The following is a 72089-nucleotide window of genomic DNA, read 5'->3' on the forward strand; positions in this document are numbered from 1 at the left end:
ATTAGTTCGTCAATGTGAGGCAACGACGGATGCAGTACAGAAGGAATAGAGCATCGGAAAGGAGTTACTCGTAACCCAAAAGAAAATCCTTTCGTTTCCATAGAAACGTTACTCGATTAAGAAGGGGAAGTCATAGAACCCATAGTATCTCATAGCGACGCTACAAGTGTGTTAATTCGTCAATGTGAGGGAGCGAGGGTTGCAGTAAAGAAGGAATAGTGCATCTGAATGAAGATACTCGTAATTTAAAAGAAAATCATGTCGTTTCCATTGAAACGTTACTCAGTTTAGAAGTGGAAGCCATAGAACACATAGTATTTCATAGCGACGCAATTTCTGTGTTAATTCGTCAATGTGAGGGAGCGAGTGATGCAGTAAAGAAGGAATAGTGCATCGGAAAGGAGATACTCGTATCCCAAAATGAAAATCAGTCGTTTTAATAGAAACGTTACTCGATTTAGAAGGATATGTCATAGAACCAATTGTATTTCATAGCGACGCAATTGCAGTGTTAATTCGTCAATGTGAGGGAGCGAGGGATGCAGTAAAGAAGGAATAGTGCACCGGAAAGGAAATACTCGTAATTTAAAAGAAAATCCTAACGTTTCCATTGAAACGTTACTCGGCTTAGAAGTAGAAGCCATAGAACCCATAGTATTTCATAGCGACGAAATTTCTGTGTTAATTCGTCGATGTGAGGGAGCGAGGGATGCAGTAAATAAGGAATACAGTAGCGGAAAGGAGATACACGTATCCCAAAAGAAAATTCTGTCATTTCCATAGAAACGTTACTCGATTTAGAAGGAGATGTCATAGAACCCATAGTATTTCATAGCGACGCAAATTCTTCGTTAATTCGTCAATGTGAGTGTGCGAGGGATGCTGTAAAGAAGGAATAGTGCATCGGAAAGGAGATAATCTTATCCCAAAAGAAAATCCTGTGGCTTCAATAGAAACGTTGCTCGATTTAGAAGGATATGTCATAGAACCCATAGTATTACATTACTTTAATTCGTCAATATGAGGGAGCGAGGGATGCAGTAAAGAAGGAATAGTGCACCGGAAAGGAGATACTCTAATCCCAAAAGAAAATTCTGTCGTTTCCATGGAATCGTTACTCGATTTAGAAGAGACGTCATAGAGCCCATAGTATATCATAGCGTGGAAATGTCTGTGTTAATTTGTCAATGTGAGGGAGCGAAGGATGCAGTAAAGAAGGAATAGTGCTTTGGAAAGGAGATACTCGTAATTTAAAAGAAAATCCTGTCGTTTCCATTGAAACGTTACTCGGTTTAGAATTAGAAGCCATAGAATCCATAGTATTCCATAGCGACGAAATTTCTGTGTTAATTCGTCGATGTGAGGGAGCTTGGGATGCAGTAAATAAGGAGTAGTGCAGCGGAAAGGAGATACTCGTATACCAAAAGAAAATCCAGTCATTTTCATAGAAACGTTACTCGATTTAGAAGGAGATTTCATAGAACCCATAGAATTTCATAGCGACGCTATTTTGTGATAATTCGTCAATGCGAGGGAGCGAGAGATGCAGTAAAGAAGGAATAGAGCATCGGAAAGGAGATACTCGTATCCCAAACGAAAATCCTGTCGTTCCCATAGAAATGTTACTCGATTTAGAAGGAGATGCCATAGAGCCCATAGTATTATATAGCGCCGCAATTTCTGTGTTAATTCGTCATATTGAGGAAGCGAGTGATGCAGAAAAGAAGGAATAGTGCATCGGAAAGGAGATAGCCGTATCCCAAAAAAAAATCCTGTCGTTTCCATAGAAACGTTACTCGATTTAGAAGGAGATATCATAGAACCCATAGTATTTCATAGTGACGCAATTTCTGTATTATTTCGTCAATGTGAGGCAACGAGGGTTGCAGTACAGAAGGAATAGAGCATCGGAAAGGAGTTACTCGTAACCCAAAAGAAAATCCTTTCGATTCCATAGAAACGTTACTCGATTAAGAAGGGGAAGTCATAGAACCCATAGTATCTCATAGCGACGCAACTACTGTGTTAATTCGTCAATGTGAGGGAGCGAGGGATGCAGTAAAGAAGGAATAGTGCATCGGAAAGAAGATGCTCGCAATTTAAAAGAAAATCCTGTCGATTCCATTGAAACGTTACTCAATTTAGAAGTAGAAGCCATAGAACACATAGTATTTCATAGCGATGCAATTTCTGTGTTAATTCGTCAATGTGAGGGAGCGAGGTATGCAGTAAAGAAGGAATGGTGCGTCGGAATGGAGATACTCGTATCCCAAAAGAAAATCCTGTCGTTTCCATAGAAACTTTACTCGATTCGAAGGAGATGTCATAGAACCCATAGTATATCATAGCGACGCAATTTCTGTGTTAATTCGTAATTGTGAGGGAGCGAGGGATGCTGTAAAGAAGGAATAGTGCATCGGAAAGGAGATATTCGTAATATAAAAGAAAATCCTTTCGTTTCCATTGAAACGTTACTCGATTTAGAACTAGAAGCCATAGAACACATTGTATTTCATAGCGACGCAATTTCTGTGTTAATTCTTCAATATGAGGGAGCGAGGGATGCAGTAAAGCAGGAATAGTGCATCGGAAAAGAGACACTCGTATCCCAAAAGAAAATCCGGTCCTTTCCATAGAAACGTTACTATTCTTAGAAGGAAAAGTCATATAACCCATAGTATATCATAGCAACGCAATTTCTGTGTTAATTCGTCAATGTGAGGGAGCGAGGGTTGCAGTAAATAAGGAATAGTGCATCTGAATGAAGATACTCGTAATTTAAAAGAAAATCCTGTCATTTCCATTGAAACGTTACTCAGTTTAGAAGTAGAAGCCATAGAACACATAGTATTTCATAGCGACGCAATTTCTGTGTTAATTCGTCAATGTGAGGGAGCGAGGGATGCAGTAAAGAAGGAATGGTGCGTCGGAAAGGAGATACTCGTATCCCTAAAAAAAATCCTGTCGTTTCCATAGAAACTTTACTCGATTAGAAGGAGATGTCATAGAACCCATAGTATATCATAGCGATGCAAATTCTGTGTTAATTCGTCAATGTAAGGAACGAGTGATGCAGTAAAGAAGGAGTAGTGCATCGGAAAGGAGATACTCGTATTCGAAATGAAAATCCTGTCGTTCCTATAGAAATGTTACTCGATTTTGAAGGAGATGTCATAGAACACATACTATTATATAGCGACGCAATTTCTGTGTTGGTGCGTCAGTGTGAAGGAGCGAGTGATGCAAAAAAGAAGGAATAGTGCATCGGAAAGGAGATACCCGTATCCCAAAATAAAATCCTGTCGTTTCCATAGAAACGTTACTCGATTTAGAAAGAGATGTCATAGAACCCATAGTATTTCATAGCGACGCAATTTCTGTATTATTTCGTCAATGTGAGGGAGCGAGGGATGCAGTACAGAAGGAATAGTGCATCGGAAAGGAGTTACTCGTAACCCAAAAGAAAATCCTTTCGTTTCCATAGAAACGTTACTCGATTAAGACGGGGAAGTCATAGAACCCATAGTATCTCATAGCGACGCAACAAGTGTGTTAATTCGTCAATTTGAGGGAGCGAGGGTTGCAGTAAAGAAGGAATAGTGCATCTGAATGAAGATACTCGTAATTTAAAAGAAAATCCTGTCGTTTCCATTGAAACGTTACTCAGTTTAGAAGTAGAAGCCATAGAACACATAGTATTTCATAGCGACGCAATTTCTGTGTTAATTCGTCAATGTGAGGGAGCGAGGGATGAAGTAAAGAAGGAATGGTGCGTCGGAAAGGAGATATTCGTATCCCTAAAAAAAATCCTGTCGTTTCCATAGAAACTTTACTCGATTAGAAGGAGATGTCATAGAACCCATAGTATATCATAGCGATGCAAATTCTGTGTTAATTCGTCAATGTAAGGAACGAGTGATGCAGTAAAGAAGGAATAGTGCATCGGAAAGGAGATACTCGTATTCGAAATGAAAATCCAGTCGTTTCCACAGAAACGTTACTCGATTTAGAAGGAGATGACATAACCCCATGGTATTACATAGCGACGCAATATCTGTGTTAATTCGTCAATATGAGGGAGCGAGGGATGCAGTAAAGAAGGGATAGTGCACCGGAAAGGAAATACTCGTAATTTAAAAGAAAATCCTAACGTTTCCATTGAAACGTTACACGGCTTAGAAGTAGAAGCCATAGAACCCATAGTATTTCATAGCGACGAAATTTCTTTGTTAATTCGTCGATGTGAGGGAGCGAGGGATGCAGTAAATAAGGAATACAGCAGCGGAAAGGAGATACTCGTATCCCAAACGAAAATTCTGTCATTTCCATAGAAACGTTACTCGATTTAGAAGGAGATGTCATAGAACCCATAGTATTTCATAGCGACGCAAATTCTGTGTTAATTCGTCAATGTGAGTGTGCGAGGGATGCTGTAAAGAAGGAATAGTGCATCGGAAAGGAGATAATCTTATCCCAAAAGAAAATCCTGTCGTTTCAATAGCAATGTTGCTCGATTTAGAAGGATATGTCATAGAACCCAAGGTATTTCATAGCGACGCAATGTCAGTGTTAATTCGTCAATATGAGGGAGCGAGGGACGCAGTAAAGAAGGAATAGTGCACCGGAAAGGAGATACTCTAATCCCAAAGAAAATTCTGTCGTTTCCATGGAAACGTTACTCGATTTAAAAGAGAAGTCATAGAGCCCATAGTATATCTAAGCGTGGCAATTTCTGTGTTAATTCGTCAATGTGAGGGAGCGAAGGATGCAGTGAAGAAGGAATTGTGCATCAGAAAGGAGATACTCGTATCCCAAAAGAAAATACTGTCGTTTCAATAGAAACGTTACTCGATTTAGAAGGATATGTCATAGAACCCACAGTATCTCATAGCGACGCAATTTCTATGTTAATTCGTCAATGTGGGGGAGCGAGGGATGCAGTAAAAAAGGAATAGTGCATCGGAAAGGAAATACTCGTAATTTAAAAGAAAATCCTGTCGTTACCATTGAAACGTTACTCGGTTTAGAAGTAGAAGCCATAGATCCCATAGTATTTCATAGCGACGCTATTTCTGTGTTAATTCGTCGATGTGAGGGAGCGAGGGATGCAGTAAATAAGGAATAGAGCAGCGAAAAGGAGATACTCGTATCCCAAAAGAAAATTCTGTCATTTCCAAAGAAACGTTACTCGATTTAGAAGGAGATGTCATAGAGCCCATAGTATTTAATAGCGACGCATATTCTGTGTTAATTCGTTAATATGAGAAAGCGAGGTATGCAGTAAAGAAGGAATAGTGCATTGGTAAGGAGATACTCGTATCCCAAAGGAAAATCCTGACGTTTTCAGAGACACGTTACACGATTTAGAAGGAGATGTCATAGAACCCATAGTATTTCATGGCGACGCAATTACTGTGTTAATTCGTCAATATGAGGAAGCGAGTGATGCAGTAAAGAAGGAATAGTGCATCGGAAAAGAGATAGTCGTATCCCAAAAGAAAATCCTGTCATTCCCTTCGAAATGTTACTCGATTTAGAAGGAGAAGTCATAGATCCCATAGTATTTCATAGCGACGCAATTTGTGTGTTAATTCGTCAATGTGATGGAGTGAGTGTTGCAGTAAAGAATGAGTAGTGCATAGGAAGGAGATACTCGTATCCCAAAATAAAATCCTGTCGTTTCCATAGAAACGTTACTCGATTTAGAAGGAGAAATCATAGAACCCATAGTGTTTCATAGCGAAGCAATTTCTGTATTATTAGGTCAATGTGAGGGAGCGACGGAAGCAGTACAGAAACAAAAGTGCATCGGAAAGGAGTTACTCGTAACCCAAAGGAAAATGCTTTCGTTTCCATAGAAACGTAACTCGATTTAGAAAGGGAAGTCGTAGAACCCATAGTATCTCATAGCGACGAAATTTCTGTGTTAATTCGTCGATGTGAGGGAGCGAGGGATGCAGTACATAAGGAATAGTGGAGCGGAAAGGAGATACTCGTATCCCAAAAGAAAATCCAGTAATTTTCACAGAAACGTTACTCGATTTAGAAGGAGATTTTATAGAACCCATAGTATTTCATAGCGACGCTATTTCTGTGATAATTCGTCAATTCGACGGTGCGAGAGATGCAGTAAAGGAGGAATAGTGCACCGGAAAGGATATACTCGTATCCCAAAAGAAAATCCTGTCGTTCCTATAGAAATGTTACTCGATTTAGAAGGAGATGTCATAGAACACATACTATTATATAGCGACGCAATTTTTGTGTTAGTGCGTCAGTGTGAGGGAGCGAGTGATGCAAAAAAGAAGGAATACTGCATCGGAAAGGAGATACCCGTATCCCAAAATAAAATCCTGTCGTTTCCATAGAAACGTTACTCGATTTAGAAAGAGATGTCATAGAACCCATAGTATTTCATAGCGAACCAATTTCTGTATTATTTCGTCAATGTGAGGGAGCGAGGGATGCAGTACAGAAGGAATAGTGCATCGGTAAGGAGTTACTCGTAACCCAAAAGAAAATCCTTTCGTTTCTATAGAAACGTTACTCGATTAAGAAGGGGAAGTCATAGAACCCATAGTATTTCATAGCGAAGCAATTTCTGTATTATTAGGTCAATGTGAGGGAGCGACGGATGCAGTACAGAAACAATAGTGCATCGGAAAGGAGTTACTCGTAACCCAAAGGAAAATGTTTTCGTTTCCATAGAAACGTTACTCGATTTAGAAAGGGAAGTCGTAGAACCCATAGTATCTCATAGCGACGCAATTTCTGTGTTAATTCGTCAATACGAGGGAGCGAGTGATGCAGTAAAGAAGGAATACTGCATCGGAAAGAAGATACTCGTATCCCAAAAGAAAATCCTGTCGTTTCCATAGAAAAGTTACTGTTTTAAGAAGGGGAAGTCATAGACCCCATACTATTTCATCGCGACGCAATTTCTGTGTTAATTCGTCAATGTGAGGGAGCGAGGGATGCAGTAAAGAAGGAATAGTGCAACGGAAAGGAGACACTCGTATCCGAAAAGAAAATCCTGTCGTTTCCATAGAAACGTCACTATTTTTAGAAGGAGAAGTCATATAACCCATAGTATTTCATAGCGACGCAATATCTGTGTTGATTCGTCAATGCGAGGGAGCGAAGGATGCAGTAAAGAAGGACTAGTGTATCGGAAAGGAGATACTCGTAACCCAAAAGAAAATCTTTTCGTTTCCATAGAATCGTTACTCGATTTAGAAGGAGAAGTCATAGAACCCATAGTATCTCATAATGATGCAATTTCTGTGTTAATTCGTCAATGTGAGGGAGCGAGGGATGCAGTAAAGAAGGAGTAGTACATCGGAAAGGAGTTAGTCGTATCCAAAAACCAAATCCCATTCGTTTCCATAGAAACGTTACTCGATTCACAAGGTAATGTCATATAACCCATAATATTTCAATGCGACGCAATTTCTGTGTTAATTCGTCAATGTGGGGGAGCGAGGGATGCAGTAAATAAGGAATAGTGCATCGGAAGGAGATACTCGTATCCCAAAAGAAAATCCTGCCGTTTCCATAGATACGTTACACGATTTAGAAGGAGATGTTATAGAACACATAGTATTTCATAGCGACGCAATTTCTGTGTTAATTCGTCAATGTATGGAACGAGTGATGCAGTAAAGAAGGAATAGTGCATCGGAAGGAGATACTCGTATCCCAAGAAAAAATCCTGTCGTTCCCACAGAAATGTTACTCGATTTAGAATGAGAAGTCATAGAACCCATAGTATTTCATAGCGACGTAATTTGTGTGTTAATTCGTAAATGTGAGGGAGCGAGTGATGTAGTAAAGAAGGAATAGTGCATCGGAAAGGAGATACTCGTATCCCAAAATGAAAACCAGTATTTTCAATAGAAATGTTACTCAATTTAGAAGGATGTGTCAAGGAACCCATTGTATTTCATAGGGACGCAATTGCAGTGTTAATTCGTCACTATGAGAGAGCGAGGGATGCAGTAAAGAAGGAATAGTGCATCGGAAAGGAGATACTCGTATCCAAAAAGGAAATCCTGTCGTTTCCATAGAAAAGTTACTGTTTTAAGAAGGATAAATCATAGAACCCATACTATTTCATAGCTACGCAATTTCTGTGTTAATTCGTCAATGTGAGGGAGCGAGGGATGTGGTAAAGCAGGAATAGTGCATCGGAAAGGAGATACTCGTATCCCAAAAGAAAATTCTGTTGTCTCCATTGATATGTTACTATTTTTAAAAGGAGAAGTCATAGAACCCATAGTATTTCATAGCGAAGCAAATTCTGTGTTCATTCGTCAATGCGAGGAAGCGAGGGATGCAGTAAAGAAGGAATAGTGCATCGGAAAGGAGATACTCGTAACCCAAAAGAAAATCCATTCGTTTCCATAGAGACATTACTCGAATTAGAAGGAGAAGTCATAAAACCCGTAGTATCTCATAGCGACGCAATTTCTGTGTTAATTCGTCAATGTGAGGGAGCGAGGGATGCAGTATAGAAGGAATAGTGCTTCGGAAAGGAAATACTCGTAATTTAAAAGAAAATCATTACGTTTCCATTGAAACGTTACTCGATTTAGAAGTAGAAGCCATAGAACACATAGTATTTCATAGCGACGAAATTCCTGTGTTAATTCGTCAATGTGAGGGAGCGAGGGATGCAGTAAAGAAGGAATAGTGCATCGTAAAGTAGATACTCGTATCCCAAACGAAAATCCTGTCGTTTCCATAGAAACGTTACTCGATTTGAAAGGAGATGTCATAGAACACATAGAATGTCATAGCAGCGCAATTTCTGTGTTAATTCGTCAATGTGAGGGAGCGAGGGATGTATTAAAGAAGGAATAGTGCATCGGAAAGGATACACTCGTATCCCAAAAGAGAATCCTGTCGCTTCTATAGAAACGTTACTATTTTTAGAAGGAGAAGTCATATAACCTACAGTATTTCATAGCGACGCAATTTCTGTGTTGATTCGTCAATGCGAGGGAGCGAAGGATGCAGTAAAGAAGGAATAGTGCATCGGAAAGGAGATACTCGTAACCCAAAAGAAAATCCTTTCGTTTCCATAGAAACGTTACTCGATTAAGAAGGAGAAGTCATAGAACCCATATTATCTCATAGCGACGCAATTTCTGTGTTAATTCGTCAATGTGAGGGAGCGAGGGATGCAGTAAAGAAGGAATAGTGCATCGGAATGAAGATAGTCGTATCCCAAAAGAAAATCCTGTCTTTCCATGGAAACGTTACTCGATTTGAAAGGAGATGTCATAGAACACATAGTATATCATAGCGACGCAATTTCTGTGTTAATTCGTCAATGTATGGAACGAGTGATGCAGTAAAGAAGGATTAGTGCATCGGAAGGAGATACTCGTATCCCAAGAGAAAATCCTGTCGTTCCCACAGAAATGTTACTCGATTTAGAATGAGAAGTCATAGAACATATAGTATTTCATAGCGACGTAATTTGTGTGTTAATTCGTAAATGTGAGGGAGCGAGTGATGCAGTAAAGAAGGAATAGTGCATCGGAAAGGAGATACTCGTATCCCAAAATGAAAACCAGTATTTTCAATAGAAACGTTACTCAATTTAGAAGGATGTGTCAAGGAACCCATTGTATTTCATAGCGACGCAATTGCAGTGTTAATTCGTCAATGTGAGAGAGCGAGGGATGAAGTAAAGAAGGAATAGTGCATCGGAAAGGAGATACTCGCATCCAAAAAGAAAATCCTGTCGTTTCCATAGAAAAGTTACTGTTTTAAAAAGGATAAATCATAGAACCCATACTGTTTCATAGCGACGCAATTTCTGTGTTAATTCGTCAATGTGAGGGAGCGAGGGATGTGGTAAAGCAGGAATAGTGCATCGGAAAGGAGATACTCGTATCCCAAAAGAAAATTCTGTCGTCTCCATTGATATGTTACTATTTTTAAAAGGAGAAGTCATAGAACCCATAGTATTTCATAGCGAAGCAATTTCTGTGTTGATTCGTCAATGCGAGGAAGCGAGGGATGCAGTAAAGAAGGAATAGTGCATCGTAAAGGAGATACTCGTAACCCAAAAGAAAATCCATTCGTTTCCATAGAGACGTTACTCGAATTAGAAGGAGAAGTCATAGAACCCATAGTATCTCATAGCGACGCAATTTCTGTGTTAATTCGTCAATGTGATGGAGCGAGGGATGCAGTAAAGAAGGAATGGTGCATCGTAAAGTAGATACTCGTATCCCAAAAGAAAATCCTGTCGTTCCCACAGAAATGTCACTCGATTTAGAATGACAAGTCATAGAACACATAGTATTTCACAGCGACGCAATATCTGTGATCAATCGTCAATGTGAGGGAGCGAGAGATGCAGTAAAGAAGAAATAGTGCGTCGGAAAGGAGACACTCGTATCCCAAAAGAAAATCCTCTCGTTTCCATAGAAACGTTACTATTTTTAGATGGAGAAGTCATATAACCCATAGTATTTCATAGCGACGCAATTTCTGTGTTAATTCGTCAATGTGAGGGAGCGAGGGATGCAGAAAAGAAGGAATAGTGCAACGGAAAGAAGATAGTCGTATCCCAAACGAAAATCCTGTCGTTTCCTTAGAAACATTACTCGATTTGAAAGGAGATGTCATAGAACACATAGAATGTCATAGCAGCGCAATTTCTGTGTTAATTCGTCAATGTGAGGGAGCGAGGGATGTATTAAAGAAGGAATAGTGCATCGCAAAGGAGATACTCGTATCCCAAAAGAAAATCTGTCATTTCCAAAGAAACGTTAGTCGATTTAGAAGGAGATGTCATAGAACCCATAGTATTTCATAGCGACGCAAAATCTGTGTTAATTCGTGAATGTCAGGGAGCGAGGTATGCAGTAAAGAAGGAATGGTGCAATGTAAAGGAGATACTCGTATCCCAAAAGAAAATCCTGACGTTTCCATAGATACGTTACACGATTTAGAAGGAGATGTCATAGAACCCATAGTATTATATAGCGACGCAATTTCTGTGTTAATTCGTCAATGTGAGGGATCGAGTGATGCAGGAAAGAGGGAATAGTGCATCGTAAAGGAGATACTCGTAACCCAAAAGAAAATCCATTCGTTTCCATAGAGACGTTACTCGAATTAGAAGGAGAAGTCATAGAACCCATAGTATCTCTTAGCGACGCAACTACTGTGTTAATTCGTCAATGTGAGGGAGCGAGGGATGCAGTAAAGAAGGAGGTGCATCGGAAAGGAGATACTCGTAATTTAAAAGAAAATCCTGTCGTTTCCATTGAAACGTTACTCAATTTAGAAGTAGAAGCCATAGAACACATAGTATTTCATAGCGACGTTATTTCTGTGAAAATTCGTCAATGTGAGGGAGTGGGGGATGCAGTAAAGAAGATTTGGTGCATCGGAAAGGAGATACTCGTATCCCAAAAGAAAATCCTGTCGTTTCCATAGAAACTTTACTCGATTAGAAGGAGATGTCATAGAACCCATATTATATCAAAGCGACGCAATTTCTGTGTTAAATCCTCAATGTAAGGAACGCGTGATGCAGTAAGGAAGGAATAGTGCATCGGAAAGGAGATACTCGTATCCCAAGAGATAATCCTGTCGTTCCCACAGAAGTGTTGCTCGATTTAGAATGAGAAGTCATAGAACCCATAGTATGTCATAGCGACGGAATTTCTGTGTTAATTCGTCAATGTGAGGGAGCGAGGGATGTATTAAAGAAGGAATAGTGCATCGGAAATGAGATACTCGTATCCCAAAAGGAAATTCTGTCGTTTCAATAGAGACGTTATTCGATTTAGAAGGAAGTGTCATGGAACCCATAGTATTTCATAACGACGCCATTTCTGTATTATTTCGTCAATGTGAGGGAGCGAGGGATGCAGTAGAGAAGGAATAGTGCATCGGAAAGCAGACACTCGTAACCCAAAAGAAAATCCTTTCGTTTCCATAGAAACTTTACTCGATACAGAAGGTATTGTCATAGAACCCATAATATTTCAATGCGACGCAATTTCTGTGTTAATTCGTCAATGTGGGGGAGCGAGGGATGCAGTAAAGGAGGAATAGTGCATCTGAAAGGAGATACTCGTAATTTAAATGAAAATCCTGTCGTTTCCATTGAAACGTTACTCGGCTTAGAAGTAGTAGCCATAGAACCCATAGTATTCCATAGCGACGAAGTTTCTGTGATAATTCGTCGATGTGAGGTAGCGAGGGATGCAGTAAGTAAGGAATAGTGCAGCGGAAAGGAGATACTCGTAACCCAAAAGAAAATCCTGTCATTTTCATAGAAACGTTACTCGATTTAGAAGGAGAAGTCATTGAACACATAGTATTTCATAGCGACGCAATTTCTGTGTTAATTCGTCAATGTGAGGGAGCGAGGGATGCAGTAAAGAAGGAATGGTGCATTTGAAAGGAGATACTCGTATCCCAAGAGAAAATCATGTCGTTCCCACAGAAATGTTACTCGATTTAGAATGAGAAGTCATAGAACCCATAGTATTTCATTGCGACGTAATTTGTCTGTCAATTCGTAAATGTGAGGGAGCTAGTGATGCAGTAAAGAAGGAATAATGCATCGGAAAGGAGATACTCGTATCCCAAAATGAAAACCAGTATTTTCAATAGAAACGTTACTCAATTTAGAAGGATATGTCAGGGAACCCATTGTATTTCATAGCGACGCAATTGCAGTGTTAATTCGTCAATGTGAGAGAGCGAGGGATGCAGTAAAGAAGGAATAGTGCATCAGAAAGAGGATACTCGTATCCAAAAGGAAAATCCTGTCGTTTCCATAGAAAAGTTACTGTTTTAAGTAGGAGAAGTCATAGAACCCACACTATTTCATAGCGACGCAATTTCTGTGTTAATTCGTCAATGTGAGGGAGCGAGTGATGCAGTAAAGAAGAAATGGTGCATCGGAAAGGAGACACTCGTATCCCAAAAGAAAATCCTGTCGTTTCTATAGAAACGTTACTATTTTTAGAAGGAGAAGTCATATAACCTACAGTATTTCATAGCGACGCAATTTCTGTGTTGATTCGTCAATGCGAGGGAGCGAAGGATGCAGTAAAGAAGGAATAGTGCATCGGAAAGGAGATACTCGTAACCCAAAAGAAAATCCATTCGTTTCCATAGAGACATTACTCGAATTAGAAGGAGAAGTCATAAAACCCGTAGTATCTCATAGCGACGCAATTTCTGTGTTAATTCGTCAATGTGAGGGAGCGAGGGATGCAGTATAGAAGGAATAGTGCTTCGGAAAGGAAATACTCGTAATTTAAAAGAAAATCATTACGTTTCCATTGAAACGTTACTCGATTTAGAAGTAGAAGCCATAGAACACATAGTATTTCATAGCGACGAAATTCCTGTGTTAATTCGTCAATGTGAGGGAGCGAGGGATGCAGTAAAGAAGGAATAGTGCATCGTAAAGTAGATACTCGTATCCCAAACGAAAATCCTGTCGTTTCCATAGAAACGTTACTCGATTTGAAAGGAGATGTCATAGAACACATAGAATGTCATAGCAGCGCAATTTCTGTGTTAATTCGTCAATGTGAGGGAGCGAGGGATGTATTAAAGAAGGAATAGTGCATCGGAAAGGATACACTCGTATCCCAAAAGAGAATCCTGTCGCTTCTATAGAAACGTTACTATTTTTAGAAGGAGAAGTCATATAACCTACAGTATTTCATAGCGACGCAATTTCTGTGTTGATTCGTCAATGCGAGGGAGCGAAGGATGCAGTAAAGAAGGAATAGTGCATCGGAAAGGAGATACTCGTAACCCAAAAGAAAATCCTTTCGTTTCCATAGAAACGTTACTCGATTAAGAAGGAGAAGTCATAGAACCCATATTATCTCATAGCGACGCAATTTCTGTGTTAATTCGTCAATGTGAGGGAGCGAGGGATGCAGTAAAGAAGGAATAGTGCATCGGAATGAAGATAGTCGTATCCCAAAAGAAAATCCTGTCTTTCCATGGAAACGTTACTCGATTTGAAAGGAGATGTCATAGAACACATAGTATATCATAGCGACGCAATTTCTGTGTTAATTCGTCAATGTATGGAACGAGTGATGCAGTAAAGAAGGATTAGTGCATCGGAAGGAGATACTCGTATCCCAAGAGAAAATCCTGTCGTTCCCACAGAAATGTTACTCGATTTAGAATGAGAAGTCATAGAACATATAGTATTTCATAGCGACGTAATTTGTGTGTTAATTCGTAAATGTGAGGGAGCGAGTGATGCAGTAAAGAAGGAATAGTGCATCGGAAAGGAGATACTCGTATCCCAAAATGAAAACCAGTATTTTCAATAGAAACGTTACTCAATTTAGAAGGATGTGTCAAGGAACCCATTGTATTTCATAGCGACGCAATTGCAGTGTTAATTCGTCAATGTGAGAGAGCGAGGGATGAAGTAAAGAAGGAATAGTGCATCGGAAAGGAGATACTCGCATCCAAAAAGAAAATCCTGTCGTTTCCATAGAAAAGTTACTGTTTTAAAAAGGATAAATCATAGAACCCATACTGTTTCATAGCGACGCAATTTCTGTGTTAATTCGTCAATGTGAGGGAGCGAGGGATGTGGTAAAGCAGGAATAGTGCATCGGAAAGGAGATACTCGTATCCCAAAAGAAAATTCTGTCGTCTCCATTGATATGTTACTATTTTTAAAAGGAGAAGTCATAGAACCCATAGTATTTCATAGCGAAGCAATTTCTGTGTTGATTCGTCAATGCGAGGAAGCGAGGGATGCAGTAAAGAAGGAATAGTGCATCGTAAAGGAGATACTCGTAACCCAAAAGAAAATCCATTCGTTTCCATAGAGACGTTACTCGAATTAGAAGGAGAAGTCATAGAACCCATAGTATCTCATAGCGACGCAATTTCTGTGTTAATTCGTCAATGTGATGGAGCGAGGGATGCAGTAAAGAAGGAATGGTGCATCGTAAAGTAGATACTCGTATCCCAAAAGAAAATCCTGTCGTTCCCACAGAAATGTCACTCGATTTAGAATGACAAGTCATAGAACACATAGTATTTCACAGCGACGCAATATCTGTGATCAATCGTCAATGTGAGGGAGCGAGAGATGCAGTAAAGAAGAAATAGTGCGTCGGAAAGGAGACACTCGTATCCCAAAAGAAAATCCTCTCGTTTCCATAGAAACGTTACTATTTTTAGATGGAGAAGTCATATAACCCATAGTATTTCATAGCGACGCAATTTCTGTGTTAATTCGTCAATGTGAGGGAGCGAGGGATGCAGAAAAGAAGGAATAGTGCAACGGAAAGAAGATAGTCGTATCCCAAACGAAAATCCTGTCGTTTCCTTAGAAACATTACTCGATTTGAAAGGAGATGTCATAGAACACATAGAATGTCATAGCAGCGCAATTTCTGTGTTAATTCGTCAATGTGAGGGAGCGAGGGATGTATTAAAGAAGGAATAGTGCATCGCAAAGGAGATACTCGTATCCCAAAAGAAAATCTGTCATTTCCAAAGAAACGTTAGTCGATTTAGAAGGAGATGTCATAGAACCCATAGTATTTCATAGCGACGCAAAATCTGTGTTAATTCGTGAATGTCAGGGAGCGAGGTATGCAGTAAAGAAGGAATGGTGCAATGTAAAGGAGATACTCGTATCCCAAAAGAAAATCCTGACGTTTCCATAGATACGTTACACGATTTAGAAGGAGATGTCATAGAACCCATAGTATTATATAGCGACGCAATTTCTGTGTTAATTCGTCAATGTGAGGGATCGAGTGATGCAGGAAAGAGGGAATAGTGCATCGTAAAGGAGATACTCGTAACCCAAAAGAAAATCCATTCGTTTCCATAGAGACGTTACTCGAATTAGAAGGAGAAGTCATAGAACCCATAGTATCTCTTAGCGACGCAACTACTGTGTTAATTCGTCAATGTGAGGGAGCGAGGGATGCAGTAAAGAAGGAGGTGCATCGGAAAGGAGATACTCGTAATTTAAAAGAAAATCCTGTCGTTTCCATTGAAACGTTACTCAATTTAGAAGTAGAAGCCATAGAACACATAGTATTTCATAGCGACGTTATTTCTGTGAAAATTCGTCAATGTGAGGGAGTGGGGGATGCAGTAAAGAAGATTTGGTGCATCGGAAAGGAGATACTCGTATCCCAAAAGAAAATCCTGTCGTTTCCATAGAAACTTTACTCGATTAGAAGGAGATGTCATAGAACCCATATTATATCAAAGCGACGCAATTTCTGTGTTAAATCCTCAATGTAAGGAACGCGTGATGCAGTAAGGAAGGAATAGTGCATCGGAAAGGAGATACTCGTATCCCAAGAGATAATCCTGTCGTTCCCACAGAAGTGTTGCTCGATTTAGAATGAGAAGTCATAGAACCCATAGTATGTCATAGCGACGGAATTTCTGTGTTAATTCGTCAATGTGAGGGAGCGAGGGATGTATTAAAGAAGGAATAGTGCATCGGAAATGAGATACTCGTATCCCAAAAGGAAATTCTGTCGTTTCAATAGAGACATTATTCGATTTAGAAGGAAGTGTCATAGAACCCATAGTATTTCATAACGACGCCATTTCTGTATTATTTCGTCAATGTGAGGGAGCGAGGGATGCAGTAGAGAAGGAATAGTGCATCGGAAAGCAGACACTCGTAACCCAAAAGAAAATCCTTTCGTTTCCATAGAAACTTTACTCGATACAGAAGGTATTGTCATAGAACCCATAATATTTCAATGCGACGCAATTTCTGTGTTAATTCGTCAATGTGGGGGAGCGAGGGATGCAGTAAAGGAGGAATAGTGCATCTGAAAGGAGATACTCGTAATTTAAATGAAAATCCTGTCGTTTCCATTGAAACGTTACTCGGCTTAGAAGTAGTAGCCATAGAACCCATAGTATTCCATAGCGACGAAGTTTCTGTGATAATTCGTCGATGTGAGGTAGCGAGGGATGCAGTAAGTAAGGAATAGTGCAGCGGAAAGGAGATACTCGTAACCCAAAAGAAAATCCTGTCATTTTCATAGAAACGTTACTCGATTTAGAAGGAGAAGTCATTGAACACATAGTATTTCATAGCGACGCAATTTCTGTGTTAATTCGTCAATGTGAGGGAGCGAGGGATGCAGTAAAGAAGGAATGGTGCATTTGAAAGGAGATACTCGTATCCCAAGAGAAAATCATGTCGTTCCCACAGAAATGTTACTCGATTTAGAATGAGAAGTCATAGAACCCATAGTATTTCATTGCGACGTAATTTGTCTGTCAATTCGTAAATGTGAGGGAGCTAGTGATGCAGTAAAGAAGGAATAATGCATCGGAAAGGAGATACTCGTATCCCAAAATGAAAACCAGTATTTTCAATAGAAACGTTACTCAATTTAGAAGGATATGTCAGGGAACCCATTGTATTTCATAGCGACGCAATTGCAGTGTTAATTCGTCAATGTGAGAGAGCGAGGGATGCAGTAAAGAAGGAATAGTGCATCAGAAAGAGGATACTCGTATCCAAAAGGAAAATCCTGTCGTTTCCATAGAAAAGTTACTGTTTTAAGTAGGAGAAGTCATAGAACCCACACTATTTCATAGCGACGCAATTTCTGTGTTAATTCGTCAATGTGAGGGAGCGAGTGATGCAGTAAAGAAGAAATGGTGCATCGGAAAGGAGACACTCGTATCCCAAAAGAAAATCCTGTCGTTTCTATAGAAACGTTACTATTTTTAGAAGGAGAAGTCATATAACCTACAGTATTTCATAGCGACGCAATTTCTGTGTTGATTCGTCAATGCGAGGGAGCGAAGGATGCAGTAAAGAAGGAATAGTGCATCGGAAAGGAGATACTCGTAACCCAAAAGAAAATCCTTTCGTTTCCATAGAAACGTTACTCGATTTAGAAGGAGAAGTCATAGAACTGATATTATCTCATAGCGACGCAATTTCTGTGTTAATTCGTCAATGTGAGGGAGCGAGGGATACAGTAAAGAAGGAGTAGTGCATCGGAAAGGAGTTAATCGTATCCCAAAACAAAATCCCATCGTTTCCATAGAAACGTTACTCGATTCAGAAGGTAATGTCATAGAATCCATAATATTTCAATGCGACGCAATTTCTGTGTTAATTCGTCAATGTGGGGGAGCGAGGGATGCAGTAAAGGAGGAACAGTGCATCTGAAAGGAGATACTCGTAATTTAAATGAAAATCCTGTCGTTTCCATTGAAACGTTACTCGGTTTAGAAGTAATAGCCATAGAACCCATAGTATTCTATAGCGACGAAATTTCTGTGATAATTCGTCGATGTGAGGTAGCGAGGGATGCAGTAAGTAAGCAATAGTGCAGCGGAAAGGAGATACTCGTATCCCAAGAGAAAATCCTGTCGTTCCCACAGAAATGTTACTCGATTTAGAATGAGAAGTCATAGAACCCATAGTATTTCATAGCGACGTAATTTGTGTGTTAATTCGTAAATGTGAGGGAGCGAGTGATGCAGTAAAGAAGGAATAGTGCATCGGAAAGGAGATACTCGTATCCCAAAATGAAAACCAGTATTTTCAATAGAAACGTTACTCAATTTAGAAGGATGTGTCAAGGAACCCATTGTATTTCATAGCGACGCAATTGCAGTGTTAATTCGTCAATGTGAGGGAGCGAGGGATGTGGTAAAGCAGGAATAGTGCATCGGAAAGGAGATACTCGTATCCCAAAAGGAAATTCTGTCATTTCCATAGAAATGTTACTCGATTTAGAAGGAGAAGTCATAGAACACATAGTATTTCATAGCGACGCAATTTCTGTGTTAATTCGTCAATGTGAGGGAGCAAGGGATGCAGTAAAGAAGGAATAGTGCATCGGAATGAAGATAGTCGTATCCCAAAAGAAAATCCTGTCTTTCCATGGAAACGTTACTCGATTTGAAAGGAGATGTCATAGAACACATAGTATGTCATAGCGACGGAATTTCTGTGTTAATTCGTCAATGTGAGGGAGCGAGGGATGTATTAAAGAAGGAATAGTGCATCGGAAATGAGATACTCGTATCCCAAAAGGAAATTCTGTCATTTCCATAGAAACGTTACTCGATTTAGAAGGAGATGTCATAGAACCCATAGTATTTCATAGCTACGCAATTTGTGTGTTAATTCGTTAATGTGAGGGAGGGAGTGAAGCAGTAAAGAAGGAATAGTGCATCGGAAAGGAGATAGTCGTATCACAAAAGAAAATCCTTTCGTTTTCATAGAAACATTACTCGATTAAGATAGACATTTCATAGAACCCATAGTATTTCATAGCGACGCTATTTCTGTGTTAATTCGTCAATATGAGGGAGCGAGAGATGCAGTAAAGAAGGAATAGTGCACAAGAAAGGAGATACTCGTATCCCAAAAGAAAATCCTGTCGTTCCCATAGAAATGTTACTCGATTTAGAAGGAGATGTCATCGTACCCATAGTATTTCATAGCGACGCAATTTCTGTATTATTTCGTCAATGTGAGGTAGCGAGGGATGCAGTACAGAAGGAATAGTGCATTGGAAAGGAGTTACTCGTAACCCAAAAGAAAATCCTTTCGTTTCCATAGAAACGTTACTCGATTAAGAAGGGGAAGTCATAGAACCCATAGTATCTAATAACGACGCAACTACTGTGTTAATTCGTCAATGTGAGGGAGCGAGGGATGCAGTAAAGAAGGAGGTGCATCGGAAAGGAGATACTCGTAATTTATAAGAAAATCCTGTCGTTTCCATCGAAACGTTACTCAATTAGAAGTTGAAGCCATTGAACACATAGTACTTCATAGCGACGCAATTTCTGTGTTAATTCGTCAATGTGAGGGAGCGAGGGATGCAGTGAAGAAGGAATGGTGCATCGGAATGGAGATACTCGTATCCCAAAAGAAAATCCTGTCGTTTCCATAGGAACTTTACTCGATTAGAAGGAGGAGTCATAGAACCCATAGTATATCATAGCGACGCAATTTCTGTGTTAATTCGTCAATGTATGGAACGAGTGATGCAGTAAAGAAGGAATAGTGCATCGGAAGGAGATACTCGTATCCCAAGAGAAAATCCTGTCGTTCCCACAGAAATGTTACTCGATTTAGAATGAGAAGTCATAGAACCCATAGTATTTCATAGCGACGTAATTTGTGTGTTAATTCGTAAATGTGAGGGAGCGAGTGATGCAGTAAAGAAGGAATAGTGCATCGGAAAGGAGATACTCGTATCCCAAAATGAAAACCAGTATTTTCAATAGAAACGTTACTCAATTTAGAAGGATGTGTCAAGGAACCCATTGTATTTTATAGCGACGCAATTGCAGTGTTAATTCGTCAATGTGAGGGAGTGAGGGATGTGGTAAAGCAGGAATAGTGCATCGGAAAGGAGATACTCGTATCCCAAAAGAAAATTCTGTCGTCTCCATTGATATGTTACTATTTTTAAAAGGAGAAGTCATAGAACCCATAGTATTTCATAGCGAAGCAATTTCTGTGTTGATTCGTCAATGCGAGGAAGCGAGGGATGCAGTAAAGAAGGAATAGTGCATCGTAAAGGAGATACTCGTAACCCAAAAGAAAATCCATTCGTTTCCATAGAGACGTAACTCGAATTAGAAGGAGAAGTCATAGAACCCATAGTATCTCATAGCGACGCAATTTCTGTGTTAATTCGTCAATGTGAGGGAGCGAGGGATGCAGTATGGAAGAAATAGTGCATCGGAAAGGAAATACTCGTAATTTAAAAGAAAATCATTTCGTTTCCATAGAAACGTTACTATTTTTAGATGGAGAAGTCATATAACCCATAGTATTTCATAGCGACGCAATTTCTGTGTTAATTCGTCAATGTGAGGGAGCGAGGGATGCAGAAAAGAAGGAATAGTGCAACGGAAAGAGGATAGTCGTATCCCAAACGAAAATCCTGTCGTTTCCATAGAAACGTTACTCGATTTGAAAGGAGATGTCATAGAACACATAGAATGTCATAGCCGCGCAATTTCTGTGTTAATTCGTCAATGTGAGGGAGCGAGGGATGTATTAAAGAAGGAATAGTGCATCGGAAAGGAGATACTCGTATCCCAAAAGAAAATCTGTCATTTCCATAGAAACGTTACTCGATTTAGAAGGCGATATCATAGAACCCATAGTATTTCATAGCGACGCAATTTCTGTATTATTTCGTCAATGTGAGGGAGCGAGGGATGCAGTACAGAAGGAATAGTGCATCGGAAAGGAGATACCCGTATCCCAAAATAAAATCCTGTCGTTTCCATAGAAACCTTACTCGATTTAGAAGGCGATATCATAGAACCCATAGTATTTCATAGCGACGCAATTTCTGTATTATTTCGTCAATGTGAGGGAGCGAGGGTTGCAGTAGAGAAGGAATAGTGCATCGGAAAGCAGACACTCGTAACCCAAAAGAAAATCCTTTCGTTTCCATAGAAACGTTACTCGATTAAGAAGGGGAAGTCATAGAACCCATAGTATCTCTTAGCGACGCAACTACTCTGTTTATTCGTTAATGTGAGGGAGCGAGGGATGCAGTAAAGAAGGAAGTGCATCGGAAAGGAGATACTCGTAATTTAAAAGAAAATCCTGTCGTTTCCATTGAAACGTTACTCAATTTAGAAGTAGAAGCCATAGAACACATAGTATTTCATAGCGACGCTATTTCTGTGTAAATTCGTCAATGTGAGGAAGTGGGGGATGCAGTAAAGAAGATATGGTGCATCGGAAAGGAGATACTCGTATCCCAAAAGAAAATCCTGTCGTTTCCATAGAAACTTTACTCGATTAGAAGGAGATGTCATAGAACCCATATTATATCATAGCGACGCAATTTCTGTGTTAAATCCTCAATGTAAGGAACGCGTGATGCAGTAAGGAAGGAATAGTGCATCGGAAAGGAGATACTCGTATCCCAAGAGATAATCCTGTCGTTACCACAGAAGTGTTGCTCGATTTAGAATGAGAAGTCATAGAACCCATAGTATGTCATAGCGACGGAATTTCTGTGTTAATTCGTCAATGTGAGGGAGCGAGGGATGTATTAAAGAAGGAATAGTGCATCGGAAATGAGATACTCGTATCCCAAAAGGAAATTCTGTCGTTTCAATAGAGACGTTATTCGATTTAGAAGGAGGTGTCATAGAATCCATAATATTTCATAACGACGCCATTTCTGTATTATTTCGTCAATGTGAGGGAGCGAGGGATGCAGTAGAGAAGGAATAGTGCATCGGAAAGCAGACACTCGTAACCCAAAAGAAAATCCTTTCGTTTCCATAGAAACTTTACTCGATTCAGAAGGTATAGTCATAGAACCCATAATATTTCAATGCGACGCAATTTCTGTGTTAATTCGTCAATGTGGGGGAGCGAGGGATGCAGTAAAGGAGGAATAGTGCATCTGAAAGGAGATACTCGTATCCCAAGAGAAAATCATGTCGTTCCCACAGAAATGTTACTCGATTTAGAATGAGAAGTCATAGAACCCATAGTATTTCATTGCGACGTAATTTGTGTGTCAATTCGTAAATGTGAGGGAGCGAGTGATGCAGTAAAGAAGGAATAGTGCATCGGAAAGGAGATACTCGTATCCCAAAATGAAAACCAGTATTTTCAATAGAAACGTTACTCAATTTAGAAGGATATGTCAGGGAACCCATTGTATTTCATAGCGACGCAATTGCAGTGTTAATTCGTCAATGTGAGAGAGCGAGGGATGCAGTAAAGAAGGAATAGTGCATCAGAAAGGAGATACTCGTATCCAAAAGGAAAATCCTGTCGTTTCCATAGAAAAGTTACTGTTTTAAGTAGGAGAAGTCATAGAACCCACACTATTTCATAGCGACGCAATTTCTGTGTTAATTCGTCAATGTGAGGGAGCGAGTGATGCAGTAAAGAAGAAATAGTGCATCGGAAAGGAGACACTCGTATCCCAAAAGAAAATCCTGTCGTTTCTATAGAATCGTTATATCGATTTAGAAGGAGAAGTCATAGAACCGATATTATCTCATAGCGACGCAATTTCTGTGTTAATTCGTCAATGTGAGGGAGCGAGGGATGCAGTAAAGAAGGAGTAGTGCATCGGAAAGGAGTTAATCGTATCCCAAAACAAAATCCCATCGTTTCCATAGAAACGTTACTCGATTCAGGAGGTAATGTCATAGAATCCATAATATTTTAATGCGACGCAATTTCTGTGTTAATTCGTCAATGTGGGGGAGCGAGGGATGCAGTAAAGGAGGAATAGTGCATCTGAAAGGAGATACTCGTAATTTAAAAGAAAATCCTGTCGTTTCCATTGAAACGTTACTCGGTTTAGAAGTAGTAGCCATAGAACCCATAGTATTCCATAGCGACGAAATTTCTGTGATAATTCGTCTATGTGAGGGAGCGAGGGATGCAGTAAGTAAGGAATAGTGCAGCGGAAAGGCGATACTCGTAACCCAAAAGAAAATCCTGTCATTTTCATAGAAACGTTACTCGATTTAGAAGGAGATGTCATAGGACCCATAGTATTTCATAGCGACGCAAATTCTGTGTTAATTCGTCAATGTGAGGGAGCGAGTGATGCAGTAAAGAGGGAATAGTGCATCGGAAAGAAGATACTCTTATCCCAAAATGAAAACCAGTATTTTCAATAGAAACGTTACTGAATTTAGTAGGATACGTCAAGGAACCCATTGTATTTCATAGCGACGCATTTGCAGTGTTAATTCGTCAATGTGAGAGAGCGAGGGATGCAGTAAAGAAGGAATAGTGCATCGTAAGGGAGATACTCGTATCCAAAAAGAAAATCCTGTCGTTTCCATAGAAAAGTTTATGTTTCTAGTAGTATACGTTATAGAATCCATACTATTTCATAGCGACGCAATTTCTGTGCTAATTCGTCAATGTGAGGGGGCGGACGGTGCGGTGATGAAGGAATAGTGCATCGGAAAGGAGATACTCGTATCCCAAAAGAAAATCCTGTCGTTTCCATCGAAACGTTACTATTTTTAGAAGGGGAAGTCATAGAACTAATAGTATTTCATAGCGAAGCAATTTCTGTGTTGATTCGTCGATGCGAGGGAGCGAGGGATGCAGTAAAGAAGGAATAGTGCATCGTAAAGGAGATACTCGTAACCCAAAAGAAAATCCTTTCGTTTCCATAGAAACGTTACTCGAATTAGAAGGAGAAGTCATAGAACCCATAGTATCTCATAGCGACGCAATTTCTGTGTTAATTCGTCAATTTGAGGGAGCGAGTGATGCAGTAAAGACGGAATAGTGCATCGGAAAGGAGATACTCGTATCCCAAAAGAAAATCCTGCCGTTCCCATAGAAACGTTACTGGATTTAGAAGGAGATATCATAGAACACATACTACTTCATAGCGACGCAATTTCTGTATTATTTCGTCAATGTGATGGAGCGAGGGATGCAGTAAAGAAGGAATAGTGTATCGGAAAGGAGATACTCGTATCCCAAAAGAAAATCTTGTCGTTTCCATAGAAACGTTACTATTTTTAGAAGGAGAAAGTATAGAACCCATAGTATTTCATAGCGACGCAATTTCTGTGTTGATTCGTCAATGTGAGGGAGCAAGGGATGCAGCAAAGAAGGAGTAGTGCATCGGAAAGGAGATACTCGTATCCCAAAAGAAAATCCTGTCGTTTCCATAGAAACGTTACTCGATTTAGGAGATATCATAGAACCCATAGTATTTCATAGCGACGCAATTTCTGTATTATTTCGTCAATGTGAGGGAGCGAGGGATGTAGTACAGAAGGAATAGTGCATCGGAAAGGAGTTACTCGTAACCCAAAAGAAAATCCTTTCGTTTCCATAGAAACGTGACTCGATTTAGAAGGGGAAGTCATTGAACCCATAGTATCTAATAGCGACGCAATTTGTGTGTTAATTCGTCAATGTGAGTGAGCGAGGGATGCAGTAAAGAAATAATAGTGCATCGGAAAGTAGATATTCGTAATTTAAAAGAAATTCCTGTCGTTTCCATTGAAACTTTAATCGATTTTGAAGTAGAAGCCATAGATCACATAGTATTTCATAGCGACGAAATTTCTGTGTTAATTCCTCAATGTGAGGGTGCGAGGGATGCAGTAAGGAAGGAATGGTGCGTCGGAAAGGAGATACTCGTATCCCAAAAGAAAATCCTGTCGTTTCCCTAGAAACTTTACTCAATTAGAAGGAGATGTCATAGAATACATAGTATTTCATAGCGATGCAATTTCTGTGTTAATTCGTCAATCTAAGGAACGAGTGATGCAGTAAAGAAGGAATAGTGCATCGGAAAGGAGATAGTCCCATCACAAAAGAAAATCCTGTCGTTTCCATAGAAACGATACTCAACTTGAAGGAGATTTCATAGAACCCATAGTATTTCATAGCGACGCTATTTCTGTGTTAAATAGTCAATGCGAGGGAGCGAGGGATGCAGTAAAGAAGGAATAGTGCATCGGAAAGGAGATACTCGTATCCCAAAAGAAAATCCTGTCATTTCCATAGCAAGGTTACTCGATTTAGAAGGAGAAGTCATAGAACCCATAGTATATCATAGCGACGCAATTTCTGTGTTATTTCGTCTATGTGAGGGAGCGAGGGATGCAGTAAAGAAGGAATAGTGCATCGGATAGGAGATAGTCGTATCCCAAAAGAAAATCCTGTCGTTTCAATAGAGACGTTATTCGATTTAGAAGGAGGTGTCATAGAACCCATAGTATTTCATAACGACGCCATTTCTGTGTTAATTCGTCAATGTTAGGAAGCGAGGTATGCAATAAAGAAGGAATAATGCGTCGGAAAGGAGATACCCGTATCCCAAAGAAAAATCCTGTCGTTTCAATAGAAACGTTACTCGATTTAGAAGGAGAAGTCATGGTACCTATAGTATTACATAGCGACCAATTTCTGTGTTAATTCGTCATTATGAGGCAGCGAGGGATGCAGTAAGTAAGGAATAGTGCATCGGAAAGGAGATACTTGGATCCCAAAGGAAAATCCTCTCGTTTCCATAGAAACGTATGTCGAATTGAAAGGAGACGTCATAGAACCAATAGCATTTCATAGCGACACAATTTCAGTGATAATTCGTCAATGTGAGGTAGCAAGGGATGCAGTATAGAAGGAATAGTGCATACGAAGGGAGATAGTCGTATCCCAAACGAAAATCCTGTCGTTTCCATAGAAACGTTACACGATGTAGAAGGAGATGTCAGAGAGGCCATAGTATTTCATTGTGACGCAATTTCTGTGTTAATTCGTCAATGTTAGGCAGCGAGGGATGCAGTAAAGAAGGAGTAGTGCATCGGATAGGAGATAGTCGTATCCCAAAAGAAAATCCTATCGTTTCCATTGTAACGTTACTCGATTCAGAAGGTAATGTCATAGAACCCATAATATTTCAATGCGACACAATCTCTGTGTTAATTTGTCAATGTGAGGAAGCGAGGGATGCAGTAAAGAACTAATAGTGCATCGGAAAGGAGATATTCGTAATTTAAAAGCTATTCCTGTCGTTTCCATTGAAACGTTAATCGATTTAGAAGTAGAAGCCATAGAACACATAGTATTTCATAGCGACGCAATTTCTGTGTTAATTCGTCGATGTGAGGTTGCGAGGGATGCAGTAAGGAAGGAATGGTGCGTCGGAAAGGAGATACTCGTATCCCAAAAGAAAATCCTGTCGTTTCCCTAGAAACTTTAGTCGATTAGAAGGAGATGTCATAGAATCCATTGTATTTCATAGCGACGCTATTTCTGTGTAAAATCGTCAATGCGAGGGAGCGAGGGATGCAGTAAAGAAGGAATAGTGCACCGGAAAGGAGATACTCGTATCCCAAAAGAAAATCCTGTCATTTTCATAGCAACGTTACTCGATTTAGAAGGAGAAGTCATAGAACCCATAGTATTTCATAGCGACGCAATTTCTGTGTTATTTCGTCAATGTGAGGGAGCGAAGATACACTAAGGAAGGAATAGTGCATCGGAAAGGAGATAGTCGTATCCCAAAAGAAAATCCTGTCGTTTCCATAGAGACGTTATTCGATTTAGAAGGAGGTGTAATAGAAAACATGGTATTTCGTAACGACGCCATTTCTGTGTTAATTCGTCAATGTTAGGAAGCGAGGTATGCAATAAAGAAGGAATAGTGCGTCGGAAAGGAGATACCCGTAACCCAAAAAAATTCTGCCGTTTCCATAGACACGTTACACGATTTAGAAGGAGAGGTCATAGAACCCATAGAATGTCATAGCGACACAATTTCAGTGATAATTCGTCAATGTGAGGGAGTGAGGGATGCAGTATAGAAGGAATAGTGCATCCGAAGGGAGATAGTCGTATCCCAAAAGAAAATCCTGTCGTTTCCATAGAAACGTTACACGATGTAGAAGGAGATGTCAGAGAACCCATAGTATTTCAAAGTGACGCAATTTCTGTGTTAATTCGTCAATGTTAGGCAGCGAGGAATGCAGTAAAAAAGAAATTGTGCATCGGAAAGGAGATAGTCGTATCCCAAAAGCAAATCCCATCGTTTCCATTGAAACGTTTCTCGATTCAGAAGGTAATGTCATAGGACCCATAATATTTCAATGCGACGCAATATCTGTGATAAATCGGCAATGTGGGAGAGCGAGGGATGCAGTAAAGAGGGAATAGTGCATCGGAAAAGAGATACTCGTAGTTTAAAAGAAAATCCGGTCGTTTCCATTGAGACGTTTCTCGATTTAGAAGTAGAAGCCATAAAACCCATAGTATTTCATAGCGACGAAATTTCTGTGTTAATTCGTCGATGTGAGGGAGCGAGTGATTCAGTAAAGAAGGAATAGTGCATCGGAAAGGAGATACTCGTATCCCAAGATAAATTCCTGTCGTTTCCATAGAAACGTTACTCGATTTAGTAGAAGATATCATGGAACCCATAGTATTTCATAGCGACGCAATTTCTGTATTATTTCGTCAATGTGAGGGAGCGAGGAATGCAGTTAGGAGGGAATAGTGCATCGGAAATAAGATACTCGTATCCAAAAAGAAAATCCTGTCATTTTCATAGCAACGTTACTCGATTTAGAAGGAGAAGTCATAGAACCCATAGTATTTCATAGCGACGCAATTTCTGTGTTAATTCGTCAATGTAAGGGAGCGAGGAATGCAGTAAAGAAGGAATAATGCATCGGAAAGGTGATTGTCGTATACCAAAAAAAATCCTGTCGTTTTCATAGGAACGTTACTCGATTTAGAAGGAGATGTGATAGAACCAATGGCATGTCATAGTGACGATATTTCTGTGTTAATTCGTCAATGTGAGGGAGCGAGGAATGCAGTAAAGAGGGAATAGTGCATCGGAAAGGAGATAGTCGTATCAGAAAAGAAAATCCTGTCGTTTTCATAGAAACGTTACTCGATTTAGAAGGAGAAGTCATAGAACCCATAGTATTTCATAGCGACGCCATTTCTGTGTTAATTCGGTAATGTGAGGGAGCGAGGGATGCAGCAAGGAAGCAATAGTGCATCGGAAAGGAGATACTCGTATCCCAAAAGAAAATCCTGTCGTTTCAATAGTAACGATACTCGATTTAGATGGAGATGTCATAGAGCACATAGTATTTCACAGCGACGCAAATTCTGTGTTAATTCGTCAATGTGAGGGAGCGAGGGATGCAGTATAGAAGGAATAGTGCATCGGAAAAGAGATAATTGTATCCCAAAAGGAAATTTTGTAGTTTCCATAGAAACGTTACTCGATTTAGAAGGAGATTTCATAGAACCAATAGTATTTCATAGCGACGCAATTTCTGTGTTAATTCGTCAATGTGACGAAGCGAGGTATGCAGTAAAGAAGGAATAGTGCATCGGAAAGGAGATGCTCGTATCCCAAAAGGAACTCCTTCCGTTTCCATTGAAACGTTACTCGTTTTAGAAGGAGAAGACATAGAACACATAGTACTTTATGGCGACGCAAATGCAGTGTTAATTCGTCAATGTGAGGGAGCGAGGGATTCAGTAAAGAAGGAATAGTGAATATGAAAGGAGATACTCGTTTTCCATAAGAAAAACCTGTCGTTTCCATAGAAACGTTACCCGATTTAGAAGGGGAAGTCATATAACACACAGTATTTCATAGCGACGCATTTTATGTGTTAATTGGTCAATGTGAGGGGGCGAGTGATTCAGTAAAGAGTTAATAGTGAATCGGAAAGGAGATGGTCATATCCTAAAAGAAAATCCTGTCGTTTCCATAGCACCGTTACTCTATTTAGAAGGAGATGTCATAGCACCCATTGTATATCACAGCGACACAATTTTTGTGTTAATTCGTCAATGCGAGAGAGCGAGGTATGCAGTAAAGAAGGAATAGTACATCGGAATGGAGTTACTCGTATCCCAAAAGAAAATTCTGTCGTTTCCACAGAACCGTTACTCGATTTAGGAGGAGATGTCATAGAACCCATAGTTTATCATAGCGAACAATTTCTGTGTTAATTCGTCAATATGAGGGAGCGAGGGATGCAGTATGGAAGTAATAGCGCATCGGAAAGGAGATAGTCGTATCCCAAAAGAAAATCCTGTTGTTTCCATAGAAACGTTACTAGATTTGAAAGGAAATGTCATAGAACCCATAGTATTTCATAGCGACGCAATTTCTGTGTTAATTAGTCAATGTGAGGGAGCGAGGGATGCAGTAAAGAAGGAATAGTGCATCGGAAAGGAGATACTCGTATCCCAAAAGAAAATTCTGTCATTTCCATAGAACCGTTACTCGATTTAGAAGGAGATGTCATAGAACCCATAGTTTATCATAGCGACCAATTTCTGTGGTAATTCGTCAATATGAGGGAGCGAGGGATGCAGTAAGGAAGGAATAGTGTATCGGAAAGGAGATACTCGTATCCGAAAAGAAACTCCTGCCGTTTCCATAGAAACGTTACTCGTTTTAGAAGGACAAGTCATAGAAACCATAGTATTTCAGAGCGACGCAATTTCTGTGTTAATTCGTCAATGTGAGGGAGCGATGGATGCAGTAAAGAAGGAATAGTTCATCAGCAAGGAGATACTCGTATCCCAAAAAAAATCCTGTCGTTCCCATAGAAACGTTACTATTTTTAGAAGGAGAAGTCGTAGAACCCATACTAATTAATAGCGACGCAATTTCTGTGTTAATTCGTCAATGTGAGGGAGCGAGGGATGCAGTAAAGAAGGAATGGTGCATCGGAAAGGAGAGACTCGTATCCCGAAAGAAAATACTGTCGTTTCCATAGAAACGTTACAATTTTAAGAAGGAGAAGTCATAGAACACATAGCATTTCATAGCGACGCATTTTCTGTGTTAATTCGTCAATGTGAGAGAGCGAGGGATGCAGTGAAGAAGGAATAGTGCATCGGAAAGGAGATACTCGTATCCCATAAGAAAAACCTGTCGTTTCCATAGAAACGTTACCCGATTTAGAAGGGGAAGTCATATAACACATAGTATTTCATAGCGACGCTATTTATGTGTTAATTGGTCAATGTGAGGGGGCGAGTGATTCAGTAAAGAGTTAATAGTGAATCGGAAAGGAGATGGTCATATCCTAAAAGAAAATCCTGTCGTTTCCATAGCACCGTTACTCGATTTAGAAGGAGATGTCATAGCACCCATTGTATATCACAGCGACGCAATTTTTGTGTTAATTCGTCAATGCGAGGGAGCGAGGTATGCAGTAAAGAAGGAATAGTGCATCGGAAACGAGATACTCATATCCCAAAAGAAAATTCTGTCGTTTCCACAGAACCGTTACTCGATTTAGAAGGAGATGTCATAGAACCCATAGTTTATCATAGCGAACAATTTCTGTGTTAATTCGTCAATATGAGGGAGCGAGGGATGCAGTATGGAAGGAATAGCGCATCGGAAAGGAGATAGTCGTATCCCAAAAGAAAATCCTGTTGTTTCCATAGAAACGTTACTAGATTTGAAAGGAAATGTCATAGAACCCATAGTATTTCATAGCGACGCAATTTCTGTGTTAATTAGTCAATGTGAGGGAGCGAGGGATGCAGTAAAGAAGGAATAGTGCATCGGAAAGCAGATACTCGTATCCCAAAAGAAAATTCTGTCATTTCCATAGAACCGTTACTCGATTTAGAAGGAGATGTCATAGAACCCATAGTTTATCATAGCGACCAATTTCTGTGTTAATTCGTCAATATGAGGGAGCGAGGGATGCAGTAAGGAAGGAATAGTGCATCGGAAAGGAGATATTCGTATCCGAAAAGAAACTCCTGCCGTTTCCATAGAAACGTTACTCGTTTTAGAAGGAGAAGTCATAGAAACCATAGTATTTGAGAGCGACGCAATTTCTGTGTTAATTCGTCAATATGAGGGAGCGAGGGATGCAGTATGGAAGGAATAGTGCATCGGAAAGGAGATAGTCGTATCTCAAAAGAAAATCCTGTTGTTTCCATAGAAACGTTACTAGATTTGAAAGGAAATGTCATAGAACCCATAGTATTTCATAGCGACGCAATTTCTGTGTTAATTAGTCAATGTGACGGAGCAAGGGATGCAGTAATGAAGGAATAGTGCATCGGAAAGGAGATACTCGTATCCCAAAAGAAAATCCTCTCGTTTCCATAGAAACGTTTCTCGAATTGAAAGGAGATGTCATAGAACCGATAGTATTTAGTAGCGACACAATTTCAGTGATAATTAGACAATGTGAGGGAGCGAGGGATGCAGTATGTAAGGAATAGTGCTTCCGAAGGGAGATGGTCGTATCCCAAAAGAAAATCCATTCGTTTCCATAGAAACGTTACTCGATTTAGAAGGAGATAGCATTGAATTCATTGTATCTCATAGCGACGCAATTTCTGTGATAATTCGTCAATGTGCGGGAGCGAAGGATGCAGAAAAGAAGCAATAGTGCATCGGAAAGGGGATGCTCGTATCCCAAAAGAAAATCCTGTCGTTTCAATAGGAACGTTACTCGATTTAGATGGAAATGTCATACAGCCCATAGTATTTGATAGCGACGCAAATTCTGTGTTAATTCGTCAATGTGAGGGAGCGAGGGATGCAGCAAAGAAGGAATAGTGCATCGGAAAGGAGATACTCGTATCCCAAGAGAAAATCCTGTCGTTTCTATAGAAACGATACTCGATTTAGAAGAAGAAGTCATAGAACCCATTGCATTTCATAGCGACGCATTTTCTGTGTTAATTAGTCAATGTGAGGGAGCGAGGGATGCAGTGAAGAAGGATTAGTGCATCGGAAAGGAGATACTCGTATCCCAAAAGAAAATTCTGTCGTTTCCATATAACCGTTACTCGATTTAGAAGGAGATGTCATAGAACCCATAGTTTATCATAGCGACCAATTTCTGTGTTAATTCGTCAATATGAGGGAGCGAGGGATGCAGTATGGAAGGAATAGTGCATCGGAAAGGAGATACTAGTATCCCAAGAGAAAATCCTGTCGTTTCCATAGAAACGATACTCGATTTAGAAGAAGAAGTCATAGAACGCATAGCATTTCATAGCGACGCATTTTCTGTGTTAATTCGTCAATGCGAGGGAGCGAGGTATGCAGTAAAGAAGGAATAGTGCATCGGAAAGCAGATACTCGTATCCCAAAAGAAAATCCTGTTGTTTCCATAGAAACGTTACTAGATTTGAAAGGAAATGTCATAGAACCCATAGTATTTCATAGCGACGCAATTTCTGTGTTAATTAGTCAATATGAGGCAGCGAGGGGTGCAGTAAAGAAGGATTAGTGCATCGGGAAGGAGATACTCGTATCCCAAAGGAAAATCCTCTCGTTTCCATAGAAACGTTTCTCGAATTGAAAGGAGATGTCATAGAACCCATAGTATTTCACAGCGACGTAATTTTTGTTTTAATTCGTCAATGCGAGGGAGCGAGGTATGCAGTACAGAAGGAATAGTGCATCGGAAAGGGGATACTCGTATCCCAAAAGAAAATCCTGTCGTTTACATAGAAACGATACTCGATTTAGAAGAAGAAGTCATAGAACTCATAGTATTTCAAAGCGACGCAATTTCTGTGTTAATTCGTCAATGTGAGGGAGCGAGGTTTGCAGTAAAGAAGGAATTGTGCAACGGAAAGGAGATACTCGTATCCCAAAAGAAAATTCTGTCGTTGCCATAGAGACGTTACTTGATTTAGAAAGAGATGTCATAGAACACATATTATTTCATAGCGACGCAATTTCTGTGTTAATTCGTCAATGTGGGGGAGCGAGGTATGCAGTAAAGAAGGAATAGTGCATCGGAGTGGAGATACTTGTATCCCAAAGGAAAAGCATTCCGTTTCCATAGACACGTTGCACGATTTAAAAGGAGAAGCCATTGTGTCCATAGCAATTGATAGCGTGGCAATTTCTGTGTTAATATGTCAATGTGAGGGAGCGAGGGATGCAGTAAAGAAGGAATGGTGCATCGGAAAGGAGATAGTCGTATCCCAAAAAAAATTCTGTCGTTTCCATAGAAACGTTACTCGATTTGGAAGATGTCATAGAACCCATAGTATTTCATAGCGACGCAATATGTGTTAATACGTCAATGTGACTGTGCGAGGGATGCAGTAAAGAAGGAATAGTGCGCCGGAAAGGAGATACTCGTATCCCAAAAGAAAATCCTGTCGTTTCCATAGAAACTTTACTCGATTTAGAAGGACAAGTCATAGAGCCCATAGTATATCATGGCGTGGCAATTTCTGTGTTAATTCGTCAATGTGAGGGAGCGAAGGATGCAGTAAAGAAGGAATAGTTCATCGGAAAGGAGATACTCGCATCCCAAAAGAAACTCCTGTGGTTTCCGTAGAAACATAACTCGATTTAGACAGAGAAGTCATAGAATCCATAGTATTTCATAGCGACGCAATTTCTGTGTTAATTCGTCAATGTGAGGGAGCGAGGAATGCAGTAAGAGGGAGTAGAGAATCGGAAAATAGATAGTCTTATCCCAAAAGAAAATCCTGTCGTTTCAATAGAAACATTTCTCGATTTAGATGGAGAAGTCATAGAACCCATAGTGTTTCATAGCGACGCAATTCAGTGTTAATTCGTCAATGTGAGGGAACGGTAATGCTGTAAAGAAGGAATAGTGCATCGAAAAGGAGATACTCCTATCCTTAAAGAAAATCCTTTCGTATCCATAGAAACATTACTATTTTTAAAAGGAGGTGTCATAGAACCCATACTAATTAATAGCGACGCAATTTCTGTGGTAATTCGTCAATGTGAGGGGGCGAGGGATGCAGTAAATAATAAATAGTGCATCTGAAAGGAGACACTCGTATCCCAAAAGAAAATCCTGTCGTTTCCATATAAACGTTACAATTTTTAGAAGGAGAAGTCATAGAACCCATTGAATTTCATAGCGACGCAATTTCTGTGTTAATTCGTCAATGTGAGAGAGCGAGGTATGCAGTAAAGAAGGAATAGTGCATCGGAAAGGAGATACTCGTATCCCAAAACAAAATCATGCCGTTTCCATAGATACGTTACACGGTTTAGAAGGTGAAGTCATAGAACCCATAGAATTTCATAGCGATGCCATTTCTGTGTTAATTAGTCAATGTCACGGAGATAGGGTTGCTGCAAGGAAGCAATAGTGCATCGGAAAGGAGATGCTCGTGTCCCAAAAGAAAATCCTGTCGTTCAATAGAAACGTTACTCGATTTAGATGGAATTGTCATAGAGTCCATAGTATTCGATAGCGACGCAAATTCTGTGTCAACTCGTCAATGTGAGGGAGCGAGGGATGCAGCAAAGAAGGAATAGTGCATCGGAAAGGAGATACTCGTATCCCAAAAGAAAATCCTGTCGTTTACATAGAAACGATACTCGATTTAGAAGAAGAAGTCATAGAACTCATAGTATTTCAAAGCGACGCAATTTCTGTGTTAATTCGTCAATGTGAGGGAGCGAGGTTTGCAGTAAAGAAGGAATTGTGCAACGGAAAGGAGATACTCGTATCCCAAAACAAAATCCTGCCGTTTCCATAGACACGTTACACGATTTAGATGGAGAAGTCATAGAATCCATAGTATTTCATTGCGTCGCAAATTCTGTGTTAATTCGTCAATGTGAGGGAGCGAGGGATGCAGTAAAGAAGGAATAGTGCATCGGAAAGGAGATAGTCGTATCCCAAAAGAAAATCCTGTCGTTTCCATTGTAACGTTACTCGATTTAGAAGGAGAAGTCATATAACCCATAGTATTTCATAGTGACGCTATTCCTGTGTTAATTGTTCTATGTGAGGGAGCGAGGGATTCAGTAAAGAAGGAATAGTGAATCGGAAAGGAGATACTAGTATCCCAAAAGAAAATGCTGTCGTTCCCATAGAAACGTTACTCGATTTAGATGGAGAAGTCATAGAACCCATAGTATATCATATCGTGGCAATTTCTGTGTTAATTCGTCAATGTGAGGGAGCGAAGGATGCAGTAAGGAAGGAATAGTGCATCGGAAAGGAGATACTCGTATCCCAAAAGAAACTCCTGTCGTTTCCGTAGAAACATAACTCGATTTAGAAAGAGAAGTCATAGAATCCATAGTATTTCATAGCGACGCAATTTCTGTGATTAATTCGTCAATGTGAGGGAGCGAGGGATGCAGTAAGAAGGAGTAGAGCGTCGGAAAATAGATAGTCTTATCCCAAAAGAAAATCCTGTCGTTTCAATAGAAATGTTCCTCGATTTAGATGGAGAAGTCATAGAACCCATAGTGTTTCATAGCGACGCAATTGCTGTGTTAATTGGTCAATGTGAGGGAGCGAGGGATTCAGTAAAGAAGGAATAGTGAATCGGGAAGGAGATAGTCGTATCCAAAAAGGAAAACTTTCGTTTACATAGAAACGTTAGTCGATTTAGGAGGAGAAGTCATAGAGCCCATACTATCTCATAGCGTGGCAATTTCTGTGTTAATTCGCCAATGTGAGGGAGCGAAGGATGCAGTAAAGATGGAATAGTGCATCGGAAAGAAGATACTTATATCCCAAAAGAAAATCCTGTCGTTTCAATAGAAACGTTACTCCATTTAGATGGAGAAGTCATAGAACCCATAGTATTTCATAGCAACGAAATTGCAGTGTTAATTCGTCAATGTGAGGGAGGGAGTGATGCAGTAAAGAAGGAATAGTGCATCGGAAAGGAGATACTCGTATCCCAAAAGAAAATCCTGCCGTTTCCATAGACACGTTACACGATTTAGAGGGAGAAGTCATAGAACCCAAAGTATTTCATAGCGACGCAATTTCTGTGTTAATTCGTCAATGTGAGGGAGCAGTGGATGCAGTAAAGAAGGAATAGTGCACCGGAAAGGAGGTACTCGTATCCCAAAAGAAAATCCTTTTGTTTCCATAGAAACGTTACTCGATTTTGACGGAGATGTCATAGAACCGATAGTATTTCATAGCGACGCAATTTCTGTGTTAATTCGTCAATGTGAGGGAGCGAGGGATGCAGTAAAGAATGAATAGTACATCGGAAAGGAGATAGCCTTACACCAAAAGAAAATCCTTTCGTTTCCGTAGAAACGTTACTCGATTTAGATGGAGATGTCAAGAACCCATAGTATTTCATAGCGACGCAATTTCTGTGTTAATTTGTCAATGTGAGGGAGCGAGGGATGCAGTAAAGAAGGAATAGTGCATCGGAAAGGAGAGACTAGTATCCCAAAAGAAAATCCTGTCGTTTCCATAGAAACGTTACTCGATTTAGAAGGAGAAGTCATAGAACCCATAGTATTTCATAGCGACGCAATTGCTGTGTTAATTCGTCAATGTGAGGGAGCGAGGGATGCAGTAAAGAATGAACAGGGCACCGGAAAAGAGATGCTCATACCCCAAAGAAAATCCTGTCGTTTCCATAGAAACGTAACTCTATTTCTAATAACAAATCATAGAACACATAGTATTTCATAGCGACGCAATTTCTGTGTTACTTCGTTAATGTGAGGGAGTGAGGGATGCAGTAAAGAAGGAATAGAGGATCGGAAAGGAGATACACGTAACCCAGAAGAAAATCCTTTCGCTTCCATAGAAACGTTACTCGATTTAGAAGGAGAAGTCATAGAACCCATAGTATCCCATAGCGACGCTAATTCTGTGTTAATTCGTCAATGTGAAGGAGCGAGGGATGCAGTAATGATGGAATAGTGCATCGGAGATACTCGTAATTCGAAAGAAAATCCTGCCGTTTCCATTGAATTATTACTCAATTCAGAAGGAGAAGTCATAGAACACCTTGTATTTCATAGCAACGCAATTTCTGTGTTAATTCGTCAATGTGAGCAAACGAGGGATGCAGTAAAGAGGAATTGTGCATCGGAAAGGAGATACTCGTATGCCAAAAGATAATCCTGTCGATTCCATAGAGACGTTTCTATTTTTAGAAGGAGAAGTCATAGAACCCATAATACTTCATAGCGACGCCAATTCTGTGTTTTACTTCATCAATTAGAGGGAGCGAGGGATGCAGCAAAGAGGGAATAGTGCATCGGAAAGGAAATACATGTATCCCAAATGAAAATCCTCTCGTTCCCATAGAAACGTTACTCGATTTAGAAGGAGAAGTCATAGAACACATAGTATTTCATAGCGACGCTATTTCTGTGTTAATTGGTCAATGTGAGGGAGCGAGGGATTCAGTAAAGAAGGAATAGTGAATCGGAACGGAGATAGTCGTAACCACAAAGGAAAATCCTGTCGTTTCCATAGAAACGTTATTCGATTTAGAAGGAGATGTCATAGAACCGAAACTATTTCATAGCGACGCAATTTCTGTGTTATTTCGTCAATGTGAGGGAGTGAAGGATGCAGTAAAGAAGGAATAGGGCATCGGAAATGAGTTACTCGTACCCCCAAAAGAAAATCCTTTCGTTTCCATAAGAACATTACTCGATTTAGAAGGAGAAATCATAGAAGCCGTAGTATCTCATAGCGACACAAGTTCTGAGTTTATTGGTCAATGTGAAGGAGCGAGGGATGCAGTAATGTTGGAATAGTGCATCGGAGATACACGTAATTCAAAAGAAAATCCGGTCGTTTCCATTGAAACGTTATTCGATTCAGAAGGAGAAGTCACAGAACCCCTAGTATTTCATAGCGACGCAATTTATGTGTTAATTCGTCAATGTGAGCAAACGAGGGATGCAGTAAAGAAGGAATTGTGCATCGGAAAGGAGATACTCGTATGCCAAAAGAAAATCCTGTCGTTTCCATTGAAACGTTACTATTTTTAGAAGGAGAAGTCTTAGAACCCATAGTATTTCACAGCGACGCAGCTTCTGTGTTAATTCGCCATTGTGAGGGACCGAGGGAGACAGTAAAGAAGGAATTGTGCACCGTAAAGCAGATGCTCGAATCCCAAAACAAGATCCTGTCGATTCCATAGAAACGATACTCAATTTAGAAGGAGAAGTCATAGAACCCATAGTATCTCATAGCGACGCAAGTTCTATGTTATATCGTCACTGTGAGGGAGCGAGGGACGCAGTAAAAAAGGAATAGTGCATCGGAAAGGGGTAACTAGTATCCCGAGAGAAAATCCTGTCGATTCTATAGAAACATTACTCGATTTACAAGGAGAAGTCATAGAATCCATAGTAATTCATAAAGGTGCAATTTCTGTGTTAATTGGTCAATGTGAGGGAGCGAGGGATTCAGTAAAGAAGGAATAGTGAATCGGAAAGGAGATAGTCGTAACCCAAAAGAGAATGCTGTCGTTTCCATAGAAACGTTATTCGATTTAGAAGGAGATGTCATAGAACCGAAACTATTTCATAGCGACGCAATTTCTGTGTTATTTCGTCAATGTGAGGGAGTGAGGAATGCAGTAAAGAAGGAATAGAGCATCGGAAAGGAGATACTCGTAACCCAAAAGAAAATCCTTTCGTTTCCATAGAAACGTTACTCAATTTAGAAGGAGAAGTCATAGAACCCATAGTATCTCATAGCGACGCAAGTTCTGTGTTAATTCGTCAATGTGAAAGAGCGAGGGATGCAGTAATGATGGAATAGTGCATCGGAGATACACGTAATTCAAAGAAAATCCTTTCGTTTCCAATGAAACGTTACTGGATTCAGATGGAGAAGTCATAGAACCCCTAGTATTTCATAGCGACGCAATTTCTGTCTTAATTCGTCAGTGTGAGCAAACGAGGGATGCAGTAAAGAAGGAATTGTGCATCGGAAAGGAGATACTCGTATGCCAAAAGAAAATCCTGTCGTATCCATAGAAACGTTACTATTTTTAGAAGGAGAAGTCTTAGAACCCATAGTATTTCACAGCGACGCAGCTTCTGTATTAATTCGCCAGTGTGAGGGACCGAGGGAGACAGTAAAGAAGTAATTGAGCATCTGAAAGGAGATGCTCGTATCCCTAAAGAAAATCCTGTCGATTCCATAGAAACGTTACTCAATTTAGAAGGCGATGTCATAGAACCCATTGAATTTCATAGCAACGCAATTTTTGTGTCAATTCGTCAATGTGAGGGAGCGAGGGATGCAGTAAAGAAGGAACAGCGCATCGGAAGGGAGATAGTCGTATTCCAAAAGAAAATCCTGTCGTTTCCATAGAAGCGTTACTCTATTTGAAAGGAGATGTCATAGAACCCATAGTATTTCATAGCGACGATATTTCTTTGTCAAATCGTCAATGTGAGGGAGCGAGGGATTCAGTAAGAAAGGAAGAGTGCATCGGAAAGGAGATAGTCGTATCCCAAAAGAAAATCCTATCGTTTCCATAGAAACGTTACTCGATTTAGAAGAAGAAGTCATAAAACATATAGCATTTCATAGCGACGCAATTTCTGTGTTAATTCGTCAATGTGAGGGAGCGAGGGATTCAGTAAAAAAGGAATAGTGCATCGGAAAGGAGATAGTCGTATCCCAAAAGAAAATTCTGTCGTTTCCATGGAAACGTTACTCGATTTATAAGGAGATGTTATAGAACCGAAAGTATTTGATAGCTACGCAATTTCTGTGTTATTTCGTCAATGTGAGGGAGCGAGGGATGCAGTAAAGAAGGCATAGTGCATCGGAAAGGTGATACTCGTAACCCAAAAGAAAATCCTTTCCTTTCCATAGAAATGTTACTCGATTTAGAAGGAGAAGTCATAGAACCCACAGTATATCATAGCGACGCAATTTCTGTGTTAATTCGTCAAAGTGAGCGAGCGAATGATTCAGTCAAGAAGGAATAGTGCATTGGAAAGGAGATACTAGTATCCCAAAAGAAAATCCTGTCGTTTCCATGGAATCGTTACTCGATTTTGAAGGAGATGTCATAGAACACATAGCATTTCATAGCGACGCAATTGCAGTGTTAATTCGTCAATGTGAGAGAGAGAGGGATGCAGTAATGAAGGTATAGTGTGACGGGAAGGGAGATAGTCGTATCCCAAAATAAAATCATGTCCTTTCCATAGAAACATAACTCGATTAAGAAGGAGAAGTTAAAGAACCCATAGTATTTCAAAGCGACGGAATGTCTGTGTTAATTCGTCAATGTGAGCGAGCGAGGGATTCAGTAAAGAAGGAATAGTGCATCGGAAAGGAGATACTGGTATCCCAAAAGAAAATCCTGTCGTTTCCATAGAAACGTTACTCGATATAGAAGGAGATGTCATAGAACCCATAGTATTTCATAGCGACGCAATTGGTGTGTTAATTCGTCAATGTGAGCAAACGAGGGATGCTGTAAAGAAGGAATTGTGCATCGGAAAGGAGATACTCGTATGCCAAATGAAAATCCTGTCGTTTCCATAGAAACGTTACTATTTTTAGAAGGAGAAGTCTTAGAACCCATAGTATTTCACAGCGACGCAGCTTCTGTGTTAATTCGCCAGTGTGAGGGACCGAGGGAGACAGTAAAGAAGGAATTGTGCATCGGAAAACAGATGCTCGAATCCCAAAAGAAAATCCTGTCGATTCCATAGAAACGTTACTCAATTTAGAAGGAGATGTCATAGAACCCATTGAATTTCATAGCAACGCAATATCTGTGTCAATTCGTCAATGTGAGGGAGCGAGGGATGCAGTAAAGAAGGAATAGCGCATCGGAAAGGAGATAATCGTATCCCAAAAGAAAATCCTGTCGATTCCATAGAAACGTTTCTATTTTTAGAAGGAGAAGTCATAGAACCCATAGTACTTCATAGCGACGCAAATTCTGTGTTATTTCGTCACTGTGACGGAGCGAGGGACGCAGTAAAAAAGGAATAGTGCATCGGAAAGGGGTAACTAGTATCCCGAGAGAAAATCCTGTCCATTCTATAGAAACATTACTCGATTTACAAGGAGATGTCATAGAACCCATAGTAATTCATAGTGGTGCAATTTCTGTGTTAATTCGTCAATGTGAGGGAGCGAGGGATGCAGTAAAGGAGGAATAGTGCATCGGAAATTAGATACTCGTATCCCAAAAGAAAATCCTGCCGATTCCATAGAAACGATACTCAATTTAGAAGGAGCTGTCATAGAACCCATTGAATTTCATAGCAACGCAATATCTGTGTCAATTCGTCAATGTGAGGGAGCGAGGGATGCAGTAAAGAAGGAATAGTGCATCGGAAAGGAGATAGTCGTATTCCAAAAGAAAGTCCTGTCGTTTCCATTGAAACGTTACTTGATTTAGAAGGACAAGTCATAGAACACATAGTATTTCATAGCGTCGCTATTTCTGTGTTAATTGGTCAATGTGAAGGAGCGAGGGATGCAGTAATGATGGAATAGTGCATCGGAGATACACGTAATTCAAAAGAAAATTCTTTCGTTTCCATTGAAACGTTACTGGATTCAGAAGGAGAAGTCATAGAACCCCTAGTGTTTCATAGCGACGCAATTTCTGTCTTAATTCGTCAATGTGAGCAAACGAGGGATGCAGTAAAGAAGGAATTGTGCATCGGAAAGGAGATACGCGTATGCCAAAAGAAAATGCTGTCGTTTCAATAGAGACGTTACTATTTTTAGAAGGAGAAGTCTTAGAACCCATAGTATTTCACAGCGACGCAGCTTCTGTATTAATTCGCCAGTGTGAGGGACCGAGGGAGACAGTAAAGAAGTAATTGAGCATCTGAAAGGAGATGCTCGTATCCCTAAAGAAAATCCTGTCGATTCCATAGAAACGTTACTCAATTTAGAAGGCGATGTCATAGAACCCATTGAATTTCATAGCAACGCAATTTCTGTGTCAATTCGTCAATGTGAGGGAGCGAGGGATGCAGTAAAGAAGGAACAGCGCATCGGAAGGGAGATAGTCGTATTCCAAAAGAAAATCCTGTCGTTTCCATAGAAGCGTTACTCTATTTGAAAGGAGATGTCATAGATCCCATAGTATTCCATAGCGACGATATTTCTTTGTCAAATCGTCAATGTGAGGGAGCGAGGGATTCAGTAAGAAAGGAAGAGTGCATCGGAAAGGAGATAGTCGTATCCCAAAAGAAAATCCTATCGTTTCCATAGAAACGTTACTCGATTTAGAAGAAGAAGTCATAAAACATATAGCATTTCATAGCGACGCAATTTCTGTGTTAATTCGTCAATGTGAGGGAGCGAGGGATTCAGTAAAAAAGGAATAGTGCATCGGAAAGGAGATAGTCGTATCCCAAAAGAAAATTCTGTCGTTTCCATGGAAACGTTACTCGATTTATAAGGAGATGTTATAGAACCGAAAGTATTTCATAGCTACGCAATTTCTGTGTTATTTCGTCAATGTGAGGGAGCGAGGGATGCAGTAAAGAAGGCATAGTGCATCGGAAAGGTGATACTCGTAACCCAAAAGAAAATCCTTTCGTTTCCATAGAAATGTTACTCGATTTAGAAGGAGAAGTCATAGAACCCACAGTATATCATAGCGACGCAATTTCTGTGTTAATTCGTCAAAGTGAGCGAGCGAATGATTCAGTCAAGAAGGAATAGTGCATTGGAAAGGAGATACTAGTATCCCAAAAGAAAATCCTGTCGTTTCCATAGAAACGTTACTCGATTTAGAAATAGAAGTCATAGAACCCCTAGTATTTCATAGCGACGCAATTTATGTGTTAATTCGTCAATGTGAGCAAACGAGGGATGCAGTAAAGAAGGAATTGTGCATCGGAAAGGAGATACTCGTATGCCAAATGAAAATCCTGTCGTTTCCATAGAAACGTTACTATTTTTAGAAGGAGAAGTCTTAGAACCCATAGTATTTCACAGCGACGCAGCTTCTGTGTTAATTCGCCAGTGTGAGGGACCGAGGGAGACAGTAAAGAAGGAATTGTGCATCGGAAAACAGATGCTCGAATCCCAAAAGAAAATCCTGTCGATTCCATAGAAACGTTACTCAATTTAGAAGGAGATGTCATAGAACCCATTGAATTTCATAGCAACGCAATATCTGTGTCAATTCGTCAATGTGAGGGAGCGAGGGATGCAGTAAAGAAGGAATAGCGCATCGGAAGGGAGATAATCGTATCCCAAAAGAAAATCCTGTCGATTCCATAGAAACGTTTCTATTTTTAGAAGGAGAAGTCATAGAACCCATAGTACTTCATAGCGACGCAAATTCTGTGTTATTTCGTCACTGTGACGGAGCGAGGGACGCAGTAAAAAAGGAATAGTGCATCGGAAAGGGGTAACTAGTATCCCGAGAGAAAATCCTGTCGATTCTATAGAAACATTACTCGATTTACAAGGAGATGTCATAGAACCCATAGTAATTCATAGTGGTGCAATTTCTGTGTTAATTCGTCAATGTGAGGGAGCGAGGGATGCAGTAAAGGAGGAATAGTGCATCGGAAATTAGATACTCGTAACCCAAAAGAAAATCCTGCCGATTCCATAGAAACGATACTCAATTTAGAAGGAGATGTCATAGAACCCATTGAATTTCATAGCAACGCAATATCTGTGTCAATTCGTCAATGTGAGGGAGCGAGGGATGCAGTAAAGAAGGAATAGTGCATCGGAAAGGAGATAGTCGTATTCCAAAAGAAAGTCCTGTCGTTTCCATTGAAACGTTACTTGATTTCGAAGGACAAGTCATAGAACACATAGTATTTCATAGCGTCGCTATTTCTGTGTTAATTGGTCAATGTGAAGGAGCGAGGGATGCAGTAATGATGGAATAGTGCATCGGAGATACACGTAATTCAAAAGAAAATTCTTTCGTTTCCATTGAAACGTTACTGGATTCAGAAGGAGAAGTCATAGAACCCCTAGTGTTTCATAGCGACGCAATTTCTGTCTTAATTCGTCAATGTGAGCAAACGAGGGATGCAGTAAAGAAGGAATTGTGCATCGGAAAGGAGATACGCGTATGCCAAAAGAAAATGCTGTCGTTTCAATAGAGACGTTACTATTTTTAGAAGGAGAAGTCTTAGAACCCATAGTATTTCACAGCGACGCAGCTTCTGTGTTAATTCACCAGTGTGAGGGACCGAGGGAGACAGTAATGAAGGAATTGTGCATCTGAAAGGAGATGCTCGTATCACAAAAGAAAATCCTGTCTATTCCATTGAAACGTTTCTATTTTTAGAAGGAGAAGTCATAGAACCCATTGTACTTCATAACGACGCAAATTGAGTGTTATTTCGTAACTGTGAGGGAGCTAAGGACGCAGTAAAATAGGAATAGTGCATCGGATAGGAGTAACTAGTATCCCGAGAGAATATCCTGTCGATTCCATAGAAACGTTACTCGATTTACAAGGAGAAGTCATAGAACCCACAGTATTTCATAGTGGTGCAATTTCTGTGTTAATTCGTCAATGTGAGGGAGCGAGGGATGCAGTAAAGGAGGAATAGTGCATGGGAAATTAGATACTCGTATACCAAAAGAAAATCCTGTCGATTCCATAGAAACGTTACTCAATTTAGAAGGCGATGTCATAGAACCCATTGAATTTCATAGCAACGCAATTTCTGTGTCAATTCGTCAAAGTGAGGGAGCGAGGGATGCAGTAAAGAAGGAATAGCGCATCGGAAAGGAGATAGTCGTATTCCAAAAGAAAATCCAGTCGTTTCCATAGAAACGTTACTCGATTTAGAAGGAGATGTCATAGAACACATAGCATTTCATAGCGACGCAATTGCAGTGTTAATTCGTCAATGTGAGAGAGCGAGGGATGCAGTATAGAAAGAATAGTGCGTCAGAAGGGTGATACTCGTACCCCAAAAGAAAATTCTGTTGTTTCCATAGAAACGTTACTCGAATTTGATGGAGATGTCATAGAACCGATAGTATTTCATAGCGACGCAATTTCTGTGTTAATTCGTCAATGTGAGGGAGCGAGGGATGCAGTAATGAAGGAATAGTGTGACGGAAGGGAGATAGTCGTATCCCAAAATAAAATCATGTCGTTTCCATAGAAACATAACTCGATTTAGAAGGGGAAGTTAAAGAACCCATAGTATTTCAAAGCGACGCAATGTCTGTGTTAATTCGTCAATGTGAGCGAGCGAGGGATTCAGTAAAGAAGGAATAGTGCATCGGAAAGGAGATACTGGTATCCCAAAAGAAAATCCTTTCGTTTCCATAGAAACGTTACTCGATTTAGAAATAGAAGTCATAGAACCCATAGTATATCATAGCGACGCAATTTCTGTGTTAATTCGTCAAAGTGAGCGAGCGAATGATTCAGTCAAGAAGGAATAGTGCATCGGAAAGTAGTTAACCGTATCCCGAGAGAATTCCTGTCGTATCCATAGAAACGATACTCGATTTAGATCGAGAAGTCATAGAACACATAGTATTTCATAGTGGTGCAATTTCTGTGTTAACTCGTCAATATGAGGGAGCGTCGGATGCAGTAAAGGAGGAATAGTGCATCGGAAAGGAGGTAGTCGTATCCCAAAAGAAAATCGTGTCGTTTCCGTTTAAACGTTACTCGATTTAGAAGGAGAAGTCATAGAACCCATAGTATTTCATATCGACGCAATTTCTGTCTTAATTCGTCAGTTTGAGGGAGCGAGGGATGCAGCAAAGAAGGAATAGTGCATCGGAAAGGAAATAGTCGTATTCCAAAAGAAAATCCTATCGTTCCCATTGAAACGTTACTCGATTTAGAAGGAGAAGTCACAGAATCAATAGTATTTCACATCGACGCAATTTCTGTGTTAATTCGTCAATGTGAGGAAGCGAGGGAAGCAGCAAAGAAGGAATAGTGCATGAGATAGGAGATACTCGTATCCCAAAGGAAAATACTGTCGTTTCCATAGAAACGTTACTCGATTAAGAAGGAGAAGTCATATACCCCATAGTATTTCATAGCGTCTCTATTTCTGTGGTAAGTCGTCAATGTGAGGGAGTGAGGGATGCAGTAAAGAAGGAATATTGCGTCGGAAAGAAGATACTCGTGTCCCAAAAGAAAATCCTTGCGTTTCCATAGAAACTTTACTCGATTTAGAAGGAGATGTCATAGAACCCATGGTATTTCATAACGACGCAATTTCTGTGTTTATTCGTCAATGTGAAGGAGCGAGTGATGCAATAAAGAAGGAATAGTGCATCGGAATGGAGATATTATTATCCCAAAAGGAAATCCTATCGTTTCCATAGAAACGTTACTCGATTTAGAAGGAGACGTCATAGAACACATAGTATTTCATAGCGACACTATTTCTGTCTTTATTCGTCAATATGAGGGAGCGAGGGATGCACTAAAGAAGGAACAGTGCACCGGAAAAGAGATCCTCGTAACCGAAAAGAAAATCCTGTCGTTTCGATAGAAACGTTACTCTACTTAGAATGACAAGTCATAGGACCCATAGTATTTTTTTATAGCGTCGAAAATTTTGTGTTAATCCGTCAATGTGAGGGAGTGACGAATGCAGTAATGAAGGAATAGTGCACTGGAAATGAGATACTCGTAATTTAAAACCAAAGACTGTCGTTTAAATTGAAACGTTACCCGATTTAGAAGGAGAAGTCATAGAACCCGTAGTATTTCATAGCGACGCAATTTCTGTGTTAATTCGTCAATGTGAGCGTGCGAGGGATTCAGTAAAGAAGGAATAGTGCATCGGAAAGGAGATACTGGTATCCCAAAAGAAAATCCTTTCGTTTCCATAGAAACGTTACTCGATTTAGAAGGAGATGTCATAGAACACACAGTATTTCATAGTGATGAAATTGCTGTGTTAATTCGTCAATGTGAGGAAGCGAGGGAAGCAGCAAAGAAGGAATAGTGCATGAGAAACGTTATACTCGTATCCCAAAAGAAAATCCTGTCGTTTCCATAGAAACGTTACTCGATTTAGAAGAAGAAGTTATAAAACTCTTAGCATTTAATAGCGACGCAATTTCTGTGTTAATTCGTTTATGTGAGGGACCGAGGGATGCAGTGAAGAAGGTATAGTGCATCAGAAAGGAGATACTCGTATCCCAAAAGAAAAGCCTGTCGTTTCCATAGATACGTTACTCGATTTGGAAGGAGAGGGCATACATCCCATAGTATTTCATAGCGTCTCTATTTCTGTATTAAGGCGTCAATGTGAGGGAACGAGAGATGCAGTAAAGTAATAATTTTTTCATCGGAAAGGAGGTACTCGTGTCCCAAAAGAAAATCCTTTCGTTTCCATAGAAACGTTACTCAATTTAGAAGGAGATGTCATAGAACCCATGGTATTTCATAGCGACGCAATTTCTGTGTTAATTCATCAATGTGAGGGAGGGAGTGATGCAGTAAAGAAGGAATAGTGCATCGGAAAGGAGATAGGCGTATCCCAAAAGAAAATCCTGTCGTATCCATAGAAACGTTACTCGATTTAGAAGGAGAAGTCGTAGAACCCATTGTATTTCATAGCTACGCAATTCCTGTGTTAATTCGTCAATGTGAGGGAGTGAGGTTTGCAGTAAAGAAAGAATAATGCATCGGAAAGGGGATACTCGCATCCCAAAAGAAAATTATGTCGTTTCCATAGAAACGAAACTATTATTAGAACGAGAAGTCATAGAACCCATAGTATTTCATAGCGACCGATTTTCAGTGTTAATTCGGCAATGTCAGGGAGCGAGGGATGCAGTAAAGCAGAATAGTGCATCGGAAAGGGGATACTCGTAATTTAAAAGAAAAGCCTGTCGTTTCCATTGAGAAGTTACCCGACTTAGAAGGAGAAGTCATAGAACCCTTAGTATTTCATAGCGACGCAATTTCAGTGTTAATTCGGCGATGTGAGGGAGCGAGGGATGCAGTACGGAAGGAATAGTGCATCGGAAAGGAGTTACTCGTATCCCGAGAGAAATCCTGTTGTTTGCAAAGAAACGTTACTGGATTTAGAAGGAGAAGTCATAGAACCCATAGTAAATCATAGTGGTGATATTTCTGTGTTAATTCGTCAATATGAGGGAGCGAGTGATGCAGTAAGGAAGGAATAGTGCATCGGAAAGGAGACACTAGTATTCCAAAAGAAAATCCTTTCGTTTCCATAGAAACGTTACTCGATTTAGAAGGAGAATTCATAGAACTCATAGTATTTCATAGCGACGCAATATCTGTGTTAATTCGTCATTGAGAGCGAGCGAGTGATGCAGTAAAGTATGAATAGTGCATGGGAAAGGAGATACTCGTAATTTAAAAGTAAAATTCTGTCGTTTCCATTGAAACGTTACTCGATTTAGAAGGAGAAGTTAGAACCCATAGTATTTCATAGCGACATAATTTCTGTGTTAATTCGTCAATGTGAGGAAGCGAGGGATGCAGTAAAGAAAGAACTGTGCACCGGAAAAGAGATACTCTAAACCGAAAAGAAAATCCTGTCGTTTCGATAGAAACGTTACTTTATTTAGAATGACAAGTCATAGGACCCATAGTATTTTTTTATAGCGTCGAAAAATTTGTGTTAATTCGTCAATGTGAGGGAGTGAGGAATGCAGTAAAGAAGGAATAGTGCACTGGAAGGGAGATACCCGTAATTTAAAACAAAAGACTGTCGTTTGAATTTAAAAGAAAAGCCTGTCGTTTCCATTGAAACGTTACTCGATTTAGAAGAAGAAGTTAGAAACCATAGTATTTCATAGCGACGCAATTGCTGTGTTAATTTGTCAATGTGAGGGAGCAAGGGAAGCAGTAAAGAAGGAATAGTGCATCGGAATGGAGTTACTCGTATCCCGAGAGAAATCCTGTCGTTTCCATGGAAACGTTACTCGATTTAGAAGGAGAAGTCACAGAATCCATAGTATTTCATAGCGACACAGTTTTTGTGTTAATTCGACAATGTGAGGAAGCGAGGAAAGCAGCAAAGAAGGAATAGTGCATGAGAAATGAGATACTCGTATTCCAAAAGAAAATCCTGTCTTTTCCATAGAAACGTTACTCGATTTAGAAGAAGAAGTCATAAAACTCTTAGCATTTAATAGCGACGCAATTTCTGTGTTAATTTGTTTATGTGAGGGACCGAGGGATGCAGTGAAGAAGGTATAGTGCATCGGAAAGGAGACACTCGTATCCCAAAAAAAACCTATCTTTTCCATAGAAATGTTACTCGATTTGGAAGGAGAGGCATATAACCCATAGTATTTCATAGCGTCTCTATTTCTGTATTAAGGCGTCAATGTGAGGGAGCGAGAGATGCAGTAAAGAAGGAATTTTTGCATCGAAAAGGAGGTACTCGTGTCCCAAAAGAAAATCCTCTCGTTTCCATAGAAACGATAGTCGATTTAGAAGGAGATGTCATAGAACCCATGGTATTTCATAGTGACGCAATTTCTGTGTTAATTCATCAATGTGAGGGAGGGAGTGATGCTGTAAAGAAGGAATAGTGCATGGGAAAGAAGATACAATTATCCCAAAAGGAAATCCTGTCGTTTCCATAGAATCGTAACTCGATTTAGAAAGAGATGTCATAGAACCCATAGTAGTTCATAGCGACGGAATTTCTGTGTTAATTCGTCAATGTGATTGAGCGAGGGATACAGTAAAGAAGGAATAGTGCATCGAAAAGTAAATAGTCGTATCCCAAAAGAAATTCCTATCGTTTAAATTGAAACGTTACTATTTTTAGTCATAAAAGCATAGTATTTCATAGCGACGCAATTTCTGTGTTAATTAGTCAATCTGATTGAGCGAGTGATGCAGTAAAGAAGGAATAGTGCAACGGAAAGGAGAGACTCGTAATTTAAAAGTAAAATCCTGTCGTTTCCAATGAAACGGTTCTCGATTTAGAAGGAGAAGTCATAGAACCCATAGTATTTCATAGCGACGCAATTTCTGTGTTAATTCGTCAGTGTGAGGGAGCGAGGGATGCAGTAAAGAAGGAATAGTGCATCGAAAAGGAAATAGTCCTATTCCAAATGAAATTCCTATCGTTCCCATAGAAGCGTTACTCGATTTAGAAGGAGAAGTCATATAACACATAGAACTTCATAGCGACGCAATTTCTGTGTTAATTCGTAATTGTGAGCGAGCGAGTGATGCAGTAAAGAAGGAATAGTGCATCGGAAAGGAGATACTCGTATCCCAAAAGAAAATCCTCTCGCTTCCATAGAAACGTTACTCGATTTTGAAAGAGATGTCATAGAACCCATAATATTTCATTGCGACGCAAGCTCTGTGTTAATTCGTCAGTGCGAGGGAGTGAGGGATGCAGTAAAGATGGAAGAGTGCATCGCAAAGGAGATAGTCGTACCCCAAAAGAAAATCCTATCGTTTCCATAGAAACGTTACTCGAATTAGAAGGAGAAGTCACAGAACACATAGTATTTCATAGCGACGCTATTTCTGTGTTATTTCGTCAATGTGAGGGAGCGAGGGATGCAGTAAAGAAGGAATAGTGCATCGGTAAGGAGATACTCGTATCCCAAAAGAAAATCCTGTCGTTTCCATAGAAATGTTACTCGATTTGGAAGGAGAGGCATATAACCCATAGTATTTCATAGCGTCTCTATTTCTGTATTAAGGCGTCAATGTGAGGGAGCGAGAGATGCAGTAAAGAAGGAATTTTTGCATCGAAAAGGAGGTACTCGTGTCCCAAAAGAAAATCCTCTCGTTTCCATAGAAACGTTAGTCGATTTAGAAGGAGATGTCATAGAACCCATGGTATTTCATAGTGACGCAATTTCTGTGTTAATTCATCAATGTGAGGGAGGGAGTGATGCTGTAAAGAAGGAATAGTGCATGGGAAAGAAGATACAATTATCCCAAAAAGAAATCCTGTCGTTTCCATAGAATCGTAACTCGATTTAGAAAGAGATGTCATAGAACCCATAGTAGTTCATAGCAACGGAACTTCTGTGTTAATTAGTCAATGTGATTGAGCGAGGGATGCAGTAAAGAAGGAATAGTGCATCGAAAAGTAAATAGTCGTATCCCAAAAGAAATTCCTATCGTTTAAATAGAAACGTTGCTATTTTTAGTCACAAAAGCATAGTATTTCATAGCGTCTCAATTTCTGTGTTAATTCGTCAATCTGATTGAGCGAGTGATGCAGTAAAGAAGGAATAGTGCAACGGAAAGGAGAGACTCGTAATTTAAAAGTAAAATCCTGTCGTTTCCAATGAAACGTTACTCGATTTAGAAGGAGAAGTCATAGAACCCATAGTATTTCATAGCGACGCAATTTCTGTGTTAATTCGTCAGTGTGAGGGAGCGAGGGATGCAGTAAAGAAGGAATAGTGCATCGAAAAGGAAATAGTCCTATTCCAAATGAAATTCCTATCGTTTCCATAGAAACGTTACTCGATTTAGAAGTAGAAGTCATATAACACATAGAACTTCATAGCGACGCAATTACTGTGTTAATTCGTAATTGTGAGCGAGCGAGTGATGCAGTAAAGAAGGAATAGTGCATCGGAAAGGAGATACTCGTATCCCAAAAGAAAATCCTCTCGCTTCCATAGAAACGTTACTCGATTTTGAAAGAGATGTCATAGAACCCATAATATTTCATTGCGACGCAAGCTCTGTGTTAATTCGTCAGTGCGAGGGAGTGAGGGATGCAGTAAAGATGGAAGAGTGCATCGCAAAGGAGATAGTCGTATCCCAAAAGAAAATCCTATCGTTTCCATAGAAACGTTACTCGAATTAGAAGGAGAAGTCACAGAACACATAGTATTTCATAGCGACGCTATTTCTGTGTTATTTCGTCAATGTGAGGGAGCGAGGGATGCAGTAAAGAAGGAATAGTGCATCGGAAAGGAGATAGTCGAATCCCAAAAGAAAATCCTGTCGTTTCCATAGAAACGTTACTCGATTTAGAAGGAGATGTCATAGAACCCAAGGCATTTCATAGCGACGCAATTTCTGTGCTATTTCGTCACTGTGAGGGAGCGAGGGATGCAGTAAAGAAGGAATTGTGCATCGGAAAGGAGTTACTCGTATCTCGAAAGAAAATCCTGTCGTTTCCATAGAAACGTTACTCGATTTAGAAGGAGATGTCATAGAACCCATAGTATTTCATTGCAACGCTATTTCTGTGTTAATTCGTCAATGTGATTGAGCGAGGAATGCAGTTAAGAATGAATAGTGCATCGGAAGGGAGATACTCGTATCCTAAAAGAAAATCGTGTCGTTTCCATATAAACGTTACTATTTTTTAAGGAGATGTCATAGAACCCATACTATTTCATAGCGACGCAATTTCTGTGTTAATTCGTCAATGTTAGAGAGCGAGGGATGCAGTAAAGAAGGAATAGTGCATCAGAAAGGAGATAGTCGTATCCCAAAAGAAAATTCTTTCGTTTCCATAGAGACGTTACTCGATTTAGAAGGAGATGACATAGAACCCAAAGCATTTCATAGCGACACTAATTCTGTGTTATTTCGCCACTGTGAGGGAGCGAGGGATGCAGTAAAGACGGAATAGTGCATCGGATAGAGTTACTCGTATCCCGTATGAAAATCCTGTCGTTTCCATAGAAACGTTACTCGATTTAGAAGGAGATGTCATAGAACCCATAGTATTTCATAGCGACGCTATTTCTGTGTTAATTCGTCAATGTTAGGGAGCGAGGGATGCAGTAAAGAAGGAATAGTGCATCGACAAGGAAATAGTCGTATCCCAAAAGAAATTCCTATCGTTTCCACAGAAACGTTACCCGATTTAGAAGGAGAAGTCATAGAACCCATAGTATTCCATAGCGACGCAATTTCTGTGTTAATTCGACATTCTGAGCGAGCGAGTGATGCAGTAACGAAGGAATAGTGCAACGGAAAGGAGATACTCGTATTCCAAAAGAAAATCCTGTCGTTCCCATAGAAACGTTACTCGATTTAGAAAGAGAAGTCATAGCATCCATGGTGTTTCATAGCGACGCAATTTCTGTGTTAATTCGTCAATTTACGGGAGCGAGGAATGCAGTATAGAAGGAATACGGCATCAGAAAGGGGATACTCGTTCCCAAACGAAAATCCTGTCGTTTCCATAGAAACGTTACTCGAATTAGAAGGAGATGTCATAGAACCCATAGCATTTCATATCGATGCAATTTCTGTGTTAATTCGTCAATGTGAGGGAGCGAGGGATTCAGTATTGAAGGTACAGTGCATCGGAAAGGAGATAGTAGTATCCCAAAAGTAATTCCTGTCGTTTCCATAGAAACGTTACTCGATTTAGAAGGAGATTTCATAGAACCCAAAGTATTTCATAGCAACGCAATTTCTGTGTTATTTCGTCAATGTGAGAGGGCGATGGATGCTGTAAAGAAGGAATAGTGCATCGGAAAGGAGATACTCGTAACCCAAAAGAAAATCGTTCCGTTTCCATAGAAACGTTACTCGATTTAGAAAGAGAAGTCATAGAACCCATAGTATCTCAGATGGACGCTATTTTTGTGTTAATTGGTCAATGTGAGGGATCGGGGGATGCAGTAAAGAAGGAATAGTACATCGAAAAGGAAATAGTCGTATCCCAAAAAGAAATTCCTATCGTTTCCATAGATACGTTACTCGGTTTAGAAGGTGATGTCATAGAACCCATAGTATTTCATTGCGACGCAATTTCTGTGTTAATTCGTCAATGTGAGGGAGCGCGGGATGCAGTAAAGAAGGAATAGTGCATCGGAAAGTAGATACCCTTAATGTAAAAGGAAACCCTGTCGTTTCCATTGAAACGTTACTCGATTTCGAAGGACAAGTCATAGAACCCATAGTATTTCATAGCGACGCAATTTCTTTGTTAATTCGTCAATGTGAGGGATCGGGGGATGCAGTAAAGAAGGAATAGTACATCGAAAAGGAAATAGTCGTATCCCAAAAAGAAATTCCTATCGTTTCCATAGATACGTTACTCGGTTTAGAAGGAGAAGTCATAGAACCCATAGTATTTCATAGCGACGGAATTTCAGTGTTAATTCGTCATTGTGAGCGAGCGAGTGATGCAGTAAAGAAGGAATAGTGCATCGGAAAGGAGATACTCGTATGCCAAATGAAAATCCTGTCGTTTCCATAGAAACGTTACTATTTTTAGAAGGAGAAGTCTTAGAACCCATAGTATTTCACAGCAACGCAGCTTCTGTGTTAATTCGCCAGTGTGAGGGACCGAGGGAGACAGTAAAGAAGGAATTGTGCATCGGAAAACAGATGCTCGAATCCCAAAAGAAAATCCTGTCGATTCCATAGAGACGTTACTCAATTTAGAAGGAGATGTCATAGAACCCATTGAATTTCATAGCAACGCAATATCTGTGTCAATTCGTCAATGTGAGGGAGCGAGGGATGCAGTAAAGAAGGAATAGCGCATCGGAAAGGAGATAATCGTATCCCAAAAGAAAATCCTGTCGATTCCATAGAAACGTTTCTATTTTTAGAAGGAGAAGTCATAGAACCCATAGTACTTCATAGCGACGCAAATTCTGTGTTATTTCGTCACTGTGACGGAGCGAGGGACGCAGTAAAAAAGGAATAGTGCATCGGAAAGGGGTAACTAGTATCCCGAGAGAAAATCCTGTCGATTCTATAGAAACATTACTCGATTTACAAGGAGATGTCATAGAACCCATAGTAATTCATAGTGGTGCAATTTCTGTGTTAATTCGTCAATGTGAGGGAGCGAGGGATGCAGTAAAGGAGGAATAGTGCATCGGAAATTAGATACTCGTATCCCAAAAGAAAATCCTGCCGATTCCATAGAAACGATACTCAATTTAGAAGGAGATGTCATAGAACCCATTGAATTTCATAGCAACGCAATATCTGTGTCAATTCGTCAATGTGAGGGAGCGAGGGATGCAGTAAAGAAGGAATAGTGCATCGGAAAGGAGATAGTCGTATTCCAAAAGAAAGTCCTGTCGTTTCCATTGAAACGTTACTTGATTTAGAAGGACAAGTCATAAAACACATAGTATTTCATAGCGTCGCTATTTCTGTGTTAATTGGTCAATGTGAAGGAGCGAGGGATGCAGTAATGATGGAATAGTGCATCGGAGATACACGTAATTCAAAAGAAAATTCTTTCGTTTCCATTGAAACGTTACTGGATTCAGAAGGAGAAGTCATAGAACCCCTAGTGTTTCATAGCGACGCAATTTCTGTCTTAATTCGTCAATGTGAGCAAACGAGGGATGCAGTAAAGAAGGAATTGTGCATCGGAAAGGAGATACGCGTATGCCAAAAGAAAATGCTGTCGTTTCAATAGAGACGTTACTATTTTTAGAAGGAGAAGTCTTAGAACCCATAGTATTTCACAGCGACGCAGCTTCTGTGTTAATTCACCAGTGTGAGGGACCGAGGGAGACAGTAATGAAGGAATTGTGCATCTGAAAGGAGATGCTCGTATCACAAAAGAAAATCCTGTCTATTCCATTGAAACGTTTCTATTTTTAGAAGGAGAAGTCATAGAACCCATTGTACTTCATAACGACGCAAATTGAGTGTTATTTCGTAACTGTGAGGGAGCTAAGGACGCAGTAAAATAGGAATAGTGCATCGGATAGGAGTAACTAGTATCCCGAGAGAATATCCTGTCGATTCCATAGAAACGTTACTCGATTTACAAGGAGAAGTCATAGAACCCACAGTATTTCATAGTGGTGCAATTTCTGTGTTAATTCGTCAATGTGAGGGAGCGAGGGATGCAGTAAAGGAGGAATAGTGCATGGGAAATTAGATACTCGTATACCAAAAGAAAATCCTGTCGATTCCATAGAAACGTTACTCAATTTAGAAGGCGATGTCATAGAACCCATTGAATTTCATAGCAACGCAATTTCTGTGTCAATTCGTCAAAGTGAGGGAGCGAGGGATGCAGTAAAGAAGGAATAGCGCATCGGAAAGGAGATAGTCGTATTCCAAAAGAAAATCCTGTCGTTTCCATAGAAACGTTACTCGATTTAGAAGGAGATGTCATAGAACACATAGCATTTCATAGCGACGCAATTGCAGTGTTAATTCGTCAATGTGAGAGAGCGAGGGATGCAGTATAGAAAGAATAGTGCGTCAGAAGGGTGATACTCGTACCCCAAAAGAAAATTCTGTTGTTTCCATAGAAACGTTACTCGAATTTGATGGAGATGTCATAGAACCGATAGTATTTCATAGCGACGCAATTTCTGTGTTAATTCGTCAATGTGAGGGAGCGAGGGATGCAGTAATGAAGGAATAGTGTGACGGAAGGGAGATAGTCGTATCCCAAAATAAAATCATGTCGTTTCCATAGAAACATAACTCGATTTAGAAGGGGAAGTTAAAGAACCCATAGTATTTCAAAGCGACGCAATGTCTGTGTTAATTCGTCAATGTGAGCGAGCGAGGGATTCAGTAAAGAAGGAATAGTGCATCGGAAAGGAGATACTTGTATCCCAAAAGAAAATCCTTTCGTTTCCATAGAAACGTTACTCGATTTAGATATAGAAGTCATAGAACCCATAGTATATCATAGCGACGCAATTTCTGTGTTAATTCGTCAAAGTGAGCGAGCGAATGATTCAGTCAAGAAGGAATAGTGCATCGGAAAGTAGTTAACCGTATCCCGAGAGAATTCCTGTCGTATCCATAGAAACGATACTCGATTTAGATCGAGAAGTCATAGAACCCATAGTATTTCATAGTGGTGCAATTTCTGTGTTAACTCGTCAATATGAGGGAGCGTCGGATGCAGTAAAGGAGGAATAGTGCATCGGAAAGGAGGTAGTCGTATCCCAAAAGAAAATCGTGTCGTTTCCGTTGAAACGTTACTCGATTTAGAAGGAGAAGTCATAGAACCCATAGTATTTCATATCGACGCAATTTCTGTCTTAATTCGTCAGTTTGAGGGAGCGAGGGATGCAGCAAAGAAGGAATAGTGCATCGGAAAGGAAATAGTCGTATTCCAAAAGAAAATCCTATCGTTCCCATTGAAACGTTACTCGATTTAGAAGGAGAAGTCACAGAATCAATAGTATTTCACATCGACGCAATTTCTGTGTTAATTCGTCAATGTGAGGAAGCGAGGGAAGCAGCAAAGAAGGAATAGTGCATGAGATAGGGGGTACTCGTATCCCAAAGGAAAATACTGTCGTTTCCATAGAAACGTTACTCGATTAAGAAGGAGAAGTCATATACCCCATAGTATTTCATAGCGTCTCTATTTCTGTGGTAAGTCGTCAATGTGAGGGAGTGAGGGATGCAGTAAAGAAGGAATATTGCATCGGAATGGAGATATTATTATCCCAAAAGGAAATCCTATCGTTTCCATAGAAACGTTACTCGATTTAGAAGGAGACGTCATAGAACACATAGTATTTCATAGCGACACTATTTCTGTCTTTATTCGTCAATATGAGGGAGCGAGGGATGCACTAAAGAAGGAACAGTGCACCGGAAAAGAGATCCTCGTAACCGAAAAGAAAATCCTGTCGTTTCGATAGAAACGTTACTCTACTTAGAATGACAAGTCATAGGACCCATAGTATTTTTTTATAGCGTCGAAAATTTTGTGTTAATCCGTCAATGTGAGGGAGTGACGAATGCAGTAATGAAGGAATAGTGCACTGGAAATGAGATACTCGTAATTTAAAACCAAAGACTGTCGTTTAAATTGAAACGTTACCCGATTTAGAAGGAGAAGTCATAGAACCCGTAGTATTTCATAGCGACGCAATTTCTGTGTTAATTCGTCAATGTGAGCGTGCGAGGGATTCAGTAAAGAAGGAATAGTGCATCGGAAAGGAGATACTGGTATCCCAAAAGAAAATCCTTTCGTTTCCATAGAAACGTTACTCGATTTAGAAGGAGATGTCATAGAACACACAGTATTTCATAGTGATGAAATTGCTGTGTTAATTCGTCAATGTGAGGAAGCGAGGGAAGCAGCAAAGAAGGAATAGTGCATGAGAAACGTTATACTCGTATCCCAAAAGAAAATCCTGTCGTTTCCATAGAAACGTTACTCGATTTAGAAGAAGAAGTTATAAAACTCTTAGCATTTAATAGCGACGCAATTTCTGTGTTAATTCGTTTATGTGAGGGACCGAGGGATGCAGTGAAGAAGGTATAGTGCATCAGAAAGGAGATACTCGTATCCCAAAAGAAAAACCTGTCGTTTCCATAGATACGTTACTCGATTTGGAAGGAGAGGGCATACATCCCATAGTATTTCATAGCGTCTCTATTTCTGTATTAAGGCGTCAATGTGAGGGAACGAGAGATGCAGTAAAGTAATAATTTTTTCATCGGAAAGGAGGTACTCGTGTCCCAAAAGAAAATCCTTTCGTTTCCATAGAAACGTTACTCAATTTAGAAGGAGATGTCATAGAACCCATGGTATTTCATAGCGACGCAATTTCTGTGTTAATTCATCAATGTGAGGGAGGGAGTGATGCAGTAAAGAAGGAATAGTGCATCGGAAAGGAGATAGGCGTATCCCAAAAGAAAATCCTGTCGTATCCATAGAAACGTTACTCGATTTAGAAGGAGAAGTCGTAGAACCCATTGTATTTCATAGCTACGCAATTCCTGTGTTAATTCGTCAATGTGAGGGAGTGAGGTTTGCAGTAAAGAAAGAATAATGCATCGGAAAGGGGATACTCGCATCCCAAAAGAAAATTATGTCGTTTCCATAGAAACGAAACTATTATTAGAACGAGAAGTCATAGAACCCATAGTATTTCATAGCGACCGATTTTCAGTGTTAATTCGGCAATGTCAGGGAGCGAGGGATGCAGTAAAGCAGAATAGTGCATCGGAAAGGGGATACTCGTAATTTAAAAGAAAAGCCTGTCGTTTCCATTGAGAAGTTACCCGACTTAGAAGGAGAAGTCATAGAACCCTTAGTATTTCATAGCGACGCAATTTCAGTGTTAATTCGGCGATGTGAGGGAGCGAGGGATGCAGTACGGAAGGAATAGTGCATCGGAAAGGAGTTACTCGTATCCCGAGAGAAATCCTGTTGTTTGCAAAGAAACGTTACTGGATTTAGAAGGAGAAGTCATAGAACCCATAGTAAATCATAGTGGTGATATTTCTGTGTTAATTCGTCAATATGAGGGAGCGAGTGATGCAGTAAGGAAGGAATAGTGCATCGGAAAGGAGACACTAGTATTCCAAAAGAAAATCCTTTCGTTTCCATAGAAACGTTACTCGATTTAGAAGGAGAATTCATAGAACACATAGTATTTCATAGCGACGCAATATCTGTGTTAATTCGTCATTGAGAGCGAGCGAGTGATGCAGTAAAGTATGAATAGTGCATGGGAAAGGAGATACTCGTAATTTAAAAGTAAAATTCTGTCGTTTCCATTGAAACGTTACTCGATTTAGAAGGAGAAGTTAGAACCCATAGTATTTCATAGCGACATAATTTCTGTGTTAATTCGTCAATGTGAGGAAGCGAGGGATGCAGTAAAGAAAGAACTGTGCACCGGAAAAGAGATACTCTAAACCGAAAAGAAAATCCTGTCGTTTCGATAGAAACGTTACTTTATTTAGAATGACAAGTCATAGGACCCATAGTATTTTTTTATAGCGTCGAAAAATTTGTGTTAATTCGTCAATGTGAGGGAGTGAGGAATGCAGTAAAGAAGGAATAGTGCACTGGAAGGGAGATACCCGTAATTTAAAACAAAAGACTGTCGTTTGAATTTAAAAGAAAAGCCTGTCGTTTCCATTGAAACGTTACTCGATTTAGAAGGAGAAGTTAGAAACCATAGTATTTCATAGCGACGCAATTGCTGTGTTAATTTGTCAATGTGAGGGAGCAAGGGAAGCAGTAAAGAAGGAATAGTGCATCGGAATGGAGTTACTCGTATCCCGAGAGAAATCCTGTCGTTTCCATGGAAACGTTACTCGATTTAGAAGGAGAAGTCACAGAATCCATAGTATTTCATAGCGACACAGTTTTTGTGTTAATTCGACAATGTGAGGAAGCGAGGAAAGCAGCAAAGAAGGAATAGTGCATGAGAAATGAGATACTCGTATTCCAAAAGAAAATCCTGTCTTTTCCATAGAAACGTTACTCGATTTAGAAGAAGAAGTCATAAAACTCTTAGCATTTAATAGCGACGCAATTTCTGTGTTAATTTGTTTATGTGAGGGAGCGAGGGATGCAGTAAAGAAGGAATAGTGCATCGGTAAGGAGATACTCGTATCCCAAAAGAAAATCCTGTCGTTTCCATAGAAATGTTACTCGATTTGGAAGGAGAGGCATATAACCCATAGTATTTCATAGCGTCTCTATTTCTGTATTAAGGCGTCAATGTGAGGGAGCGAGAGATGCAGTAAAGAAGGAATTTTTGCATCGAAAAGGAGGTACTCGTGTCCCAAAAGAAAATCCTCTCGTTTCCATAGAAACGTTAGTCGATTTAGAAGGAGATGTCATAGAACCCATGGTATTTCATAGTGACGCAATTTCTGTGTTAATTCATCAATGTGAGGGAGGGAGTGATGCTGTAAAGAAGGAATAGTGCATGGGAAAGAAGATACAATTATCCCAAAAAGAAATCCTGTCGTTTCCATAGAATCGTAACTCGATTTAGAAAGAGATGTCATAGAACCCATAGTAGTTCATAGCAACGGAACTTCTGTGTTAATTCGTCAATGTGATTGAGCGAGGGATGCAGTAAAGAAGGAATAGTGCATCGAAAAGTAAATAGTCGTATCCCAAAAGAAATTCCTATCGTTTAAATAGAAACGTTGCTATTTTTAGTCACAAAAGCATAGTATTTCATAGCGTCTCAATTTCTGTGTTAATTCGTCAATCTGATTGAGCGAGTGATGCAGTAAAGAAGGAATAGTGCAACGGAAAGGAGAGACTCGTAATTTAAAAGTAAAATCCTGTCGTTTCCAATGAAACGTTACTCGATTTAGAAGGAGAAGTCATAGAACCCATAGTATTTCATAGCGACGCAATTTCTGTGTTAATTCGTCAGTGTGAGGGAGCGAGGGATGCAGTAAAGAAGGAATAGTGCATCGAAAAGGAAATAGTCCTATTCCAAATGAAATTCCTATCGTTTCCATAGAAACGTTACTCGATTTAGAAGTAGAAGTCATATAACACATAGAACTTCATAGCGACGCAATTTCTGTGTTAATTCGTAATTGTGAGCGAGCGAGTGATGCAGTAAAGAAGGAATAGTGCATCGGAAAGGAGATACTCGTATCCCAAAAGAAAATCCTCTCGATTCCATAGAAACGTTACTCGATTTTGAAAGAGATGTCATAGAACCCATAATATTTCATTGCGACGCAAGCTCTGTGTTAATTCGTCAGTGCGAGGGAGTGAGGGATGCAGTAAAGATGGAAGAGTGCATCGCAAAGGAGATAGTCGTATCCCAAAAGAAAATCCTATCGTTTCCATAGAAACGTTACTCGAATTAGAAGGAGAAGTCACAGAACACATAGTATTTCATAGCGACGCTATTTCTGTGTTATTTCGTCAATGTGAGGGAGCGAGGGATGCAGTAAAGAAGGAATAGTGCATCGGAAAGGAGATAGTCGAATCCCAAAAGAAAATCCTGTCGTTTCCATAGAAACGTTACTCGATTTAGAAGGAGATGTCATAGAACCCAAGGCATTTCATAGCGACGCAATTTCTGTGCTATTTCGTCACTGTGAGGGAGCGAGGGATGCAGTAAAGAAGGAATTGTGCATCGGAAAGGAGTTACTCGTATCTCGAAAGAAAATCCTGTCGTTTCCATAGAAACGTTACTCGATTTAGAAGGAGATGTCATAGAACCCATAGTATTTCATTGCAACGCTATTTCTGTGTTAATTCGTCAATGTGATTGAGCGAGGAATGCAGTTAAGAATGAATAGTGCATCGGAAGGGAGATACTCGTATCCTAAAAGAAAATCGTGTCGTTTCCATATAAACGTTACTATTTTTTAAGGAGATGTCATAGAACCCATACTATTTCATAGCGACGCAATTTCTGTGTTAATTCGTCAATGTTAGAGAGCGAGGGATGCAGTAAAGAAGGAATAGTGCATCAGAAAGAAGATAGTCGTATCCCAAAAGAAAATTCTTTCGTTTCCATAGAGACGTTACTCGATTTAGAAGGAGATGACATAGAACCCAAAGCATTTCATAGCGACACTAATTCTGTGTTATTTCGCCACTGTGAGGGAGCGAGGGATGCAGTAAAGACGGAATAGTGCATCGGATAGAGTTACTCGTATCCCGTATGAATATCCTGTCGTTTCCATAGAAACGTTACTCGATTTAGAAGGAGATGTCATAGAACCCATAGTATTTCATAGCGACGCTATTTCTGTGTTAATTCGTCAATGTTAGGGAGCGAGGGATGCAGTAAAGAAGGAATAGTGCATCGACAAGGAAATAGTCGTATCCCAAAAGAAATTCCTATCGTTTCCACAGAAACGTTACCCGATTTAGAAGGAGAAGTCATAGAACCCATAGTATTCCATAGCGACGCAATTTCTGTGTTAATTCGACATTCTGAGCGAGCGAGTGATGCAGTAACGAAGGAATAGTGCAACGGAAAGGAGATACTCGTATTCCAAAAGAAAATCCTGTCGTTCCCATAGAAACGTTACTCGATTTAGAAAGAGAAGTCATAGCATCCATGGTGTTTCATAGCGACGCAATTTCTGTGTTAATTCGTCAATTTACGGGAGCGAGGAATGCAGTATAGAAGGAATACGGCATCAGAAAGGGGATACTCGTTCCCAAACGAAAATCCTGTCGTTTCCATAGAAACGTTACTCGAATTAGAAGGAGATGTCATAGAACCCATAGCATTTCATATCGATGCAATTTCTGTGTTAATTCGTCAATGTGAGGGAGCGAGGGATTCAGTATTGAAGGTACAGTGCATCGGAAAGGAGATAGTAGTATCCCAAAAGTAATTCCTGTCGTTTCCATAGAAACGTTACTCGATTTAGAAGGAGATTTCATAGAACCCAAAGTATTTCATAGCAACGCAATTTCTGTGTTATTTCGTCAATGTGAGAGGGCGATGGATGCTGTAAAGAAGGAATAGTGCATCGGAAAGGAGATACTCGTAACCCAAAAGAAAATCGTTCCGTTTCCATAGAAACGTTACTCGATTTAGAAAGAGAAGTCATAGAACCCATAGTATCTCAGATGGACGCTATTTTTGTGTTAATTGGTCAATGTGAGGGATCGGGGGATGCAGTAAAGAAGGAATAGTACATCGAAAAGGAAATAGTCGTATCCCAAAAAGAAATTCCTATCGTTTCCATAGATACGTTACTCGGTTTAGAAGGTGATGTCATAGAACCCATAGTATTTCATTGCGACGCAATTTCTGTGTTAATCCGTCAATGTGAGGGAGCGCGGGATGCAGTAAAGAAGGAATAGTGCATCGGAAAGTAGATACCCTTAATGTAAAAGGAAACCCTGTCGTTTCCATTGAAACGTTACTCGATTTCGAAGGACAAGTCATAGAACCCATAGTATTTCATAGCGACGCAATTTCTGTGTTAATTCGTCAATGTGAGGGATCGGGGGATGCAGTAAAGAAGGAATAGTACATCGAAAAGGAAATAGTCGTATCCCAAAAAGAAATTCCTATCGTTTCCATAGATACGTTACTCGGTTTAGAAGGAGAAGTCATAGAACCCATAGTATTTCATAGCGACGGAATTTCAGTGTTAATTCGTCATTGTGAGCGAGCGAGTGATGCAGTAAAGAAGGAATAGTGCATCGGAAAGGAGATACTCGTATCCCACAAGAAAATCCTGTCCTTTCCATAGAAACGTTACTATTTTTAGAAGGAGAAGTCATATAAAGCATAGCATTTCATAGCGACGCTATTTCTGTATTAATTCGTCAATGTGATTGAGCGAGGGATGCAGTAAGAAGTGAATAGTGCATCGGAATCGAGATGCTCGAATCCCAAAAGAACATCGTGTCGTTTCCATATAAACGTTACTATTTTTTAAGGAGAAGTCATAGAACCCATAGTATTTCATAGCGACGCAATTTCTTTGTTAAATCGTCAATGTTAGGGAGCGAGGGATGCACTATAGAAGGAATAGTGCATTCGAAAAGTGATACTCGTCTCCCAATAGAAAATCCTTTCTTCTCCATATAAACGTTACTATTTTTGAAGGAGAAGCCATAGAACCCATAGTATTTAATAGCGACGCAATTTCTGTGTTAATTCGTCAATATAAGTGAGCAAGGGATGCAGTATAGACGGAATAGTGCATCAGAAAGGTGATACTCGTATCCCAATAGAAAATCCTTTCGTTTCCATAGAAACGTTACTCGATTTAGAAGGAGATGTCATCGAACACATAGCATTTCATTGCGACGCAACTTCTGTGTTAATTCGTCAAAGCCAGGTAGCGAGGGATGCAGTAAAAAACTAAAAGTGCATCGGTAAGGAGATACTCGTATCCCAAAAGAAAATCCTGTCGTTTTCATAGAAACGTTACTCGATTTAGAAGGAGATGTCATAGAACCCATAGTATTTCATAGCGACGCTATTTCTGTGTTAATTCGCCAATGTGAGGGAGCGAGGGATGCAGTAAAGAAGGAATAGTGCATCGACAAGGAAATAGTCGTATCTCAAAAGAAATTCCTATCGTTTCCATAGAAACGTTACCCGATTTAGAAGGAGAAGTCATAGAACCCATAGTATTCCATAGCGACGCAATTTCTGTTTTAATTCGACATTCTGAGCGAGCGAGTGATGCAGTAACGAAGGATTAGTGCAACGGAAAGGAGATGCTCGTATTCCAAAAGAAAATCCTGTCGTTCCCACAGAAACGTTACTCGATTTAGAAGGAGATGTCATAGAACCCATAGCATTTCATAGCGACGCAATTTCTGTGTTAATTCGTCAATGTGAGGGAGCGAGGTTTGCAGTAAACAAGGAATAGTGCATGGGAAAGGGGATACTCGTATCCCAAAAGAAAACCTGCCGTTTCCATAGAAACGTTACTCGATTTAGAAGGAGAAGTCATTTAACCCATAGTATTTCATAGTGACTCTATCGCTGTGTTAATTGGTCAATGTGAGGGAGCGAGGCATTCAGTATTGAAGGTATAGTGCATCGGAAAGGAGATAGTCGTATCCCAAAAGTAATTCCTGTCGTTTCCATAGAAACGTTACTCGATTTAGAAGGAGATTTCATAGAACCCAAAGTATTTCACAGCAACGCAATTTCTGTGTTATTTCGTCAATGTGAGAGGGCGAGGGACGCAGTAAAGAAGGAATAGTGCATCGGAAGGGATGTAATAGAACATATTAAAGGCTTTACTTTACCGAAGTATGTGATACCCTCCAAATTCAACCAGTTTAACGTGTATTTATGATTATAGAAAAGTTATTGTGTATGTTAACAATGATTGCACAACATGTCTCCATAAACAGTCAACCCATTAAATCATACTGAATAACTGACCCACACAAAAGTTAATATCACTTGATCACTGATACAGCAAATGTCATCATGTAAAAACACTAAGTTTATCTTAAATAATTAATATGAAGTACGGAAAATAGTAGCCAACTTAGGTATTTTGGATCTCCTTAAATAAAAATCACCCAGTGAAACCTATTTGTTCACTAGGAGTGTTTTCACTCAGTATTCACGTAATCAATCCTATTTTAGACGAAAACCAATGTAATTCTTAATAATTCATGTTACTTACTTATTTATGCAAATTAGAGAAGTCAATTGACAAACTTCTAAAAAACTGCCTTTTTGTAACAAAGAATTATTCTGTCAAGTCTACAAATCTGTCTGTCATTTTAATAACATGTTAAATTATGTCACTCGATGCAAATTAATAACTTTTCTGCACAAATTATGATAACAGATGTACATGTGACTTGTAAACTATATCTCTTTTTAGTAGTTCTTTGACAATGTTATAAATACAAGCAGCAAGAACGGTCGGGAGGCAGTCGGAATGTCACTCTGGTAAAGTGTGTTTGTGTGTTATTGTTTGAGGTGGATAAACAATGCAAAGATCATGTAATGGAAGTACTACTTTGTGTTGTGTCATGGTCTTTGGTAGACAGTGGAATTAAGATGGCTACCATAATAAATATTTGAAGGTTACATATTTGTTGGTTTCGCTCGTTCTTTATCATCAAAAGCACATAAAAAACACGGGACCTCATGTTTTTAACCCTAGACAACCAGATTTAGAGCCAGCATCAGCATCGAGACACAGCAGCGATCCAGCAAGCAGCAGCGATTACTACAACGCATTTTAATGGTGCCAACCTAACATCAAGTGCTAACAAGCTCCGTAAATGGGAGTGAAATAGTGCGATTACAGCAATTAGCTATATCAACGACTAGGCGACCATTACAAAAGTGGGGGCTCGTCCGGGATCTTTAAGTGCATCGATGATAATAGTGCAGCGATAAATTTCGTAAGTGCTTAGCACTTCAAAAAAAAAAAAAAAAAAGTTTATTTGTGCAGTGTGGCAACAGTGAAGATATGTCAAAGTGAAAAACAAAAAAACGTGTGTATGTGAGATTACGAAAAACTATCATCACACCGCTCGGAAGATTAACGTCTGGATTGTCAATGGAATTCATCAATCAAGATAAAACCGAATAGATGTGAAAAAAGCCAACAAGAACACCGATCACATCAGAGTATAGCTACATAAAGCAAGGTATTTTGTTGTTGTCATTAAAAAAAAAAAAATTTTATAGTTAACATGTCTCTACCTGAGACCGTAGGAAATGTAAAAATTGAACCAGGGGATGGTGAACAATTAAACTTAACAGAGTGGCTAACAGGGTTTGCAACTCAAATAAGCTCACAACTTAAACAGTCAATTGAGCAAGTAAGTTTGGATTTTAAACAATCAAGTGAACAAGTACGTTTGGATGTTAAACAATCAAGTGAACAAGTAAGTTTGAAACTTAAAGAAAACATAGATAGACTGGATAAGTTAAGTTTGGATTTTGATCTATTAACTACTCATCTCAATGAGAAGTGTGAGGAAATTAAAACTACCCTCAGTAAGGACACTAGCGAACAGCTGATACACTTCAGAAAAGAATTTCAAATTAAAGTTGAAAGTTTAAATGAAAATATACAAGTTAACACAGACAGTATTGCTGTCATCTACAACAGAGTAGATACTGAAGTTGAAAGATTAGATCAGAGAATAGACAAAACATCAGAAAACCTTAAACAAGAGTACAACCTGTATACCACTAATGTAGATACAAAAGTAGAAAAGATACACACTAAATATACACAATTGGAAGATGCATTGATGTCAAAACAAATGTTTTACAATCAAAATACAATGTATGGGCACATCCAAGTGAAATGCTTTCCTGGTGAAAATCTGCACCCTATTGACTTTATTCATCAATGTAAGGATATGTTTGTTGTAGGAATGACAGATAACATAAAAATTAAGTTAGTAAAACGGTTTCTAGAAGGGGAGGCCCTATCCTGGGCAAATGAGAATAATGATTCTTGGAATACTTTTGAAGAGTTTGAAGCTAAATTTATTTGCAAATTTTGGTCACAATCCATACAAGCCAGATTAAAGTCAGAATTTCTAAATGGACCAGTGTATAGAGGGAAAGTATGGGGAATGCAAAAATTTTGCAGAGATCAATTGAAAAAACTTGCTCACTTGAATAACTCTTTTGATATTATGACACAAATTGATGTTTTAAAAAGAAGGTTACCAGAGAGACTGCAGTGGGAATTGGTCCATGGACCAGACGATTCAATGGAAGAGTTCCTGAAATTTGTAGATAGATTAGATAGGGCCTTGGAAAGAGAGAATAACCAAAGTTTTGGCTCTGGCAACAATCAGTATGGGGGGTGGAACAGGAATGTAAATAGAGATTATTATGGGAGGAGAGACTTTGAAAATTCTGGAAATAATGCTCCAAATAGGGGAGATAGGAGATATGAAAATGATTTCAGAAACAATACACAGGAGGGAGGATGGAGGAGAGATAACAGGAATGATAGAAATAGGTATTGGGGAAGAGAACAAGATAGAAGGGGGTTTGTTGAAACTAGTGAACAAAACGACAACTACAAACGGACAGACCGAGGGAACCAGCCGGAAAACGGTGGACAGTCCCACTAGATGTCCGTAGTTTTGGGGCTAGACAATATTATGATAGGACAACACATAACCGAAACTGGAAAAGGAGAGGATACAATGTAAAGAGTAAATACCATGAAAATACTGATGTTGTTAGAATGAATAAATTAGAATTTAATAAAAGGTTTTGGGATACTATGAGTAAAAGTGATACAGTTAATAAAAACAGTGTTCAAGCACAGGTAGTTAGTGAAAGTGCAGAAGTTGAAGGTATTGCAGAGTTCCTTAGTTGGGCTGAAAAGGATACTGGTGTTAATAACAAGTCAGACACACCACAAATAGAATCTATTTTGGGGGGTTTATTTGATAAGAAGGGGGATGCCGAAGTGTTTAATGGAGCCAAAGGCCCAATTGCTGAGATTCAGATACATAGGGGGGAAACTGAAGATGGGGTTGTTGTGGAGGAGGAGGAAGAAGTAATAGAGGGACATTTAAATAATGATCCTAAATCAAGTGATGTTATTGATGAGAGTGTGGAGGAAGAAATAAAAGTATTTGTAGAATTGAAAAGTGATTATGTAGTAAAGGTAAGTGATGTGACAAACATGGGTAATAATGAGGTTAATTTAAGTGAAATGCAGACTAGGGAATGTGTATCTGAGGACAAGCTATTGCCTATTGGGAACTATGAAACACTAATCTATGAGAATGGTAATAATAATAAAGAAAATATAAAGGGATGGAATGTAAATGTGTGTTTTCAAGAAAAAGGGGAAAAGTTTTTGGAAGTTTTGTGGAACAACTATGGAAACTGTATAAACAAAGATGCCTTTTGGAAAGAATTAGCAAAGGTAAGTGCAACCTTGTATCCTACATGGTGGACAAGAATCCGTAGTGGACTTTATAAAAAATGGGGTGAAAACAGTAGTTTGTTAAGTGACAACACAGTGTTAAGAGGGACAGAAAAAAACAAAGGTTTATGTTTAAATGTCAATGCTTTGCAAACAGAGAGGGATGTGTCTAAGTGTAGGAAAGAGACATTAGACTTAGGAACTAAAGAAATTGAAAATGATCTATTGTTTGAAAATACTGAAATAGACAATGATGTTGAGCTAGGTTGTCCATATGTTAAAGTAAACATTTACATTGGTCCATTTGAAATAAAAGAAAGCCCACATCCTAATGCATATAGACTTATCTTTCCCAGATCAAGAAGGTTATTTGGATTAAGAAACATCACTGAATTGAAACCATATAAACATGATTAAGCACATTTCCCTGTTTGAATACAGTTACTTACCCATTTTCCGTAAAGCATTTTATCAGCAAAGATTTTTACTGGGTGTGTCAAATAGCAACTACCACTCATCCTACAGACCCTGGAAAAGTTCCAGATCTCTGAGACAATGTTTTTATATTTTTATTGTCACTATTGAATATTAAATTTGGAGACATCTTCTTTACTTGCAAGGGGCAAGTTTAAACATGCACCCAAAGAGGTGACAAACATTTATTACTTTCTGTTTGTATTGTTGAATATGGGACATACTTGCACCAAATATAAAAGACAATGTAAAAATTGTTGTGCAAGACCCATCATTTTGTTACTATTTTCTTAAGCATAAGATTTGTGTACAATTTTCTACAGCTAATCAGATGTTCACCAAGTTTGATGTTTGTGTTATGTTGTGACCAATTTAAGTGTCCAATTTTAGTATTAATATGTTCTTGTACTATCTTGACTGTCTCAATGGGAGACAAGTTTTTTAAATATTTTCTTTTTTTAAAATGCATATTATATTCATACATGTGACTTCTCTAGTGTTTGTGTTTATATATCATGTCCATACTTCTAATTATGTTTTTTGTTTTCATTTCCGTTATGTGGCTCAAAAAGAGCAGACAGTTGCAATATTTTCCTATGGACATCTGACCTGTCCATCTATGTAATATATTTATGTTCCTTCTATTATCTTGATTATTCTGTGACTCAATGAGAGCTGGCTTTGAAATAATTTACATATATTTTTTTTATATATCTTAAGATCGCATGTGATATATTTATGTCTGTTTTTGATCATTTTCCATGTGCCTCACTGGGAGCAAAGATTAAGTTTTTTTTTACTTTCATATATTACTAAATATTTTTATTATGCTGTCGTACTGAGAGCCATAACACAAAGTGCATTTGAAAGAACATAACTAAAATATTTGCAGGAAAAAGTCATTTTGAAACGGTGTAACGGTCATGGTATACATACACATTATGCATAGTAAAACAAAAAAAAATATTAAAGTAGTACTTTTCCAAATTTTAAGCATTTGACACATTTGTCCTAGTCGGCTAATATCATTAACATTCTGTAAAGGATATTACCCGAGGGGGGTATTGTAATAGAACATATTAAAGGCTTTACTTTACCGAAGTATGTGATACCCTCCAAATTCAACCAGTTTAACGAGTATTTATGATTATAGAAAAGTTATTGTGTATGTTAACAATGATTGCACAACATGTCTCCATAAACAGTCAACCCATTAAATCATACTGAATAACTGACCCACACAAAAGTTAATATCACTTGATCACTGATACAGCAAATGTCATCATGTAAAAACACTAAGTTTATCTTAAATAATTAATATGAAGTACGAAAAATAGTAGCCAACTTAGGTATTTTGGATCTCCTTAAACAAAAATCACCCAGTGAAACCTATTTGTTCACTAGGAGTGTTTTCACTCAGTATTCAAGTAATCAATCCTATTTTAGACGAAAACCAATGTAATTCTTAATAATTCATGTTACTTACTTATTTATGCAAATTAGAGAAGTCAATTGACAAACTTCTAAAAAACTGCCTTTTTGTAACAAAGAATTATTCTGTCAAGTCTACAAATCTGTCTGTCATTTTAATAACATGTTAAATTATGTCACTCGATGCAAATTAATAACTTTTCTGCACAAATTATGATAACAGATGTACATGTGACTTGTAAACTATATCTCTTTTTAGTAGTTCTTTGACAATGTTATAAATACAAGCAGCAAGAACGGTCGGGAGGCAGTCGGAATGTCACTCTGGTAAAGTGTGTTTGTGTGTTATTGTTTGAGGTGGATAAACAATGCAAAGATCATGTAATGGAAGTACTACTTTGTGTTGTGTCATGGTCTTTGGTAGACAGTGGAATTAAGATGGCTACCATAGTAAATATTTGAAGGTTACATATTTGTTGGTTTCGCTCGTTCTTTATCATCAAAAGCACATAAAAAACACGGGACCTCATGTTTTTAACCCTAGACAACCAGATTTAGAGCCAGCATCAGCATCGAGACACAGCAGCGATCCAGCAAGCAGCAGCGATTACTACAACGCATTTTAATGGTGCCAACCTAACATCAAGTGCTAACAAGCTCCGTAAATGGGAGTGAAATAGTGCGATTACAGCAATTAGCTATATCAACGACTAGGCGACCATTACAGGGAGATACTCGTAACCCAGAAGAAAACCGTTCCGTTTCCATAGAAACGTTACTCGATTTAGAAAGAGAAGTCATAGAACCCATAATATCTCAGATGGACGCTATTTCTGTGTTAATTGGTCAATGTGAGGGAGCGAGGGATGCAGTAATGAAGGAATAGTGCATCGGAAAGGAGATACTCCTAATGTAAAAGAAAAGCCTGTCG

This window comes from Schistocerca serialis, chromosome 11 (assembly GCF_023864345.2).
Source record: "Schistocerca serialis cubense isolate TAMUIC-IGC-003099 chromosome 11, iqSchSeri2.2, whole genome shotgun sequence".
NCBI classification, from domain to species: Eukaryota; Metazoa; Arthropoda; class Insecta; order Orthoptera; family Acrididae; genus Schistocerca; species Schistocerca serialis.